This window comes from Corylus avellana, chromosome 2, assembly GCF_965113065.1.
Source record: "Corylus avellana chromosome 2, dhCorAvel1.hap1.2, whole genome shotgun sequence".
Lineage (NCBI taxonomy): Eukaryota > Viridiplantae > Streptophyta > Magnoliopsida > Fagales > Betulaceae > Corylus > Corylus avellana.
In genome coordinates this window covers 12,455,122-12,510,203 of record NC_142491.1, presented here as the reverse complement: position 1 = coordinate 12,510,203, position 55,082 = coordinate 12,455,122, and the positions used below count along the sequence as shown (strand labels likewise).

The window sequence follows — 55,082 nt, the reverse complement described above, 5'->3', positions numbered from 1 at the left end:
GCATCTCAAATGCAAAATAGATTTTTGTTGCATTTGTGAACATACTATTTCTTATTAATATACCGTAGGTAGCGGCACTGGCCACAAATCATCTTATTAATATACTATTTTTTTATACACCTGCTTTTCCCAAAATATTCTCTTATTATTTCTCTTCCACATCTCTCTTTTCCTAAAATTTTTTCCTGTTATTTCTCTTTTCACATATCTTTTTTTCCAAAAGTTGAAAAATATGATCTTTAGAGGAAAAATACAATTCTTATAAAAAAATTAAAAATAAATAAATAATATAGATAAAATAAATAGATAATTTGATGTATAGTGTCTTTCAAAACTCATTAGCTAAATTAGATAAAGTTGATTTTGTTTATATATATATATATAAACCAATGTGAATGCTCTTATAGGTTGTGCTGACAAAAAAACAAATCTCAAGTCAAACCAATCAAGCCCTAGTTCATCATCTGCTTTATTTATTTGCTTAAGCTTTTGTAACATAGAAGTGCACCTTGTATGACATCATTGACATGCAACACATTCCATATGCCTTCAGAGATGTCCATCTCCCTGGCAGTGCCTAAATGTCCTCCTCCTATTCAACTTCTCTAAAAATCAACCTTTTGATTTGTAGGACTCACATGGGTGAAGGTGTAAATTCTACAAATTCAGCAGTTCTCATACATCTTAGGAAAAGGTTCCAGTCATCTGGCCATTAACTTCTTGACCTTCCCGTACTGGTAAAGCTGCATCTGCTGTAACTGGTCTGTCTCAAATTTGTGGCCATAGAATGCTTTGGTTATAAATATCTATGCAGCAAACAGGTTTACAGATTGTCAAAACTCAAAACGAAGATTAAGATCAAGCTTTGGCCTAATTAGGAACTAGGGACACAGGTAATACAATGAACATTTCACCAGCATCACCATCAATAACAATCAAGAATTCATTCATTGATAAAGATGCTTATTTTCCTTGATTTTTTTATACATCATCATTCTGAAAAATGGAGTAACGAAAAAAATCAAAACCTTGTAACAGTTGTGTTTTCTTGTCCAGAAAACCTCAGTACAATTGTCTTAAACCTCATAACATTAGAAACCTGAAAATTGTGCAAAAAACTCATTGCTTATGTGCCTCAGCAATTTGGTTATCTATGGGAAAGTTGGGTTCAAAAATACCGCAAGCAAGACGGTAGAATGGAGGGGAACTCCATGAAGAAAATTACACGCTAATGTGAAAAATTCTGACTAAATTTTGAATTACATCCTCCACCATGGTTGATCTCAGGGTATCCCAGTAGTTAATTGGGGGCTTTTCTTATGTTATTACAGAAGAAGTCTTCGGATGTCACTAAAGTTTGAATGCAAAGCTGAGAGGAATGCACCTGCAGGATAAAGTAGTGTTAACCTCATAAGCAAGTACACATATAATATGAATAGGGATGGAACTATGTTATCATGACCCTCCAGGCAGCCTTTTGACTACTTATATAGCAAATAACTTGAATGGGCGATGAACAAGACAATAGAAGACTAGAAATTTAAACAAGAAAGAAATAAATCAGAACCCTCTATATTAGTTCTGCATTTGTCTACCAACAACAATTAGAAAGTAGAGCATATTTCAAGTCTAAGCTTCACTCGTGGCCAATCACAGTAAGGAATTTAGATACTCTATGCAATAAGCCTCCCCAATTTGTCATTAACCAACGGCGTCATGATACATTCAAGGATGAACATGGCGGGCAACTTGGCAGCCAACTCTCTGCTAAGGCCCCAGCTCATGATTGCTCAAAATTAATATGACTACAAACCAGAAGCCTTGAGAAGAAACTGAAATAGTTACTATTGTCCACTGTGCAAAACAGTGTTTGAAAGATTAATCATTTATGAGGCAGCATCCTAGACCAGAAGAGATGTTGATTGGTCTTGAACACCATATGGAGTATGAATTCATATCAAACTTTGATGAAAAGTAGAGATTGTACCTCCAACTTTGCCATCAAAAACACGGTGATCAGCGGATAATGTTAAGTTCATTTTTGTGACAACTGCAGGCCTCTCGACTCCTGGGTGAAAAATGAGCCACGTCATCTAATCTGGTATTAGAAGCATAAAATAAAAGGTACAAAAAGCTACAAATATTTTACCATCACTTCCAATTACTGGTTCAACAACTTTGTTGCCTCTACCAACAGCAAGGATACCAGCCTGAAGGAAATGAACAAATTTATATAAGAGAATAACAACTTGCAACATCAACTAAATGTAGAGCACTACAGTGTCAATCTGCTATCCTTATTTAAAGCCATTTTCTATTATCTGAAAATGAAAAGAGAAGATGATGGAAAAAAATAGATTTAGCAGTGTAAATTCCCGTCAATAATCTTCATTTACACAGGCTGCATTCAGAAAATGGAAAAGAGTTATTTGCCACGTATTCAAAATGAAATTTCTGAGCCGAAAGCATCCCAAAATTATGTGCTCTTAAATATTTGAATTCCTGACACCAGGACTTCCTTTACCAACAAATAAAATTGAGCCACTCATTTTTCGAAAATGAAAAGAATGCTATCAATTTTAACACATCAAATAATTTTACAAAGGATCTCTGTATTCTAGAGCTAACACCATCACCAGTAAAGTTATTGAACAAACAAAAAAATAAGTAAACTTAAATAAACTTAGAGAGAGAGAGAGAGAGAGAGAGAGAGAGCCTGAGGGGGGTTTATTATTGCACAAAAATTGTCCACCGGAAACATTCCCAAGTTCGAAATGCTGCATAAAGATTCAGAAGGAAAGTTTAAAATGAATTCTTCTAACAAAATGAATATGTAATTAGCTTACTAGTGTAATAAAAACAATTAAAATATAAAATTTGTGCAGTAGGTTATAGTTACCTAAAAGTTCCTCCTTGGAATTCATTTGGCAAAAGCTTGCCTGCTCTTGCCTTCTCAGCTAATTCCTTCACCTGAAGCTCAAATATCAGCAGAGAAATTGACAATGATCCACATTAAAATTGAATTGATGATTAACAAGAATAGGAAGTGGTAGATATTTTTTTATATATATATAATTAAGTGGGTTTACGAGAATACTTAATTTTTTACGCCAAAATCCATGTTTGAGTAACTACCATTTTTTTCTGTAGATTCCATACCAATTTAATTTTATTAGATATCACAGCAATCAAAAGGACATAATTAATTGATGCACGTTTCTGAAGTGTAGCCACACTCAAGCAGATGATTCTTTCCTTTGGGGAAAAGAGAACAAACAAAAAATAAAATACAGGCTCAAATCTAATAAGGAACCCAAAATGAAGTCATCAAACCAAAACCGCGAATTACTAGTAGAGTACCTCCAAGGATATTGACGATATTGTCTTCTGATCTGCATTCCTCACTATTGGAGTCATTAATCCCTGAAGCAATATAATATGATGAGGCACTGTTAAATTTTGTTTTTTTGATAAATCTGTTTAAAATTTTCTAAACCAAAAATATCAGTCTCATACCTTCTCCGTCGCCACTGCAATTGAAATGTCAACAGAATTGCACAGTACAATTTCTCCTTTCTCAACATTCCAGTAAGCTACCATGTACCGAGAGAGAAAAATTTCATTATCAGAATAGTATAGACTAAATTTCTGTTTTATAGTATTCAACCAAAACAAAAAGGAGATAAAACATGCAACATGTTTGTATGTATGCAAACAGACAACTCAACCAGCACTAAAAAGAAATGAACTCCCAAATATGAATAAAAATATAGCAATTAAATTTTGGGTTAAATGCCATTTTTGGTCCTTGGGTTTTAACGACTTTATTTTTTCTCACCTAGGTTTCATTTTGCATATAGGTTGGTACTTCTTTTATAGGTAAATACGGAGATAGTACCTCCGTCAATCTTCCATCCATCATAAAACTAACGAAATTCTACATCAAACCAATAAAAACTTGCCATGTGTCATATGCCTCAATAAAAAATTTAAAAAACTTTTAAAATGAAGAAAAAATAGAAAATAATTATTAAAAAAAAAAAGAAAAAGGAAATGAAGATGGGTGTCTGGAGCCACCTTTTTGTGCCAATAAGGGTGGCCAGCCACCCCCATTTTGGACAATGGGGGGCCACCCCCAAGCCAAAAGGGAGTGGTCGAGCCACCCCCAAGGCCTTGGGGAGGTTTCGGCCACCTCTTTTTACTATTTGAGGGTGGCTGGCCAGCCCCATTGGCACAAAAAGGTGGCTCAAGCCACCCCTCTTCATTCCAATTTTTTTTTTAAAAAAAAAAAATTATTTTCTATTTTTCTTCATTTTATTAATTTAAAAAAAAAAAAACTTAAAAAATTGAAAAAAAACAAATTGTTGAGGGATATGACAGGTGGCAGGTTTTGATTGGTTTGGGTTTTTATTGGTTTGACATTGAATTCCATTAGTTTCAAGAACAAAAGATTGACAGAACTACCATCTCCGCATTTACCCATAAAAGAGGTACCAACTATAATACAAAATGAAACCAAGGTGGGAAAAAATAAAGTCGTTAAAACCTAGGGACCAAAAAGGCATTTAACCCTACAATTTTTCCATAAAGTCATCAATCTGACAGATAATAATACACAGGAAACATCAGTAAACAGATAAGGGTACTGAATTTCAATGTGGAACTTTTTTTAGGGAAATTTAGAATACATCTACAATACAATTTCCCAAAAGGGGGCATGTTGCTGCTAATACAAGCAAGTAGTGGAAATGAACGTCCATAGTAATCAATAGACTAATGACAAGCTCAAGGTTGCTGGAATGATAAAAAAGACAGAAGTGGCAAACTCCTTGAAAATGACAATCAGGAAACAAGCACATCAAGAGTAAGAACTTTTACATTCAGATGTAACTAAAAAGTAATATTTCCTTTGTTATTCAGGACATCCACTATTGACCATCCAATCAAAACAGTTCACATGTAACTAAAGGTAAAATTTCCGTTGTTCAATGACTACTGTTCAGATCAAGCTGGCATAGCCTATCCAAATAAAGTATTCCATTTTTTTTCCATTAAAAGTTACTGACAAAAAATAAAGCAATGAAAGCTGGAAATTCATGACATATTAGACCATTTCAAGCCTATGATTTTTTTTTTTTTTTGATAAGTAAACAGCACACAAATGTTTGTCATTTGATTTTTAACAAGTATATGAATTTATTTGGCCGTTCACTCAGTGGTTGCTGCCTCACAGGGATCAACCAACCCAAGCAATAGTTGGAAGTAGAAAACTATGCAAGCAAAGAACAAAAATTAACAAGTACTAGTAGTGAAAAAATATGGGATTTTTCACAACCTTTTTGGTGAAGGATAATCCAGAAAATATGTCTATGCGGGTTTGGGAGCACAGCATGTTTCCCAAAAAGACTCTCACATCAAACCTTTCGTAGATGCTTCATTTTACTTCTATTTAAAATAAGTACAAGTTGATTTTCAGGATTGACTCTACTACCCACAACAATAAACTTCTGCCAGTGGCCACCAATTATACGTGTATTGAGTAGTTTACTTAAACCATATCATAAGTCATATGTCTTTACCATTGGCTTCCGGTACATTTCTCAACGCAACCGCTACAGCTTTGATGACAATGTCATTCACTGAAACTTTAACATCATGCTGCTCTGTAATTGAGGAAGTAAAATGAAAGATCTGCCAGAGTATATATATGCCCAAGAAACTGAAGTAACAGATTGAAGTTTATATTCCATACCTTTGAGTTCCTTCCTAAGAGAAAGAAGAGGATCCAGTACAACATCTAATAAACATCATAAATATTTTAGATATAGGTAAATTTACATTAACAACCATAGATTTTTCAACTTAACAAATACAGAGTAGACCACAGAGAATCCAAACCTGCTGATAAATATAAATGTGGTGTATTTTGTTTTGATTCTATCAACCTTTTAGCTATGACCTGCAAAGCAAAACAATCATGATCTTTCAGCACCACACACTATCAACTGCAAGTTAAGAACCCAACAAAAACAAAAAAGAAATAGGTTCCAAAAATAGCGTCTAAATGTCAGAGGTTGCAAAGCTCAAATGTATTGCTATCATTAGCCCGCTATTTAGACTAAAATTTAATTTAAATGTGAAGTCTAAAGCAATGCCTCAGACTAGTTGCATTAAGTATTTGACTGTAGTACGTCAGCATTATTCGCTTGGTTCACAATTGGGAAGTGGATATCTTGGCCTCCTTCTATTCCCTATTATACTCTTAACAGTGGGAGAAGAGGAGGGGAGGACAAGCTTTGGTGGATCCCGTCTCGCATAGGGATTTTTTATGTCAGGTCTTTTTATAAGATCCTAGCACACAATGGCAATTCTTCTTTCCCTTGGAAAAGTATTTGGCGGACTAAGGCCCCCTTGAAAGTTGCTTTATTTGCTTGGTCGGCGGCCTTAGGGAAGATCCTTACTCTGGACAACCTCAGGAAAAGACATCTCAATGTGGTCAATAGGTGCTATTTGTGTAAACTAAACAGGGAATCCATTGATCATCTCCTCCTCCATTGTGAGGTTGCTAGCGCCTTATGGAATGCCATCTTCGGTCGTTTTGGGCTTTCCTGAGTTATGCCTAATAGTGTTGCGGATTTGATGACCTGTTGGTGGTCAGGGGGTAACTCTCAGAGCGCTACTGTTTGGAAAATGGTGCCTCTTTGTCTTATGTGGAGCCTCTGGAGGGAAAGAAATGATAGGAACCTCAATAATCAAGAGAGGACCTTAGAGGAGTTCAAGTCCTTTTTCTTCTTCTTTTTTCCCTATTTTCCTGGACAGCTGCTTGTTTAGCTCCCTTAGTAATTAGTTATTCTGATTTTCTTGTTCTCTTTTCTCTTTTGTCTTAGGCATTCTCTTGTATACTTCATATGTACTAGTATTGCACCCCTCTGCGCTTTTTATTATATACTTCATTACTTCTAAAAAAAAAAAAGTATTTGACTGTAGTACTAAGCTTCTTCCTGTATTGCTGACACAAATATGTAACCAGAACCAATACATGGCATGATCAACATATGTAATGACAACCTAAGGTTCATTCTAACAATATTATAACATCCTATTATGCAGAAAAAGGAGGAACCATAACAATAAACAATATGCTATTCTTGTGATTTACCCAAAATGTGCATGCATGTGTTTGTGTTTCATATTACAGTTTATACATTACTTCTCCTTGTTTATCATATCTCAGTTGATACAACCAATATCAAGTTCCACTAGACCGGCAGATCAGTTTGATACTTAGAGCACTTCAAGTGCTGGTCCTCCTTGAGAGATTTGTATACAGTTCTTATCTTTAGCATTTTTGCATGAAGTGATTGTTCTCAAGAATTGGACCCACACACTTCTACTTAACAGACTGACTTCTACTATTGCACAAAATAATAGCCCTCCGTGATACTTAATAAACATAAAATTACTACCTTTTTTATTTTATGAATATGCTAAACAAAAGCAAGTTTTTTTTTAAATAAAAAAATTACATACCAAGACTTTATTAAACGAAAGTCAAAAAGGGTGTAGCACAAGTGAATGGAAAGTACACGAGGTATGCAAAACTCCAGTTTGTAATTTTTCGCAGAAAATATTAGTTTTCATGTGACAAAGCAGTAGAGTTTTTAATTCTTCCTCCTAAGACTTGGATTAGACTTCTTTCTTCAGGGGTTGTACTACTTTGGTACAAATTCCCTCATCTACATAAAATGGTTCATGTCAAGACAAGTCAATGAAATCCATCCCACCTACGAAGAATCATTGATAGAATCCTCTTTCTTTATATATTTTCAATCTAAGACAAGATCATAGGATTGATTGTAGGAGACAAGCTTTTTGTCATTTCCTTGACTGTGATTCTCTTAGGCTTCTCCCCTTGACCTTGGGGTGTGTCAGGTTGAACCAGATTATTCCTGCAGCTGGAGCAGTCAACAATCTTCTCTAGACCATCTTATCCATCTTATTCACACCATGTCATTCATAAGTTGCCACCTCTGACTTCTCATGACATCAATTTTGGTCTTTGTCCCTTTCTCACCATCCTAATTTACATCATAGTCATGTATATTTTTGAACGTCCAGTAGTCTTGGCACTACAAATTTTATTTTAATTTGACAAATAACCATCAGCTACACGAAAACATTGTTAAACCATCAGATATATTGGGCATCAGTAACGAGCCTCAAATGCAGTATTGTAGTCTCTTTTAACTTTTATCTTCCAAGATCCACATGACACACAGAAAAATCCACTATAAACAGAAATAACAGTGCTCAAATCTAATTACCATTAATGTACCTTGCGAATTTGACTATTGGGAAGATCTTCGAAAGAATCTGACTGCTTCAAGTGAGATCTAGTATCTGGTGAAACTGTGGCAGAAGCTTTTAGCGTGGTTTGAGGTGATGTAGGTGCCTTCTCTTTAGATGAAGAGACTTTAGAAGATCCTTTTCCTGCCTTAATTGCAGATAAAACATCCCCCTTCAGCAGCGTACCATGAGAACCCGATGCTTTTAATGTTGATGAATCCAATCCATATTCTGTAATTAGCAACTTTGCAGATGGACTGATCCTTGCAATACTTGTTTTTTGAGCTTTTGCTTCATTTCCATCGTCATTGTGTGTTGCTATTTCCTCTTTGATTCCCAAACCACTGATAGCACTATTTTTTACCGTTTCAATATCAGCTGGATCCTCAACCTTGCAAAAAACAGGCAAAGTGTTTTCATAGTGTGTAAGTGGCTAGAATTCTAATAAATAGTTCAAGGAATAAAATTTCCACAAACAGTGCTGGAAGAAACCATAACCACTAATCAATCTAATAAGCATTTAATAGCAGCTTGTACATTAATTTTCTTTTTTTAAGGCAACAAGATAAATTAAAACTTATATTACAACAATCTCAGCCTTACAGGTACAGACTGCAACAATTTGCACCCTTACAGGTGCCTTACTGCCAGCTATAATATCATTACCTGCAAGTTGCTAAGGTGAACAGAAAGTTATACAACTGTACAAGCATCATCACACTTACTGTTACTGCAATAGGTTGTCCCACAGCTATGTCCTTTGAACCTTCAGGTGCTACTATTTTAGCCAAGTACCTACAGCCAACATTCCACTTAAAAATGTAAAGAAATCTATAATGAGCTTCAATAATAACAATTCAGGAACTTTCTCATCAACAAGAAGAAAGATCGTAAGAAAACTGGCACTACCATTAGAGCTAAATGTTGTAAATTCACGGCTGAAGCCATGATTATATACATTTCAACTTGATTAAAGTCACTATAATGGACACATAGAATCTGTGTTTAACAAATCTGTGTTTAACAACATCGTCAATGTCCCCCTCAAATTGATTAGACATGCAAAGAAGTAATAAATGTTGATGACCTAGACTACAAGTAAATAAATACCATGTTAAGACACGAGCTATGTCACTTTCATATTTAGTATTAGCCAAAGTGCACCTCTACAACTATAAACCTAGCATAAGGAAAGAATATTACCCCTCTTCAAGACTTTCAAATTCAAGGGTGGCTTTGTCTGTCTCTATCTCACATATTACGTCACCCACTTCTATCTGTCAGTTAGTAAATAATCAAGGGGTATGTTTAATGCAATTATTCTTTATCCACCAAATTAGAAGTAAGAAGTAGTTACACTAACATATTTAAAACCTTATATCAAACAACTGACCTTGTCTCCTTCTTTCTTTCGCCACTTTGCAATGTTTCCTTGATTCTGTGCATACATATAAAAGCAACATTAAGCATCTATCAGAGTTAGAAAACTTAGCATAATAATCTGAGCAGAAAAAGATATACAATCCTCCTTACCATAGTTGGGGATAATGCAGGCATATCAAGAACAGCATGAGGAGGAAGCTCAGATGTCTTCATCGAATTTTTCTCTAGCACATTGTCCATAGTTGTTGATTTTTCCTCTCTGACCTCAGATCCGTCTCCCACAGTAGCAGGGACATTTTTGATATCATCTGGATCCTCAACCTGGTAAACCCACAAAAGTAAGGTTTTACAACAATTTAAGTATCTGAATGGTTAATACTGAAACAAAAACTATTGGAAAGACATTGAAAAATCAGCGTCACATATTAAAAATTGAGGTCAAGACCATAAAAAAAGTAAAAAAATAAAAAGTTTCTAGAAGATATCTGATTAAAAACAGATTAAAAGATATCAGATACTGTAAAAGCATAATACTTAAACAATCTTTAGCTTTAGCACATAATTTAATAAAATACGTTCTAATTGTAGCCTAAAACTAAAATAAGAAAGGAGGGGGAGGGACAAATTAATTTTGACCTAATAGAATTCTCAAATAATTATAAATTCCCCAAAATGTTTTTCAACATCTTTTATGTATATATATGTATAAGTACATGCTTTACAATATCTTTACAAAATGAAATATTTCCCCTACAATGAAATCAACAGTAGATAGCTTTCCATGAAAACAAAAGGAAATCGTTGATAAAGGATTATCACAGGTTACCATTATTGTTAATAAAACTTGATTACTACTTATCAAAAACAGGTTACCGTTATTGCAATAGGTTGTCCAACAGGTACATCCTTTGAGCCTTCAGGTACCAAAATCTTAGCCAGAAACCTGCAGAATGTAACCCATACAAGAAACAAGGCATAAAGCATTTTAGGATGGATCAGATTTTCCTATCTTTAAGTAGTTATAATCAACATTTTATATGTATATATATATATATATATATATATAGAGAGAGAGAGAGAGAGAGAGAGAGAGAAAAGGGATATGAAAGAAAGTGTTTGCAAAATAAACAGGGAAGGGAAAGATGACTATTCAAGAAAGTAAATATTCTTCTTGTCAATGCCAAATGAAACATCTGATGTGAAGACTGGTACTAAACAATGTCTTTCTCCATGACTGGTGTGCATCACACAATTACGTATCGTATATTAATCAATACAGATAATAAACATTACCCCTCTTCAAGGCTTTCAAACTCAAGAGTAGCTTTGTCAGTCTCAATTTCACATAGTACATCGCCCACCTCTATCTGTTAGATTAAATCAACAGTCAGGAAGACACAAATTCACTAATGAAATAACAAATTGATCCCCACTACATCAAGAGGAAGGATTTATTTTTCAACAATTATCTTTAAGAACATCATGCTGAACATAACTTAGGTTTAAACTCTCAGAATTATATGAAACTTTTGGTATAACTTACCTTATCTCCTTCTTTCTTCCTCCATTTCGCAATATTACCTTGATTCTGCATGAAAGAATGACAATTAGGATCACAAAACTTCTTGAAAGGAAAAAAGAAAAACACAGTTTAAGTGTGGATAACATTTAAATCAATTCCATCTCGCATATTTTTGTATGTCTTACCATTGTAGGAGACAGAGCTGGCATCTGGAGTGTTGTATGTGGTGGATCTGCACTAACAGTCCACTTGATGATAAAAGTCATAATTAATGATAAAACACACGATTAAGTATGCACAGTAGATGTATTCATTTTATCAAATAAAAACTAATCCAGTATATGTCAGTACCACAAATCTCTTCAACACAATCTAAACAACTAAGAACAAGATTCCATTTAATGAAGGAAAGGAACATATTTTACCTACAAATTAGCCATAAGGTGATACTCAAAGTTGCACCAACTGTTTGTAAATCCTATGAGTCTCGAGAAATGACATAAAATAGAACAAACAGTATTAAGGAGCTAATTTGGCTTTTATGCGAAGAGAATTGTCATGAAAGATTATTATACTAGGAAATTGACAGAAAGGTTTAACGAGAAGGAAAGGGCACTTAGTTTGGTCCTCATTGACTTATACCAGGATATTATGTAGCCCTAAAGAGGAATATGCCGAGGTTCAATTATGAAGGTTATTTTTTTTTTTTACTTTTGAATGGACCTCAAGTGAGCTCAATCGGTTGGGGACTACACTTTATGAAGAAGGGTTTACTAGTTCAAATCTACCATTCCCCCTCTCTTTGGGTTCAATTACTTACCAAAAAAAATAAATAAATAAGTAATAAAACAGTATCAGTCAAACACATTGAGGACATACAAATAAATGGAAGAACAAGAGGCAAATTTCTTATCAGAATAGGTCTGTCATCAACAAATGGCACTAAGACCATATTGTCTTTTACATTATGGATGAACTCACTAGACATAAAAAAGAAGTTTCTTCTGAAACTTGACACACCAAGAGAGTAAGGTTGATTCTAAGCAAAAGCTGCAGAGAGATACTTAAGAATTTAAACGGTTTAGGTTATGCTGGACCAAGACAACCAATAATATTAAAATATTGCTAAGGTTAGGAGTAAATGTGAGGAAGGATTAGGAAAATTGATGGCTAAAGCTATACCCAGAAAATACCATAGTTTTATCTTAAATTGATAATCTAAAAGGAAGGCAGACGGAAGAGATTGCCACTTAATTAGAGTTTCATTAATGAAATGTAGAAGTGAATTTGGATTGCTGCAAGTTTTTTGCTGTCTCCAACTTCTCCAGGTAATGACAAATTCTTTTTATTTTTATTTTTATAAGTCAATGGAATTCATGAAAAAGGGCAAAGTCCCAACCCAAGTATACATAAAGTATACAAGAGAAATTCTTTAAGAAACTGCAGAACTTATTATATGCTTTATGGTTCAAATATTAAGCTATAAGAACAACACCATGTTCAAAAAAGAGTGTAGCTTAAATGAGAATGTTATGATGTATGAATTGCAATACAAGAACTGATAAAAAAAAATAATAATAAAAATAAAAAAAAAATAAAAAATAAAAAAGAGATTAAAAAAATAAATAAATAAATGTGATTCTAAGTAGAGGTAGCACCAACCGAGTAGAGAATGTGAGAAAATTGTATAGGGTAGTTTTGCCTAATATATAGATATATAGATAAGGACCCATGCATCTAAACTAAAGGTTAGAACTGGGAAAAAGTATAGGTTATAGTTCTTGATAAGAAAGGTAGAAAATGACTCAGGCATCTGATCCCAAGAAGTTGGGAATGAGTCCATACAAAATGACTTCAACTAGTGATACACATTCCCAGTTCAAGTATTCTAAGATTAGAGTAGGAATTTTCAAATGGACAACAAGATTTTGCCCTTGAGTTATGGATCCATAACACCTGTTTGTAGGCCCCGAACATTAGGTTAAAGGCATTGGCAATCATGCACTAATTCATTTGCTCAAAAGTTGGTCTAAGTTATTACATTTGCATGGGAGTTGCATAAAATGAGGTAGTCAGCTACCTAAATAGTTCCATAATTAAGATAATATTGCTGGTATGGAAAGGTGATGAAAAAAATTATATCAAATTTAAAGTGTGGCTTGAAGCTAATCACTTCATGTTTGACACTGACCAACTTATCATCCCAAAGCCTATAAAAACATTTGGAGTAGATTAATTAGTTAGGGCTAAGCCAAGCCCAGCACGAATTAAGAAGGCATAGACCTGCAGCTTTGGATTGTATTTAAGATTGCCCAAAGCTTGACAATAATTCTGAAAGTTTATTTACTTCCTTGCTATCTTAAACAAGACACTGGCTTTTTGCTAAAATCTAATTTCACCAACAACTGTAAAAAATAAAAAGTATAAAATCATGACAATGAAGAAACACAAGCAAGCCCCTTTAATCCACAATTTTATGAATCCTAGAATTACAGAAAGATAAGCAGAAGGTTGTAACTAAATGGAGGAGACGTATACCAGCAGAAGAGAAGTACTTGATACCACCAACCCGCAGCTGAAAATTTTGTAACAGTATCAGAAAACACCCCTCGCCATGAAAAGCTATTTACTAATACATTTCAAACACTAACCTTTAACTTCAAAGAATTATCATGAACAGCCGTGAGCATAAATAAACGTGCAGGCCTGAAATATATCACTGTCAGTGAATAAGAAAAAAAAAAAAAAAAAAAAAAAAGAGAAGAAAAAAAAAAAAAAAAGTAGATAACAAAAGAAAGAAATAGCTAGGACTGAAAGCTTTGTTGGCCTGAGAAGACAAACCCAAAATAGACATTGATTTAAATTGGGTTTTGCACACAACATTCTTGTGGTTCTAGGCTGAATGGCTTCAATATTATGTATGCATACATATTATGATAAACAAAAAATTTATTTAGGGTCAAAATATTAACAGGACCTTGTTTACACAACAAGTGACGAGCTCAAACTAAAACTGGAAAGTAAGAGCTGGTTCAACTTCATGCAAGTGAGGTCACATGCATAAACAGATACATACAGAAATATATAATGAATAAGAAATTACTGGGAATTACAAATTTAAAATAACAATTTTTATATTGCAATTTCCCACCTTGAGCTGTAATAGGAAATGTGGTAAGGATTAGGACAAGTTTATGGTCAGTATTACTGCCGTCTTTAGGTTTGCACTAAATTATCTGTATGCTTGAATCAAACTGGTCTTGAGTTGATGATCCCTAACTTCCCTTAGTTTCAACTATGGATGTAACTAACTTTTTATGTCAATATGCCCAACCCAAAGCATATGTCCCCTTTTGAGTAATAAAGACAAGATGGCCAATAAATTCGAGGAAGTTCAAGATCAAAGGGACCTCTAGTCCTCAAATTAATCAGCATGTGCTTCATGATAGTTACTATTCACAAGACATAAGTTGTTTCATGAATCTGTATATATTAATCATAAAACCATGTGAAGCAATCGTATCTGAATTTGCAAGCCGATAATAAATAGAAAGGTGATGAATGCAAACCTTAATACAGATCCATGACCACCCACAAGAGAATTTCGCATACAGGGAGGGCTGTACGATCAGGAGAAAAACAGCATATATAAGCTTAGTTTTGCAGCTCTAGACACCAGAACATATTCCAAGAGAGAGAGGGAGAGAGATAGAGAGAGAGAGAGAGCAATATGCATTGAGAACAACATTGTATCCAATATCTAGAAAATATGAGTTATATATCAGAGTTAGACCAGAAATGATTACTTAAATTGTGAGAGCAACATGTAGGCCTAAAGGAAACCCGATTGCCATTAGACATTTAGATCTTACTTTCATATGTATGTATGTGCATGCAGGCCTCTCCACATGCACACACATATCAAAAAGAATATGATTGTTATGAAATGAATATCATCTTAAAGTGAAACAGAAAGACTATACTAATCTGATTCAGACATTTGGAAACATTAATTTTTAGTTTTTAATCATATGATGACCACCAAGCAGGAGGAAGGAAATTTAGTGAATTACATACATGTACAATATAAACATGCGCAGAAAAATTTAACACAGGCTGTAAGAAGCTCAAGATAAAAGACCAAATAAATCTGCATACTTGGAACCCTACATATTCTACTCCATTTATTGTTCAGTCTTATGTTTATAATTGTTATCACTAGTAAGCGGCTGGTTCAGTTTGATTTAGTTCTTTTAAATTTTGGAATCAGAATCTTTGTGATTTCAAAGTTCCAGGACATGGTTGTAGTAAGAGCCCATGGATTCTATCCTGGTCTTCCTATGTTATTGGATCTTTATATTTGGTTTTTAGTAATTCCAGGATAGGTTCTATTAGTCAAAGTCTTTAAATTTGAAAACCGTTGCAAAACTAGCAGCCTATATATATTGATGTGCTGCTTTCAATTCAATAATAAACATGTTTGCAGAAATTTTGAAGCTTTATTTGAGAATTTTGTAATGGAATTCCAATCCCAGGTTTTAATGCCTACAATTCTTTGTCCTCTTTTTCTTCCACTACTGCAACCAATTCCACCCACAACAAAAATTATCCATTAAAACAGAGCTGGTACAGTTCTCATGTGATACTTTTTTGGGTCTCCTCAGTGGCTTACTGCCCCAAAATAGCCTCCAAGGAATGTAGTTTTTCATATGTTATTATCTCAATTCCAAACCATACCCTTTTCTCTTAACCATTGAAACATCCGTTTTAGCTGCTTCCATGAAAAATGAACCTTTTAATTTAACCCATCTTCCACTCTTAAAAACTTGAAAACACTCTCTTTTACTGAGATTTAGCACAACTAATGATTTATAGGCAGCTTTATTCGATTGACCAGCAGATCCTAGTTCTGTTGGGTGTTGAGAAATCTGGTCTATCTCAATACTTGCTAATTAATCAGTCACAGCATCTCTTTCAAGTCTACAACTGTCCCATTTGCGACAGAAAAACTCTTAGATAGAAATCAACCAATAAATAGCATACTAGGAGATATCAACCAAGTATGTTCTAGAAGAAAATGAGTGAGTTTGAAATTGTGTCGTCCTGATAACAAATCTCTGATATACCAGGATGTAAAGCTTCAAAAGAGCTCTCATGATGTGCTTCTGAGCTATGTACAGGAAGGCATTCTCTAACTAACACGGTAGTAGTTAGATAGTGCACATAAGTCTGGTGTAGTGCACTCGTTAAGTAGTTCTTCTTTTATCATAGTGTAAGTCCATTTTCAATACCTTCTCCCATGGATATAGTTATAAGCCCACCGCACCATTTCTGTTCTTTTCCTCTTCTTTATATGCCTATATCTACCGCTACTAATTCTAGGGTCACACTTTGACACAGAAGCCTCGTACACAGTTTAGTGATTCATAATATAGATTGTGTTTTCTCATGTCCTTCATCGAGTCAGAGCACAACTGGAACTAAGACAAGACAATTGAAGTAACCAGACTACATAAAAAGTCTTTAAGTAATATCATATGTCAGTGGAACACCATTTGGTCCCTCTTCAACTTTCTTTTCTGCCAATACTTGCTCTCTTTAAGTTTAAGTCGATGAAAATCTAGTTTCAGGACTAAAAACTGTGAAATCAACGAACCCCCATTATTCTTCACTAGAATTTGCACCTAACATCTCATATAATCAGCCAAATAGAGCCACCAAGAACAAATTCTGACGCATACCCACCAACCTCCAACATCCCAACTCTCACAATCCCCACCACCTCACAACCAATTCACTCAATTGCAAAGTCGTCAACTATATTTCACAAATCTAAACAATAAAAAAATGAAAAATAAAAAATAACATAACATGTTAATTATGAGAGAACAATAGAGAGAGTACCTTGAAAGAGATCTAGAAGAGGAGTTCGAGACAAGACGGGCTTTCAGGAGGAGAGACGGAGCGCGAGAGATCTCTCTCACCGGATGCCGAAGCCGTGAAAGCGCCATTTCCGATTACTCCTCTTCTTCTTCTTCTTTTCTTCACAGAGATAACCAAATACAAAAAAAAAAAAAAAAAAAAAAAAAAATAGCTCTTTGATCAAACAACATAATTCAATATAAACATAACATAAATTTGCGTTGATAGATTGATTATTAATCAATTACCGTAAATGGGTTTTCCAATACGTTCTTGGTGATCAAAGAATTATCGTTTTCTGTTCGTGAAGCAGGTCGCCAATGGCGAGCTCGTACGAGTTTGCGACTGCGGAACGGTCCCAGCTCTCGCTCCGACTAGTCTGCGGCTATTTATATTTATAATTTCAGCAATTAATTAATTAAAAGACAAATAGTAGCCCTTCCATAGGTTCTATATGGGCGTCTGGTGGGTTTCCTCCTCCTCCTGATTCATGCCCACCTAACCACCCTTGTTCATGGCCTATTGTTGGAAAAAAAAATTTCTACAAAACCCAATTTAATATTTTCTTTTTCAATTCATATCTTTTAAATTAGGTTGAAATTTTTTATTTTATTTTAATTTATTAAACTAACACATAATTAAAATGTATGTGATTTTTTTCACATAAATTTTAAAAAACAAATATAAAAATCACATGCTCTATTCAAAATGGATGTAAAAATTTAAAATATGTCATAAATACTTAAGGAAAATTCTGTCCATCAAAGAAAATTCTTTTGAAGAAAAATACTTTTTTTGTCTTTTGTAATGAATCTTTAGTTATAGTGCAACAAAAAGGGGGGAAAGGTATTACATTGTTATTCTACTAGTCAAAGTCTTAGAACACCACTCATGTTCACAACTGAGGTTTGTTTGAGTTGTGATTTAAAAATTGTGATTTTGAAATGTGTAATTTATAAAAAAAAAAAAAAAAAAAATACAGATGAGCGTTTCGTAAAATCACAATTTAACCTTCAAAATCGCTGTTTAGCCTTCAAAATTGTGCGTTTAACCAAAAAAAAAACGCAATTCCAAACGATCTATTTTTTGTGATTTAGTTTAAAATCACATTTTATGTATATGAAATCATAATACCAAGCATACCCTAGTCCAAACAATAATGTGTAAATAACAAAATTGAAATACTTTATCGTTTGTATAAATTTAGAGTAAAATTATTGGAACTAGGGATGAACAAGCCAATTAGATCTCATAAAATAAAATTTCATGCAATAATGCATTTTTTTTAATATTTAGTTGTTTGATGGGCTAAGCATGAGAAATGGAAACAGAAAAACGGCCTGATTTTTTGTGGGCTTAATCACAGGGCTAAAAGTGTCACTCATCATATTCAAAATTTGGGTTGTTGATAGCTTTTAGCAGAACCATGAAGCTTTTTTTGAGTTTGAAAACCCATTGCAGCCCATAATATTCATAGTAGGAGTGGGTACTTAGATCATCGAACTCCATTTTCGTGGCCTTTACACCAGTCAGGATGTGTTTACAAGCTTTTATTAGGCTGAAATACCTATATATTAACATCTAACTGTTTAACCACTTTTAAAGAGGTTAGAAAAAATGGGTAAGAGGTTAGAAAAAATGGGTAATTGCCAAGGGCGATGAAACGACATTATTTTTGTGTTTAAATATATAAAAAAATGTATTAAACTCTAGAAACGAAGTCGTTTTGATTTTTTTATTTTTTTTTCTTCTATTTTTTCTTTTTAAAAAGCGATTAGCGGTTAACGGTTTTAGTAATAGCCGCATTTCACCTCCTAGGCATTTAGTTTGTGTGCGTTGTACGAGTAATGTTAGAAAGAGAAGTCTTTTTTTATGTCTTTTAAAATAAGTAATAGATCAAAATTTAATATTGATTATTTCAAATTTAATGGTAATTTTAAAAGCCACATTAACTTTATGAAGATTCTAGTAGCCTTCTTCTAATATTACTCGTGTTGTATTGCCCAAGATATGGCCAACATGGACATCCAAACATTCTTACAACAAACAATTGGTTTTTCGGTGGAATAAAACCTCATATTGAAAGGAAACCTGACATTCTTTTAGATCTTGAAAATTATCTATGATTAAATTTATAATAATTTTCGCAACAATTGCTCTTTGGATCTTTTTTCGCATCACAAATACAAGCTTGCATATGTTGCTCTCACTATCGCCTTAATTGAACCGTCTGTATACCAATTAACATGGCAAATGGCAATGATCCAAAATTCACACGTACTCATGTAGAAATTTGAGACATGCATGTATGTGTTACTATGAATTGCATGCGAGCATGGATGAAAAGTTGTCTTCTACTAAGTGTCTATTTGGGATTGCGATTTCGTAAAAATAATTTGCGTTTTAAAAAAATATTGCAAAACGTAAGGCGTTTGGCATTACTATTTAAAAGACACTTAATTTAAAATAGGAAAAAATCTGCGATTTCTATAAGCAGGCTAAGGGTGCTTATTTAAAAAAGCACGAATATAAACCAAAATCACGATTTCACATAACAAAAAAAAAAAAAAAAACTTTTTAACATGTTTTACTAAACGCTTTTTCAATTTTAAAAAGTAGCGATTTCAAAAACACAATTTTTAAAATTGCACTTATTGAAACCGCAATCCCCAAATGGAACATTATGGTATATGAATTTTGTACGTTATGCCTAACATATTTACACATTAGTCCCCAAAATATAAATTTCGTCTGTTTTTTTCTTTTCCCTTCTTTCTTCTACATTATGAACATGTGTATATGGTCAGTGACGGAGCTGGGGTGGTCAGTATGGGCCATGCCCCCCACCAACACAGGGAAAAAAAAAATTATTAGGTAAATTTCTTTTTTGGCCTATTGACCTCTAAAATTTTTAACCCTTAACCCATACTCATACCAAACTTTACCTCCATCCCTTCCTATGGCCGTGGTGTAATGTGAGACTCTTAATTATAAGTGGGGACACGCTTAGTTGTGGTCAAGCATTCCAATATCTATTATTTTTCCCTCCAAATTGCTATTTTAATAGTTTCTTTTTTCTTTTTCTTTTTTACTGCCGTTTTAAGAAATATGTATTTTCTTGTTTTAGCAATGATTTTATTCTCGATCGAATTTCACCAGATTTTGGGCATAACCTTTATTTCATTATGCAGCTTGATTTTGTGTAATAATTAGACTTTTACCGTTTTAATTTGGCAAAAATCAGTTTGTTGCTTCAGCTATATAAGCCCTTGTGGGCTTAACTTTTGACTTCGAGTTATAATCATATTTCAATATTTTTAGAGTTATTTCTGTTTTCTTTAAGGCAATTAGAATTTTCTCTTCTGCACTCAATATTTTTCTCTCTTCACGGGGGACAGAGCTAGAAATTATTATGGGCATGGGTCCAAGGCCAAAAAATTTTGCAGCTACAAGCCAGTACCTTATAATTTATTTATTTTTTTTTTTTTCTACCTTAAAAATTTTTTTGTTCTTAGGAATTGAGGGGGCATGGCCTAAACCAAACCCCCGCTCCCCTTCTCTTTAATTATCTTTGATCTTCAATTGCTACGCGTTGTCATAACAATCTTAATACTACTGCTCCGCATCAACTTGTCTCTCTAAAAAATAGAGAGAAGCTAGTTAAAGTATGAGTAGCTGGCTAGTTTCTTAAGGGCTTGTTTGGAAAGACAATTCTTTCAAATTCTTCTCAACTTTTTCCTCTTTTTTAGTTGATTTGATATTACTAGCACTCAACTCAACTTAAAAATTTTCAACTTTATTCAAAATTTTATGTTCTTCAAACAATTCAAACATAATCTCAACTATTTTTTTTCCTCGGTATTCATAATTTTGAATTCAGTTTGATAGAATAAAAAAAATCGCAAACCCAAACGGCAGTAATTAGTGGGGTATCTTTCCTCTCCCATCTTAACTTGAAAAGCATGAGAAAAGTCCAAGGACACTAGAGCACGACTTGATCAACGAGAAAAGTAAAGCAAAAACCAAAAGATATACGAAAATAATTAAATTCTCATAAAGAGCACAACTGCACAAGTCTGCCCCATCCAACGGGTTATATGCTCATTTGCCAGGTAACTTCCCTTAGCCCCCTATATATATACACAGGCCACAAAATACACATTATAATCACACACAACACAAGCTATCTCTTCTGCAGAAATTTTTGCTCTAACATTTTCCCTGCAATGGCCCCAAAAACTTTGCCACTTCTGCAAGCAATCTTTTTGCTTCTTCTTTTAGTGCTATCATGCCCCCATGCAACCGGGCAGAGGGTCAACATGTTCAACTTCATCCAATGTTCAGAGGGTCAAGATGTTAGGGAGCTCAAATTCAAGGAATTTCGATGCACAGATCATTCGGGAGTCATTGACAGCAAAAGCACCAACAAGAGTGATGAGTTTGACAACCTCTTAGACTCCTGGGAATCCAATTGTTATCTAAAAGTCACCAGAATATTGGGGTCCCTACTCATCATTTTGAATCTGCTATGAATATCTATGGATATAATGCTGTGTTTGAGCAGCTTTTGTTAGTACAACTGCATGCGTTATTCTTTGCTAGGTTTTGTGTTACAAGATATATGTAAAATTGGAGATGAGGATGGTGGCATTTCAGGAGTCAATTATAGGCTTATTGAGAAGTACTACATAACAGAACTGCCTTTTTCAGAGTATTTTATATTATTTTTGTATGAAATTCTTCCTTATTTATATTAGCTTTACTTCAATCGGCATCATCGTAATACTTTAATATATACAACATGTCCCATTCATCATATATTATTCGATCTACACATGATAAAATGCAACCCACTTACTAGGAATCAAGAAATTTATTTTTCACGAATTTTTACTTTTTCTCCAAAGTTACACTTTCTGCATTATATATATATATATATAACGAGTACGTTGTTGCATGCCCAAGACACACATGAGCCATGCATGAACAAAGATCAATGGCATCATGCAATTAGAATGTGAGATATATATGTAGTGATCTTTGATGAGCAATCATAAGAAATGATGCACATGCAGCACAATGAGATGGAATAATAAATTAGTATGGTCAAGTAATTAATATATATAAGCTGATTAAACAAAGCAACCAATAAACATGCAATAATAAGAAAACCGATATTCTAATAATTCATGATAAATAGTTGCTGGGCTTTTGCCAAGGAAAGTCTAGTCTTTTCACATTTCAATCAGCCGAGACTGCATGAACAAAGTAGTGTTGAATTGTTACAATGAATAATATTTAGTTATTGGTTAATCACTATCATGTATTTCTTTTTCTTTTCTTTTCTTTTTTCTGACCTTTTATAATAATCTATTTCCGTCTCCTAATTAATCTATGTCAGAATCTGATAGTTTACTAGGCTTGGGTTTGAGTAAAATAATTCTCCATTTTGGGTGGAAAAAAAAAATACAAAGCTCCGCAGAGAGCAGGAAAATACCACATATTACTAAATACTTTCTCTGATTCCTTTATTTATAACCAAATGGTCTTTAAATAGACTATAATTGAATAACACCTTGAATGATAAGATTTAATTTTAATATTCAAATAAACTCTAATCTTAATTTTTAAATAACCAAATCTTAACGAGTTCATTTCAACTTAACTATTAAATCTATCTCACCCTAATCTTATACTTATCAGAATCACGATTTTATTTTCAATATTGTAGGACCCATTATTGTCTGTAAAATTAAAAAAAATATATATATAACAAAACATCAAAGCTAATTTTTCCACTAAAATAGTCGTTGCCGAAGACTTTGTGAACATAATTGTATACCTTAATTTCTTTGTACTTGTAGTCAAATGGTTGAATTTAAAAAAAATAAATAAATAATAATAATAATAATTTAGCTTTGTCTGGGTCAAAGCTGACGTAAGCTTTTCGACAGACCTGAGCTCTAGCGTGTTCATAGTACAGCTCATATTAACATATACAAAATATAAAAAGAGAAAAAGGAGTTTGGGGACTTCAATATGAAAATACAATAATAAAAAAATATATATTATCATATCGTAATTCATTTATGACAACTATGATAATGATGATAAATGGTAGCTTAATCCACAAGAGATCACGCTTCATGAAGTAGAGATTACTAATTTAAATTATTTTCTGCACTTAAGCCAAATTTGAAAAGTAAAAACAAAATCAAGATTCATCTACGGCTATGTGTGTTTATTTGGCTTTGTATTTCATTGAAGTTGCACAAATTGAAATATGTTCAATTTTATTTGCAGGTTCAGTTTTATTTTATTATTATTTGTTTTAATATAGTTGTATTTTTTTGTTTAATTTAAATTATATAGCTAGCACTTCCGAGTAAAATTATAGATCATATGTTTAGGCATGATATAGGTTAGAAATCCAAAGAGATCAATGTGTCGGGAGAGTAATGCTAAAAGTTTATTTTGTGTCTCTTTAAGAATAATTGACTTTTAAAATCACCATTAGACTTATTATTGATCACTATTAAATTTTAATAAAATGACGATTTTAAAAGTGACATCATTCTTGAAGAAACACAAAAGATACTTCTATAATTATTAGGGAGTATAAGAAAAAATGAAAATAAGAATTCATAAATCTTTGATGCTAAGTGTGGTACGGTAATTTAGGATTGTGAATATTTTAGGAGTAATGATATTATTGATATATACCACATTCTTATTGATGTGGCAGTCTAAACTAATTTTTAAATTTTTTATTTTTAAGAATAATTAATTCAATGGTTGGTTAAGACAGTTACATCAGTATTGTAGGATAGTTATGAAATAGAAATATGATTTCTAATGTTAGAAAACCCATTTTAAATGATGATGATTCTAATGCAGAATATTTAGTGTGAAACAGTTTAAAGAGTCCCTCAAGGTTGCCTCAACTGGTAGAGTATGCTCTCCATATTGTTGGCCGAAGTGAATGACCTAGCGTTTGGGTTAGGAATAACTCAAAGTCTCAAAGCATAATGTAATCACGTGCTTAGCCTATGCCTATAGAGTTTGTCTTCATTATCCGGTAAAAAAAAGAAAAAAAGAAAAAAAGAGAGAGAACATTCTAGATAATGAAAGGAAATGTTCTTGGCTATGAATTGATTAAACGATTTTGGTAGTTAAGTTTTATATGCTATTGAGGCACCAATATTTGGTATTTAAGCTGAAGAAATTCGTGAACCTAACTCATTTTATAAAACTGGTTCGATAAGAGAGGGTTGTCTATTTCTTATAAATATGCCAAAGATCTTGTTCACAGGACAAGTGAAACTATTTCTCAACACTTTCTCTCACATGCAAGCCGATATTTTTCTTAGTCCTTGTCACGGGGTAAGTAATGCGGGCCCCCATTCGTCATGTGGTAGACTCTAATACCATGAAGAAATTCGTGCGCCTAACTCATAAAACCGATTCGATAAAAGAGAATTGCCAATTCCTTATAAACATGCCTAAGATCTTGTTCACAGACAATGTTAGAATATTTCTCAACATAAGCTAATATTCTTTTAATAAAATAATAATAATAAAAAAAAAAACTAATGATTCTCTTTTCTGAATTTTGGTTATGAACTATATGTGCTTTTTGCCATTTTGACTTTAAAACTATAGTTTTTTTAAAAAAATTAAAAATTAAAAATTCAGTTTTTAATTTGATAGATTTAAAACTTGAGTTTAGGCCCATTATAAATTCGAGATATTTACCATCATTTTCATCCAAAATAATAGTGAAAATACAATTATGACCTTTTAAAAATAAAAAATAAAAATTATCAGAGAGGTCTCTGTCAGATTAAAAACTGGGTCTTAAAGTCAATGGTGAAAAACCTGATTTTCCAGAAGTTCCTCAATCATCACCCTGCCTTGTATATGTAAATCTGAAACAGCGCTAATTTTGGGGTCAGTAGTAGGTAAAGTCCTCTAACATGTCAAATTGACGATCATGACCAAGTCAAATTAACACTATTAAAGAAGCAGAGAAAATAATTCCAAATAACAGAACATGGGTTAGGCAATTTACCTGGACTTTTAGGCGAGTGCTGATTTCTGCTCCTACGAAATTCCCATTATATTATAGCCTTCGTTCTAAGTAAGGATATTCATTATCCTCTTGAGAAGTGGGCTAAGATGTGAATCTAAATATGTATTAGAAAAAGATGCGCAGCATAGCAGGATGAATAGGAGTGACAATTTAGCTTGCTGGGTTCGAATAGTTAAATATGAGTATAAAATGTCAATTATAATCAAATCCATTTAATTAAATAGATCAAATCTTTTAACCTTAACCTACTAATTTCGTGTAAGATTTGTGCAAAATTTGAAAACTATATCAAAAATTGGCAGCCCTAGGTCATACTAGCCAAGAGATGAAGTGAAACAATGCACCTAACAATTTAAAACCAGGGAAGAAAAAGAAGCTTCAAGTTTTACAAGACTTATCATCAAAACGATCACATCATTCACCAGGAAATAAAACACAATTAAGCAATATCAATGGTTCTAACCAATGCTTAATGCCTTAAATACAAATAAAATCTGATCAAGTTCACTTGTAATTAAAGAAAGCTATAAAGCCAAAACAAAACCCAAGACAGAACATTTCACTAGTCTAAGGTGGCTGCTCAGCGCTTTCCACCACCACCTCCCAATTTAGGGCCCTTTGGCGCAGCACCCTTGGGCAGGTTTCCCTTGCTCTGACTCTTCTGAGTCTTGGACACTGTTTCTGCCTTCTTCGCCTTCTTCTCATCCTTAGTTTTTTTTATACGCTCCTTAATTTCACTGCAGAAATATGCAGATCTTCAGAAGGCAATCATATAAAATAAGGAATTTAATCACCCAGCAGGTGGATTAATAACTTGGGTGCATGCTTCGGTATCAGCTAATCTAAACAAGAACCCTTCAATCTGCTTTCTGAAAATCTTTTACAATCATAGCAATCTAATGCTATTCACATGTCACCCTTGGGAAAACCTTTCAAACTCCGTTTTTCACTTTTCTCTCACAAAATTTCAAAACTTCTTTAACCTTTATATCAAATCAAGCAATTCCAATGCTTGGAACACCAAAAGCTTTTAAAGTCTTATTATACCTCAACACAAGGGTATTAATAAATAATACGTAAGAAAATTAAGTCCTAACTGCAAAAATGTATGCCAAGAGACGATATATATACTCTTTACATAGGGAAATAAAAAATATATATATACATAGGTTATAAATTAAGCAAAATTGTTTCTTTTTCATTACAACCATTTCAATGTCAGAAAAACAAAAAAACATTATTTTGTAATAAACAATCATGACATTGAAAAATTTCTAGCAAAGCAACATACCATATATAGTTCAATATTATTAACTTCAAAAATAACATTGTTATGGCAATAATTATTTTGGTATCTTGTGATGTTTGTCCTTTTTTTGATGTAGAAGAATGGGATTCAATTCTAATGCATATAAATCTATGAGATTCATGTTAATCATGGCCCTCCCATACACAATTTTCTGGCTCCGCCCCTGGGAGACAGATGATGGGTCTTTTCTTTTTTATACTTACACGAGATCTTATTATCTTTTCCACCTCCTAATTGAAGGAGGGGTAGTTTAATGGAAGGAAAGGAAGCATACCGGAGAGCAGCTTCCCGTGCTGCATCTCGTACTTCTGGTTTTTCAGCTCTCTTTTTCTGGATAATTTCCAAGGTAGCTCCAACTATGGACCTAGAGTATGGCTTCTTGGTGGCACGACGCCTCTTCTTCACAGTCTCGGCCGCTATGTCCTGTGAGTCATGTGAGAATAAGAATATAAATAATCATAAGGATGAATTTTTTCATCACATAACAGAAGGATATTCCACCTTTTTATGTTGCTTTCTGTACATAGCTGTCCAGGTAAGCTTTGAAGGCTTCAAGCGGTTGTGGAAGTACCTCTTGCATTTTGAGTTGGCAAACAGGAAAACCTGAAATAACCAAACAACGAGATACACATCAATCTCAGTGCACAAAGAGGAAAAGAACCAAAAAAAAAGGGAAATTGAATGCAGAATACTGAAGCTTGCAATGGTTGTTTAAATAAAAAATCAACCTGAGAATCTGATCTGATAAATCTGATACCCCTACCAGGGTATATCTTGGCACCGCTGAAGCGGCAGAGTTCAGTCCTGAAATATCAGCATTAAGTACTGAGCATATACATTGAAATTCTTGTAAAATTGAGCTGAAACCATACAAAAAGGCATGAATGAATCATACGACATGTTGGACAAAAAGGGATAACGTATGCTTATTGTGGTTACCATTAAACCATAATCCAGGCTTTGACTCCATGTCTTAACATTAATTAAACATTTCTCATAATCAATAGAGCAAAGCTTGATGTAATGATTTCTATCATTTCACAGCAACGTTCACATTTCCTCTTTTTTTTTTTTTTTTTCTTTTTTTTTTTTTCATATGTGTACATAACCTTCACAACTCTATCATACTGTTCCTTTAGCCACTGCCCTCTACCTTATGGCATGCCAGGATTCAAGAAATCACTATATGCAATGAATAACATAGAAAAATAATAGATGAAAAAAAATTGCCAAAATAATCATAATATTGACATTCCCATAAGTTTCCAAAAGTTTCAGTTAACTATTAAACTCTCTTATCTTTTTATGTTAACAATTCAACTTTTATATTTTGACTGCAAGAAAGTACTGCATCCTAAGAAGAGCAAGATGAGACCTGAGTCAGAAATGTGTTCTCATTCAAGACTTATTCGGTCTTCTTTGCTGAAAATTTAATACTTAAAGCATACGGTAAACAAAAAAATGGAAATACATGTGAAGCATCCATATGCTTTGTAAGGAAACAAAAATTTTAGGCTGCATTATTTTTCTTTCTGGAAATAAACAATATTCAAATGGCAAAAACATAAATCATATCAGCCTTATTTTGCTGAATAATCTCAGTTATCAAGATACAAATAGTGAAATAACTCTCAAAATTCCCCCCCATCAACCAAATAAATCATCAAGGAAAAAAGGGCTATATAATTTTTTTTTTTTAATTACTCGAGATATCATTAAAAATGTAAGGCACTCCCATGTATACAAGAAGGATACAAGAGAAGCCGCCTAACTAGTAGGGGCAAAAGCGCTATATAATATAGAAACTGAATCATGAATTCCAAGAACTCCGCATGACTAGTTACGATATGCAGGCAAAATGTATCCTGTAGCCAAACCCAATTACTTGAATTCTTTTTAAAATGAGCTAATCAAGAAATCTGTCATTTGAAATTTCAAATGAAAGCTACCTCCAAACCATATCCACAATTAACTATTCAAGAATTTATAGAATAAAAGACCAACTCTGAACTAGTATGTCAAGGCCATATGCAGATGAAGCTCTGGAATCCAAACACCCACATAACTTATTCAACTATGCTTCTTTTGTTCTTCATTCATTTCTAGCCCTTAGCACATCCATCTAATACCAACCTGCATCATCCCACCAGCCCTCTAGGTAATATTCTTCTACAAAATGATCCCACAGAATGAAACCCTCTCTAGGAAATGAAAACAATTTTTCAATATCGGATACCAAACTCTTGTTTACCCAAAGACACCCCCCACTCCCCTGCCAAAATCTCTCAAGTTGACTTCAAAAAGAGAGAACACGACAATCAAAAAAAAAAATGATAACTTTTCATCAGGGGAGCATCATTTGCACTCTACCTGTAAGCCCCAAGCACACAAAGGTGATCTAAATTACACACTATCAGGAGTATGGAGCAAAAAGCTACGAGTGAATGGTGCAAGCAATAAATCCATGAAAAAGAATGCCGCCTCTTCTCTTCATTTGATTAGCAATAAGAAGCCACCAACCATATCCCTATGATAGTCTAGTCAATATCTCTTAACACGCCATAAAAAGGTTCACAAGGCTAACACATTTAAATCTTTAATTCCATAGCACAATCCACCATTCAGACTATTCATAAATTTCCACTCTGCCCTGCATGAAAAACCAAGCTCCTCAAGCTCGAGATGAGACCTTAGTAAAAGGCTAAGGTCCAAGTCAACCCATTTCTGGATGTCCAACCCAATCTCAACAAACCTAGCACTAAACTCAGCTCAGCTCATTGACAATACATTAACCTCAAAGCTACAAAACTAATTAAACATAAAATTAAATGTTTACGACTTTAATCCAAAACCAGAAAACCCCATTTCAAGAACAGATCCATTACAGAAAAATAAGTCAATAATTTGTATTATTCAAAACAACACGGCTTGGGTGTAGACAAGTTTTGTAATAACCCATCAAAATCTCAAGCTATAAATATAATCCAATCCTATGCTATCTCGATCTAACTATTGAAACACAGTGTAAACCAATCATAACAAATAAGTATTAGCTAATACATAAATTATAAATACGCATCCAAAATAGAGAGCAAATCCTAAATAATAAGAACGTGACCCTCCATTTGCTTACCGAGAAAATACGAGACAAGAAAAGAAACAGAAACGTTGAGTCCGAAACATACCACTACATTACCCACTTGCGCGATGTTTTCATTTTCTCGGGAAAAAGGAAAAAAAGACAAAGAAAACAAACAAACGAGACAAATCGTACTCAAACAAAGAATTTTTTCCCAATTTTTCTTGTACTTTTCTATTTTTGTTCACACTTTCTAGGCAAGCAAACAGAGTAGGATAAGAAAACCGAAAGAAACGGGACCATACTTGAGAACCATGGCTGTTGCTCTGTTGCTCTGCTGCTCAACGCTTTACTCTTCGCAGAAACCCTACACAGAAAATTGAAACCCTAAAATCTAAATAGGGTTGAGGTGAAAATGGTTGGCTGAAATTGCAAACGAGTGGCCCTTGAAAGAGTGGCTAAGGCCCAACTGAATACTAGCAATTGGGCCTAGAGATACTTATGAGTCTTCATTTGTGAAGGCCCCAATCTTGGGGATCCAAAGTGAGTTTTTTCTCTGTTTGTTTTTTTTTTTGGATAAATTATTCTGTTCAATTTAAATTTGAGTAATTAACCCTAAACTATTTGACCAATTAGGATATCTCACCCACTGGTAATTTTTTTAAAAAATTTATATTATATTTAAATTTAAATTTTTAAATATTATTTTGTGATTAAAAAAAGAAGGAGAGAGAGTATAGTAAAAAGTGGAGGAACTTTAAGAATAGGGATATATTGCAACTAATCCTATTAATTAGGAGAATAACCATCCAATTTTAATTATAAAATATTGCAACTAATAGATCATATTTTGCACTTGGGAACTATCCAAGCACAAAAATCCATCTATGTAATATGCCGACTTGTCATTCTCAATTAATTTTTAATTTTTTTTTTATATATTTAATAATAACTGATATAAGAGTTTATTGAAACTATCACATCAGCATTATGACATAATTGTGAAATAAAAATATAGTTTCTAGCATTAATCAACCAAAAAATACCAAATGGAATGCCATTCAAGCTCAAAAGATTTCCTAGCAAATCTATTGGTTAGCCAATCTCTCCTATTAAAATTATCAACATTTCAAAAATGTTACTTTGTTGTTTCAAAATGACATAGGTCAACATTATTGGTTCTTCCACTTTTACAAAGAAACGGCTTCAAAAAAAAAAATTATTATTATTTTTTCTTTTTATAGACGATATAAGGGTTACATTAAAAAAAATAAAATAAAATAAAATACAAGGAAAAACCCAAAACAGACCACTATGAGAAGTGTAAAAGAAACTCTCTTGCCTACATTGAGGGAGCTGGGGACCCTTATTAAGATGTGTTTTCATTGAATGAAAATTTTTTTTTTTTTTTTTTTTTTCTGAAGAATGCAGGAAGAAGGGAAGCTACAAACAAGAAGAAAGCAAAAGCTTAAAAAGAAAAAGAAAAAAAAAAAAGGAGAGCTGCAAGGATAAAAGTCATAGGAGTTGTCTCTACAGCCCATATTAATAGCACATTGCAAATTTTTACAATTTATTTTCCGCTTTGACTGTGTTCCCTTGTTGCTCGTGTCTAGCAATTCTTAGAGCACGTTTAGTACGCAGAACGACTATTCAATAACTTACTATTACACCTCAACAACTAAGAAATTACATCATTGTAGAAGTCTCAAGAAGTGTCATGAGGCAATGCCTTGATAAATTGAGCAACCACTTTGGCAGCATTCAGTGCTGCAAGGGATCTAAATATCCCAATTGCATTCTCTCCGGGTTGACCTCCAGCTAAATCTGATAGCCCTCTGATGACTATCACTGGGAAGCCATTTGACAAGCTTGTCTGCAAAAATCACCACTCTTTATTAGCTATTTTCTGTATATAGAATAAGTTCCTCCTACCCATGAGTATATTAAGTGCAAAATGCAAAACCAAATGGAGCTCCCATGTGCAGAACCTTTGTTGCATGATATTGCCATTAATGTTGCAGAATCCCACATTGATTAGATGCAGGCTTTGGTATAATTTTATATATTAATTGGACCTGTTCACCTAATAACTTATATAATTTTCTTTTGTGGTTGGACTCCCCACCTAATAGTTTAAACTTTTGAGTAATGATACAATGCACGCCAGGCAAAAAAAAAAATTATTATTATTATTTTATTATTATTTTATTATTTTAATTTTTTTGAAAAAAAAAAAAAAAAAAAAATTTTGCCTGTTGATGCACCCCAGGCGTGCATTGTATCATACTCCTAAACTTTTATTTTCTAGGTTTGGAAGTCATAATAAACTAGAGTACTACAACTTAGTTGGCATAAATTTAGGTCAATGGATTAGGTGAAATCTTAACTACGTGTGTATAAGTTCCTAGATATGTTCTCTTTGTAAGCCAATTTTCAAATGTGAGTTTTACCCAAAATTTATATCAGAGGGTTGGAGGTGGCACTACTAAGATTGAGATCCATACTAATTAGCTACCCAAATTACTTTGGACATTACTATATACACTAACAGCTCAGTCTCACGTGGGTTCTCTCATAATAACTGTTTAAATTGCTAGCATGGATCTTAATCCAAACTACCATCCCCAAGAATATAAAAATCTGATTCGACCTTGCACGGTTGCACCAATAGTATTTATGATCATTGAATGGTAAGTTGACCCCAAGAAATGAGGAATATGATCCTCTTCATTTCATTTGAAACGGAGAGGATCCTTTTCCAAGAAAGGATGAAAGGTTTCAAAATCTGCCAACCATACACATTAAAGTAAGATTGTTAAATATCCGAGACTAACATGATATAAGATGAACAAAGTTTCTCTCGAAAATGGGTTGAATGAATTTATTTCTTTTAACTCAATCTATTAAACTAATATATGTCCTTAGAACATCTGATTCTCACAATCTCACGTGTATTTTTAAAAATACATATAAAAATACATGTGAGAATCACATGATCTAAGAACTTATAAAGAGCTTGAAGTTGTTAGCTTTTAGAGAGCTCCATTGACTGCAATTACTGCACTGATTAGAATATAGAACACTGATTAGAATATAGAGTGATTAGGAAACTTGCCATTACTACAGCTGAACTCTCCATATCTGCTGATGACACCTGAAAGGTCCGAACCAGAAAATTCCTGTAAGCTGCATTATCCACAAATATGTTGGCTGTTGACCCCCTCAGTCCCACTACTAGCTTTGGCTTTCGTGGGAGGCACAGGCTTGAATTCACACACCCTTCTAGTTCAATCTTCTGAAGTAGTTAAATTGAAGAGTGAAATTAATAAAAAGTGAATATTCTCAATTGGATTTGAAGAAAGAAAAAAAAAATGACAACAAATCAACAATACTAGAAAGTTCCCAATAAATTAGTCATTTCTTAAAGTCTTGCTCATCAACTCTTATGCATATCCACCAAACTTAAAAGAAATTTCTTACGAATTGGATTGTAGGAACTTTTACAATCTACCCTTTAAAAAGTGACATATTACTGCAAATAAAACTCTAAGAAGACAATCTGATTTTGAACGGTTCCTTGTTTTGTAGGCTATATATAATTGTAAGAAATTTGCTAAACATGTCACATGATATTTAATGTGATTTAACTAATCATAAATTTAAGATATTCGGTAATTATTTCAAATAAGGAATATTTGTGAAATCTGTTAAATTATTATTTCAAAAGCTTAAACTTGACCGAAGGAAAAGCGCTAGTCACATCTGTGCTATCACCCCAAAAGTACTAGTCAATTTGGAACTCTCTAGAATTTATTATAAAGCTCAGTTTCACCTAGTAACCAGGCAATATGGGACTTAGCACCCGTGACTATCTTTATAAATCACCCACTCTATGTGGGCTTCTTCTCATCTTCCCAATATGGGACCGAGGTGTTATACTACAAATTGACTAGTCATTTTGGAGTGATATAGTGCACATGTGGCTTAGCGCTTTTCCCTGGGTCATTACATTAACACTCTCTCTCACGTATGGGCTCAAACTCCATTTTAATAGGTGAGGCCCAACATGTGAAATATTTAATTTAAATGAATGGTCATTTGATGGAGTTAGGGTAGGGCTGGCAAAACAGGTAATCGGGTAGACCCGATTAGGACCCGTTAAGACCCGCGACCCAATTACCCGAAACACGAACACGACCCGTTTAGCTAAACGGGTTAGCGGGTCTGACATGATTATAAACATGAAAAATATCCGGATAACCCGACACGACCCGCTTAACCCGTTTAGCATAACCGGGTCATATCGGGTAGACCCGACACGACCCAACCCGACCCGTTAAAATTAAAATTAAAATTTTTTTTTTTAAAAAAAAAAAACTTAATCAAAATTGGAAAAAATAATTTAATAAAGGGATCTCTTAGGCCAAATAACTAGTCAAATTTATCCTAATCATCTAAGAAGAATAAGAATTTTTAAAAGAGAATGTTTTAATATATAGACCCACATAGAAAAAGTAATGGAAAAACAAGGAATAGGCCAGTGAAGTGAAAACTGTGAAGTTGTGAAGTGAAGAGTGAAATGAAGCCGTGAGTGAGTCAGTAAGTGTTAGGGTTAACTTAGTTAGAATTTAGACATAGGTTTTTTTATAAAAAAAATAAAAAATAAAAAAAAAAATAATAATAATAATAATAATAATAATAATAAAAAATAATAATAAAAATTAAATGGGTCTGGCGGGTCACCCGAGACCCGCCAGATCCGATTGACCCGCTAGACCCGCCAGACCCGGTTGACCCGACTGACCCGCCAGACACGAATTTAATCGTGTCTTAATCGGATAGACCCGATTAAGACCCGAACCCGATAAGCCCAAACCCAATACATGTTAACTTCATGTCGTGTTCGTGTCGGGTTCGCGGGTCGTGTCAAAATTGCCAGCCCTAAGTTAGGGTTCGAAATCAAGACCTTTGACTCTGATACCAAATTAAACTACCATTTATCCCCAAGCTCAAGCTGACATCAGAATTGATTTCTATTCTAATTTCTTATTCCTTGATAGGTGGAATAAACAAGGTAGAGTTTTAATTGAGAGTTTTGACCTATCTATAAGTAAAGAGAATGTGTATTAATCCATCAATATGGGCTCAAAAGGCATAATTAGGCATAGGTTGTAAGATACTTCTCTTCTAAATTTATTTTAGGCTTATGTTGTTAGGGTTCTTTGATTCGCTTGAACAAATATGGCGGTAGGTAATTCTGAATCATTTCTGCTGCGTATTCTACCATAATATTTGTTTTGTATGCTAACAATAGTACCCAACGAAAACCATTGCGCTAACAAACAAACAACGGACGAGGAAGAAGAAGAAGAAGTTAAGTCCTACCTTCAAGTTGTGAGCAAGATGCAGCCAATGCTGACTAATTTGTGCCCAAACCAGTGGCCGAGCTGCATTGGGCTTCCCCAACTCGGTGAAGAATTCCTCTTTTCTATATCCAATACGCCCCAACAAATTACTTCCATTACCTTTCGGTACATTGTAGCTTGCCACATCCAAGTGAGCAACATAATTAGGGTCCAATTTTCCCTTGGGGTTCTGTCAACAAAAAAGATTTAGGATCCGTTTCGGGGATTTAAAAATAATAATTTTAAAACGTAATTTTAAAAATTGCAGTTTAACTTTTGGCAAATTCGCATTTTAATATGTAAAATTGTATATTTTTATAAACGCATCGCTTGGTTGCGATTTAAAAACACATTTTTTTTTACGTTTTGAAAAATATATATATTTTTTTATGATTTAGTTTAAAACTGCACTTTTAGTCTGCAAAATTGTAGTGCCAAACATACACGTACATGAGCTGCATTTACTCTGAAAACCAAATCTAAAACATGTGAAAGAGAGACTAAAGCTATGGAGTGAATTCAGGCATATACCTGCCACCCCCAAATACCGGTGTGAGCAATTTGTTTGGGAATGGAAACATCTCCAATGGACAAAGAATCATTTAAATTCCCAGCAATGCCAAAATGGACAATTCCTTTTATGTCAAATAGATCCAGCATCTGTTGAGTTGCTACAGCTGCGTTCACCTGATTGAGCCAAACACCACATTGAATTAGGTTGTGGTTGAGACTTTTCTTTCAGTACTAAAGCTTCCCCTTAACCCTAATACAATGTTTCATACCACATGGCATTATTAAGTGGCTCTGATACTATTAGTAACCACACAGGAAAACAGCCAACCATATTTGTGTTATCTCCAAAAAATGATTAGTCAATTTGAAATTTCCTTAAAGTATCTTTGAAATTGTGTTAAGCAGTTTTAAAAAATGCTTTTAGTACATAAAAAGACATGCAAAGCAAGAATAGGTCTGTTTGGTATAAACTTAAAAAACACTTTCGACCTTTTTGCTCTAAAAGAGTCTAAAATTATGTTTTAGGGAAGCTTGAAAGATGAGATTTTTTCTAAAAAGCTCTTTCAAGTTTGTTTTTTTTTTTTTTAGGCAAAAGCTCTATTTCAAAAAACAATCTCAAACAAGTTCTTAGTAAGCAAGCAATGTACTTAGTACTCATGAATATATTTATAAACCACTCATTTTACATGAATTACTCATCTTCTTGAACCAGGGCCCTACATACTACAAGGTGAAAATTACGGCATATAGAGATCTCTATATGCCATAATTTTCACCTTATAGTACTCTAGAGAATTTGTTTACTGTGAAATTGAAAAATCAAGGTAAACTAGTTGTGCTGGCCATTCATGCCATTTGAACACCTTGCAGAATCTATGACAAACAGACAAAGAAATGAAAAAAAGCTGATATTTGGTGCATCAGCCATGCATCAACAGAAAGTGAAAAGGTTTATATTTACCATTCCAACTCCACATCTCACATAGATAACTTTCTTCTCATGGATCTTCCCCACCAGAAATCGTCTGCCTGCAATTCCAAGTGGTCTTTTCAACCAAATAATTTATCTGCATTTACCACAAATTCATCAAACATAGATGCAGAAAACCCCCAACCTGACAAATCCACAGTCCTTTGAGGCTTGAAAATCCCAGTAGCAAAAAAAGCATTCTCTTCAGGTGGATACACTGTAACCAGACCAAGATAAGGCCCTTTGTGGTTTATTTCTTTGATCACATTCAAAGATTTTCGTCTTTTTAATGGAAAAGAAAATGCAGGAACAACAAGCAAGAGAACTAAAACCAGCAAAACCAAGCATTTTCTTACTAGTTTTGCAGTCATGGCTATAGGATATGCTAAAAGAGACTGCTTATCTTTTAGTAAACTGTTGGTTGTGAGTTATGACTTGCTTTTCACAAGTCTGTAAGACCCAAAAAAATAATTAAGTTTATTATTAATAACCTCGTAGTAATCTGAATTAATTAATGAGATAAATTGCACATGGGATGATTTATAATAATGATAATATTTGTGTGATAATAATATGATAACAATGTCATTTAATGATGATATATTCGTGTAATGTAGTTTTAAGTGATAAAGAGATTAACTAATAATAATGTTAGTGTGACAATTGATTAATAAATAAAATAGCTTAATTATAAGTAGTAGATAAAATAAATAAAAGTAGTGTGGGGAATAAAAGAGAACAATAAAGATAGAATCAATATATAGTAGGGTAATCTTGCAATGTTAAAAAGATGGTGCTTTAAAATAAAAAGAAGATCTAACTAATGCCACATGTCAAGCTACCATTGGCTATGTGAGATATCTCTTATCACCTTATCACATTTATTTCTCCCTTCTCTCATCTCACGCACATCTCTCATTTCTCCTCCTTCCTTTCTTGAGTCCTACTATGCGGCTGCCTCTAGCGTAGGACATATATTAAAAAATAATAATTATTAAAAAATTGTATTTTTTTTTTATTTGGTTAGTTAAATTTTTATAAATTAATATTTAATTTTTAATGCCTCAAAACTTGTTTTTGGATTTAAAACTAAAATCTAGGGGTAGAAGGTTAACCCTTTAAAAATTTGTATGATCTAAAAGGGATTCGATCATCCTAAATTTGATGCTAATGCCTCAAATTTGGTGTTAATACCTAAAATTTAATGCTAATATTTTAAATTTGGATTTTTCTTTAATATCTCTCTTCTGTAATTTTTTTAAAAAAAATGGCCACATCAAATTTGGTGGACGCTGGGATGACCCCGGCTGCCGAAAATCTCAACTCTCCTTTCTTTCATCTTCTCTCTTCCTTGTCTACACCCACACACGCACATATGGCCGAGAAAGAGAGAGAATGAGACCAAAAGAGAGAGAGAGAGAGAGAGAGAGAGAGAGCGAACATATATTTTTTTGCTAAAATTGCATGAGACTTTCTTAAAAAGATAGTATTAAAAATCAACATTATTTAATTCATAGCATTAAACCATTAAAAATCAATATTAATAATATGCTATCTCCATATCTTCTCCAACCTTACATTTTTGAAAGTCTCATAGTTCACGATGGAAAAAGAAAAACTAATAAATGATCGGAAGATGGAAAGTCTCATTTGAAAATTCTCATTTCTTTTTTCAATTTCATCATTTTCCAAGTACTCATGGTTCAAGTTCTTAAAATCATTCCATAAATGTTCAATGATTAATAAATTATAATTGCCAAAAACTCACTCAGCCACTTGCATTAATTTTTTTATTTGAATATTGAATGAATTATTGGATTTTAATAATGGGGAGTATAACTAATTATTCACATAGTATAAACGTTAGATCAACATCCACTTGTTGGCCACCTCTGCTTTAAATAACCATGAGCTCCTTCTTATAGATTTGGTCCAGCGTTTCTCGAGGCCAAAAAATGCGCCTTTCCTTTTTTATCTCGGCCGTTGGATGATTTCTTGAAAAAATCAGAGCCGTTCGTGAAGATAAATGGGATACAGCTGTAATGTACAAATTGCTTCGAAAATAATATGGTGCTCTAAATAATCATGGCTCACTTTTATTAGCTATGATCGAACGATCTTTATTGAATAACGCAATTGGTGATAATAATAAACGTTTAGGATCATATGTTGCACCGATTTAAGATATATATGGCCATACTGGATAATAATTTCGAGAGAAGAAATATGAGAAACTTGGAATTGAAACGGAAGTCGCCAAGGATTTTCAAGTTTTCGTTGACAACAACCGTCAAGAAATAAGCTTTCAAAGAGTCTTTTGAAAAGCTTCTTTCAATAAGCTTCAAGGGTTTTTCCATCTTCTTGAACCGTGTATCAGTGATGTTTCTCATATTTTATTTTCTTTGCCTGTTTCTCACATTTTGTGGGGAATGGAGATCATCGTCCGGCCTTCGCTAGCAATTTTTAATCTCCTTCAACAATTTTCTCAAATTTTTTCTAGATTTTTTTTATTTTTTTTTACACACTTTCTTCCATTATTTTCTCTTGTATCGTCAAGCCTTCTCTTTGGTTTTCTTTGTTGTTTGTTGGGGGTAATACCTTACCTCGAACTTGAGCTGAGTCGAGCCACTCAAGTCTTTGGCTCGGCTCGAAATTGTCTTGCAGCGATCTCGAACTCGATCCCGAGCGACTATACCTTCCCAACGAGCCGAGTTCAAGCAAGGGTTTCCCAACTCGGCTCAAGCTCGAGACCGGCTCGGTTATATGCCCTCTAAACTGTTGGACGGATAGGATGCTTCTTAAGTAGATCTAGTATCTACCATATTGAGATTAAATAATTAAGATTTAAGATTGAGATCTTTAAATAATTGACGATTGAGATCTACGAGATAATTATTTAATCTAGGATCTACCATATTGACATTAAATAATTAAGATTTAAGATTGAGATCTTTAATTTCGAAATTTGAAATTATCTGATCTGTTTTAAGAGATAATTGATTAATCTCCGTATATTTACTTATCTGATTTTTGAAATTTGAATATATTATTTTCTTTTTTCCTCTGATTGGAATAGAAAATCTGAGGTATTTTTTGGTTTTAACTTCGTCAATGTGGAGAAAAATTTGTTGTAACCTATTGCATACCAATTATGGTGGGGGCAAATATTTTCTAAAGGAAGTGACTTTGTAACACATCTTAAGAGTATTTTCGTTTTCTATATTTTCTCCAATTTGTATAACACGGCGTGTCTAACTTCTTTATGATGGCTTTAATCTCACGAGCCCCTAAAAGGATAGGCAAGCTGGTTTGATTTGGAAAAGAAAATGCATACCATTTTTTGCCTTCTTATCACATGTCATTATTTCTCTTCGTAGAGCTTCAGTTGAAACAACATCCAGCAAGTCATCAGCATCATACATGGCAGCTTGTTTGTCCTCCGCATCAAGAAGCACATCTTTGATTATTGAAACGGTAACGATGGAAGAAAGTTATAATTATAAAAATATTTATCCATATAACATAATCACTTGATCATTAAATCAAATTTTTTTAAAAAAATAATTAAATTATAATTTGAGTATTAATATATTATCACTATAATTTATATGATTATATCATATAATCACTTGATCATTAAATCACAATTTTTTTAAAAAAATAATTCAATCACAATTTGAGTATTAATATATTATAACTATAATTTATATGATTATATCATATGATCAATTGATCATTAAATCATTTGATTATATAATAACAAATTATACATATATAATCACATGATCAATTGATCATTAAATCATTTGATTATATAATAACAAATTATACATATATAATATGACATAACTCATTAGTATACCAATTCATACTAATACAACAATTAAGTATCTAGAAACTTATTTTCAATGTATGTTATAAACTTATAAGTCTATATAAGTCTACATATGCATATGAATAATATAAATGTATAATATCAATACTTAATCATATGATTCAATGACAATTCAAATACTTTATTCAAGACTTCAAGTGAATCATATTATTAATGTACAATGATGATGTGATTCGTATAATATCAAATTAAGTAATTGACATTGGATTAAACAATGTGTTACTTATAAACACAATGTGTTACCTATAATATGTTACTTATAATAACAAATTATACATATATAATATGGCATAACTCATTAGTATACCAATTCATACTAATACAACAATTAAATATCTAGAGACGTATTTCCAATGTATGTTATAAACTTATAAGTCTATATATGTTATAAGTCTATATAAGTCTACATATGCATATGAATAATATAAATATATAATATCAATACTTAACCATATGATTCAATGACAATTCAAATACTTTATTCAAAACTTCAAGTTAATCATATTATTAATGTACAATGATGATGTGATTCGTATAATATTAAATTAAGTAATTGACATTAGATTAAATAATGTGTTACTTATAAACACAATGTGTTACTTATAATATGTTATCATATTATAATTTGTTACTTATAATAACAAATTATAAGTATATAATATGACATAACTCATTAGTACACCAATTCATACTAATACAACAATTAAGTATTTAGAGACTTATTTCCAATGTATGTTATCACTACAAAAAAAAAAATGGCATTTTCTGGCGTGGCTACAGCACATGTTTTGTTGCCACGTCAAAAAATTTCTGACGTGTGAATAGTGGCACGTCAGAATTTTCTGACGTGTCTGTTCTAACACGTCAGAAAATTCTGACGTGTTAAAAATGGGAATGTCTGAAAAATTTTACAGATTTTAACAATTAAAAAATTATATATTTTCTGACGTGCTACACTGCCACGTCAGAATTTTTCTAACGTAGGCACTGCCACATCAGAATTCTTTGACGTGGTGCACTGCCACGTCAGAAAAATTCTGACGTGGTAGGCCACCACGTCAGAACACTATATATATATATATATATATATATATATATATATATATATATATCAGATAATTATATATCAGATATTTTTTTTTTTTGCAGAGTAGTTTTCTGACGTGCCAGGTGTCGCACGTCAGAAATTCCTGACGTGCGACACATGGCACTTCAGAAATCCCCTCGATACCCGATATTAACATATCATAAAAAAATGGGTGGGATTTTAAAATTTTTTCCTCTTCTTTTTCCCTTCAACTTTTTCACTCTTCTTATTCTTTCCCTCTTCATTTATTTTCCCCACACTCTCTCTCCTCTGTCAATCTCCCTTCTCTGCACACTGCACCGCAGCTCCCTCTAGATCTAGAGAGAAAAAATGAAAGCAGCAAATCGAAGAAGAAGAAAAAGAAAAAGAAAAGGAGAAGAGAAGAAGAAAAAGAAAAGGAGAAGGAGAAGAGTAGCTAACCGGAGAAGAAGAAGAAGAGAAGATTTTTGGGTTTTTGAAGATTTGTTGGGTTTGACATTTGGGTTTTTAATTTTTTTAAAGATTTTTTTGGTTTGGGTTTGGGTTTGGGTTTTTGAAAATGGAGATAAAAAAGAAGAGAGAGAGAGTGAGAAAATGGAGAAAAGGGAGATCTCCCTTTTCTCTAGAGCTGGCCGGAGATAGAAAAGAAGAGAGAGAAAGAGAAAATTGAGAAAAGAAGAGAGGTGCAGAGAAATTCCTAAAATCAAAAACCCAAATGGTGCAGAGAGGAGATTTTTGATTTTCGTTTCTCTGCACCAAGATTTTCGTTTCTCTACACCACGAGTGGTGCAGAGAAATTCCTAAAAAAAAAATAATTTAATTGAAAATTAATTTAAATTAAAAAAAATTTTAATTGAAAAAAAAAATCCATAAATTTTTTTAAAAAATTCCACATTTTTTGACGCGGCAGAATCCTCACGTCAGAAATTTCTAACATGGGAGTTCTGCCACGTCAAAAAATTTTCTGACGTGGTAAAGATACCATACCACGTCAGAAAATTTTCTGACATGGCAGAACTGCCAGAACACTCACGTCAAAAATTTCTGACGTGGAGACATTTACCACGTCAGAAAATTATTTTGACGTGTGCTACAGTAGAACGTCAGAAAATTCTGACATTCTACCCACTAACACGCCAAGAAAAAATTTTTCCTGACACCTATGCTTCTGATAGTCAACACGCGTTAGAAACGACACGTCAGAAAAATTTTCTGACACGTCGGACACCATAAAACATCAGAAATTTCCAATAAAAAAAAAATCTTTTTTTTGTAATGTATAAACTTATAAATCTATATATGTTATAAGTCTATATAAGTCTACATATGCATATGAATAATATAAATGTATAATATAAATATTTAATCATATGATTCAATGACAATTCAAATACTTTATTCAAAACTTCAAGTGAATTATATTATTAATGTACAATGATGATGTGATTCGTATAATATTAAATTAAGTAATTGATTTTGGATTAAACAATGTATTACTTATAAACACAATGTGTTACTTATAATATGTTATCATATTATAATTTGTTACTTATAATAACAAATTATACATATATAATATGACATAACTCAATACAAAAAAAAAAAAAAAAAAAAAACAGAGGGTAAAAAAAAAGCCCAAAAAGGCCCAAAAAGCCCAATTTTGAAAAAGCGGTTAGCGGGTTATCTATTTCACTAACCGCTAACTGGCGGTTAACCGCTAACCGCTAACCACCTAGCAGTTAGCGGTTGCGGTTAGTAAAATCTACTAACCGCTAAAGCGGTTACGGTTAGCGGTTATTGCCAATAACCGTTAACCGTAACCGCCTTGACGCCCCTAGACAGAAGGAAGAAATGTTGTGATGCCATATGTTAGAGCAAATTTCTGCCTAACTGTTTCGGCATGGCGTGAGCAATTTGAAAAACAAAACTCATTGAGAAATCTCATAAGATACACTGTATAAGGGCTTATTTATCGGCTTGGAGTTGAAGTAGACTTGGACTATATCTTCTTATTGGAGTTGGATTATATCTTCTTATTGGAATTTGATTGAGATTCCTGGAGCTTGGTTAGAATTGGGCTTCTATTCCCATGAAGACTTGGAATAGAACTCCTTTATTTCAATAGAATTCCAATTAAAATATATCTTCTATTAATTAACTAAATAGCATTTTACTTATTTAATTAATGTCTTCATCAACCTATCCTTGGCCAACTTGGGACCCATATTTATTAGCTTATAAGTGAATTTATTCCCAATACCGTATTACCCAAAAACATATAGGCCACATTCAATGAACTAAAGGAATCGTTGAAATGACAACCCACCGTACCCCACCCTACTAACTCTTCATACGACAGCTACTCACCCTGAAGCCATGAGTACAGTGAGAGCCAGCTGTCCACGAGATTTTTTTTTTTTTTTTTTCAAAAAATAAATTAAAAAAAAAAAAAAGTAAGAAACAACAAATTACAAGCTAAGGGCTGGCCAACCCAAACAAAAAGTTTCTAAACCACCAAAACAGGACAAATAAACAGAAAATAAAAGAGGTAACGTATTAAATGAATGACGCGGGTCTATGTTTTCTTGGTGCAAGGACCAAGAAAATTAGCCGCCAATGAAGACGGTAAGACTTGGTGTGTCAGAAATGGTATAACCAAATGATCAAAGGAGAAAAACAGAACTAAAAAGGTTCCATAATCCTCCCCAAACCACAAAGATCATATAATTACAAAAGGTGGAAGGAACTCTTAAAAACACAGAAAATAACAACATAAAAGCAAAATACAAAACCCAGAACAAACTAGACAGTAGCATCGAACAACGGAGGAGCACCGGAGGCTGAGGCAGAGGTGGATGAGGTGGAGCACTGGAGAGGACGGCGCGTGGACTGCACGCGCTTGTGAGTGAGATCTACTCGCAGGCGCGTGTTTCGCATGTTTCGGCGCATGGACGTCATATGGGGGCGGTTCTGGCGGTAGACAGAAGTGGCGACACCCAGGAACAAGGTGGAGGGGCGCGCGTATGGCGGTGGCTTCCCGAAATGCATAGATCTGATTTTGAAGAAATCAAATCTAAAAATTTCAAGAAGGGAGCAAAGGGAGTAGATTCGTGGCTGTGAGCCATTGTTGATGCCGGAGAATGGTGGATTTACAGTGGAGGATTGGCCGATGTATTTATTGAAAAAAGAAAATATGACAAAGACGTAAGATAGGGCCTCCAAAGAGGAGGATAGGGTCTTCGAAGAGAGGGGTTTGGCCTCAAAGGAGGCAGGAAAGGTAGAGAGATGGAGAGGGAGAATGCGGGAGGGTGAGGAGGAGGAAGGAGCCGAGACTCCCTCCTCCCATGGCAGCCGTTGAGGAAGGACTATGGGTTTTTGAGGAGAGAGAACAGAGAGAATGAGTTTTTCACGAACCGTCCACAAGATGTTTTATATGGCGTCAAAGGAAAGAAACAAGGGTATAGCAGTAAAAAGGGTTGCATTTAATGTACCACAGAACAGAGAGAACGAGTTTTTCACAACCTGTCCACAAGATGTTTTATATGGCGTCAAAGGAAAGAAACAAGGGTATGGCAGTAAAAAGGGTTGCATTTAACATACCACAGCGGGTTGAATTCAAAAGAAACAACAGCCCATATTCATACTATCTTAAACCCCATTCATGATTCGTGTATTCGTGACCCATGTCTTGGCTCGACATCAAACCTTATCAACATTAAAGTGAAGCATTCTAAAGGGTAGCTCAATCGACTGTGATCTACGCTTCATGAAGCAAAAGTCACTAGTTCAAATCTTCCTCCCCATTCCCTTACGTAAACATGTCACCAAAAAATTAAAAAGGCGACGCACTTTTTTATATACAAGGACATAATATGATGAAGCGCAGTACTCAATAGCCATCGCTGGGCACCTTTTTATTATTATTATTATTATTATTTTTTAATTTTTTAATGAAAAACATTGATGAAGCCCCACCCACGAGATTCCTTGAAAAAAAGTGTTTAGAACGAATAGTAAATTATGTCCCATTATACTATAAAATTTGGCGTGTTTCCTGAATTAGAACAGAATGTGCAAGAGGCTTTTATATATGTGAGGCACTTTTTATATATGTCTCAAACAGGGCATTTTGCGAAGGCACCTGCACTTACAGAAACACAATGCAAAAAGCATGCAATTGAAAAATGAGAATTACATATCAGAACTTAAACAACAGAGAATATCTGGTTATAGTATGAAAATTGCACTACCCATGGCATTTCCTTTGGATAAGCTGTAAGCTGTTACATGTTTTCCCAGCAATGGAGTATTACATATCAGAACTGAACAAGAAAGATCAATCTATCAAAGTCTCAAGAAACTGATTAAAGGTCAGGCCAAGAACTCTTTCTACTTTCAACTTGGGCAGGGCCAATTCCCTAACATGCTGCCAATTTATGAAAGCCTGAGCTGGTCTATTCACCACTTCAAGCAAACCACATGCATATGAAATGCTAAGAAACCCAATGGAAAAGTCCCAAAATTGCTGTCATACAGTAATGATTCCGCAAAAGAATATTTCATTTAACGTATTTGTCCTTTTTCTTACAGTGAACAAGAGATGAACCCAACCCCCCTCGGAAGAACCGAATGTGCAACTCGAATCTCTTCATTGAATAAATAATTCTCGGGGGCGTCAAATGCTCGAGAATCACCATGTTGCTCTACAGAATCATAACATCCAAAGATGTATTGTAAATACCACAAACATATCTTACCGGTTTTGAAGTCCTTCAATAGCCTTTTTCCACTGCCATGCTTTTTGTTTAGCATCGTCAAACGACATCACCTTTTTTGGCTGAACATTACATAAGTTTGAATCAGAAAAGAGTAAAAAAAAAAAATGCAACAGAGGGAGTAAAACCTTTTTACATTTTTTTTAATTCAAATTTTGCTGCAACAACCAATCATAGCAATGATTTCTCTTGCTAAGATAAATTACTAGAACTAACTAAAGGCTAGTGGTATCATAAGAAATATTTGAGAAGACTATGGACAACGCCCGCTCTGATTGGCTACTGCTAAGATTAACTTTTTGCTTTTAATTTCAGGGCAGAATTGGGTTTTTTAGAACATGGAGTAGAGAGAGCGTACTGTGACAATCTTGAAATGTGAAGGACTTGTGACTTGGACGCTGAGGTCATTAGGATTGTCTGACCAAATTATGTTTCCCTTTACAATCAGTTTTGAAGGGTCCACATAGATCAATTTGGGCTTGTTGGTGAGGATAAGCTGCACCTTCTTGCTACTTAATTTCTGTAATTTCTTCACCATTGAGATCATAAGAACAGATTCCCCAGGATCCAGGAACTGTTGCCTGTTAACATGGTCAGCATACAAATTAGATATGCCTGCCACAAGTGACCCAGCGGCATTGCATACAAATACTAAAAAAAAAAACTGATGCGGGTGGCCAAGCTAAAAACTACAAATGCTACGTATTTAAAACTGTCTCAATTTCAGAAAGTATGACAGAGAAGAGAGGAAAATGATAGAAATCCTTCCCCCACACACTTCTAAAGAATCCGAAACATCGACCAAGAACAATTCTTCCAGCCCAATTTATAGAGAAATTAACCAATATCCTTCCCAAGAGGAAGATTCTAAAGGTGCATTAGTTGGATAGCTCCAACCAAGACCTTTCTTTCAGTACAGCAAAAATGTTCCATGTAATTAGGAAGATATTAAAGAAGTATTTGTCTGGTAGTTTCAACCAAGACCTTCCTTTCAGTGTAGAAAATGTACTATAGAACTTCTCCCGAGCATGTTTACTGACTGAGCTCAACAATCTAAACGCTAACTTTAGAGGCACGAAGTTTAAAACCCAAGTCTCTCATAGAGTTTCAAGCGAAACTTCCTTATACTTCCCTTCCAGAAAAACTTGGAAATTATTAGAAAACCAAGAAATTGAAAAATTCATCTGCAAAGTGCATAAATACAAGGCACCCTTCACAAAAACCAATTCTGAACGGAATGTATGTTGTACTTAATATCAGGTCCAACCACCATCTTGGGCATATAAACCTTTGAGGCTCCTTCCAAGCAACAAGCACAACATAACAATTACAACTTCTTAAGGGTTTCAAACTCACAACAGATAGAATTGAACATCAGAGAATCACAGGTTTTCTGTAACAGTAAAACATGGGTTGATGCTACACCCAAAGCAAAAGGCATTGAGACTATACCATTTCGAATCAAACGAGTCAATTGAAGCAAGCCTAGTTATATGGCCAGACCCTTCAGATGATGATGCAGCAGCAGAACTCCCATCAGGTTGTCTTGCTGAACCATCCCCAATGTGTGAAAGGTTCCATGATGAATTGTGAACATCATCACCCTCGCTTGATGGAACCTTAAAATTATAAGAAAAATATTAAAATTAAGTAAACAACAAAACTTTCTAAAAATCATTCGACCAAAGATAGGCAGAGATGCTAGGGAAGTGAGGTTTCTTTGTAAATTGCATTTTTCACACACAACGGAAGCCATACCCCTGGTTCCAGAGCAAGTTTTGGAGGGGTTTGCCCTCTTAAATTCTTCCAGTCAACTCCCCTGAAAAAGGGGTGGATCTTGAGTACCGCATAACCATCAGGTCCAGCACCTGGTCTTCTGCTGGGATCTAAATCCTGCATCATGGTTGTAGCTGTTTTAGGGCAATTATACACTTCATGAAGCAGTATCAAACAAAACATTGTACAACATATAATTGATATCACATAAGAAAAAAGAAACCATCCTATTCTCAAACATAGATCTGTTGTCAGAATATGCATCTGTTGTTGTTGTTACCACATTAAGGATAATTAATTAAAAAAGACTTGAAAGTTTTTTTTTATATAAATAAAGATCTATTCTCCTCATAAAAGCAATTGGACACTATCAGTTATGTTGATTCTGTTGTTATTTGGTCTTCCTGGATCACTAATAGCATAAGGATGAAATTCAGTCAGTAAAACGTATCACCATGCATAGGGAAGGACCTTCCACTTTCCAGGAAAAACAAAATGGCAGATAAGTGGTATCGTTCTCTACAGTTCTCATTAAAGATCAATATGGCCTCTACTTGTCCGGCCTCTTTTTTTATCCTGGCAGAATATCTTTCTACTTAAAACACATATATGAGGGAACATTGCAACTAATCATATAGTTTAGGGTGTTAACTATTCAAATTTAAAATTTATGATGGACATCACAAACGACCCTATGCTTTGGGTGAAAAAGTGCAATTTACGCAAAGAAAAATTATGTTGCAAGGCATATTTGCTGCATTCTTAAACACATTAAGAAAAAATAGCAAATGAAAAGAGTATATGTAGTCTACGGCTGCATGTTCTCTATGCAGTCAATTTCAAAAGGCAAAAATGTGTTATCTTGTACAGCGTAACTTTTGGTGATGCAAGAAAATGCAGTAGCTCAGAAACACAACAAGAGATGAAAGTGAACAATTTGAACAGCTGGGAATGGACCACGTCATTTATTTGAAGTAATATACAAATCTATCTTTGAAGTAATATTTTAGTGATATTTTAAATTTCCTTGATGGCTTTGTGTTTCAAGTGCTCTACCAAAGCTAATTAGGAGTTTCGAGAAGCATATTCAATGGATCTATTGCTATTTAGTATTCGTCTTAGCGTAGGCATTTTCTTACTTTTCTACTATTATTCTTAGAAGTACATTAGGGTCTCCTCAATCATGAATCGTGTGCTTTCTATATTTTTCATTTTGGCCCACATGCTCTATAGGTTATTTTCCCCAATTTCACTAGTAATTGTATATTTGAGTTTTGCCAATCACAGTTGATTGTTTTATTTTCTTTGAAAAATGGAGTCATGGTGAATTCAGGGCTTCCCGTGATTAAATTATCACTTAGTTTTCTTTTTCCCTGCCATGATATTTTGTTTTCCTAAATTGCTTTGTGTAATATGGCAAGCTGAGAAATGTACAAGAAGGACCTGCGGAGATTTATTGTCCAGAAGAAAAAGGTTAAGGTTCCAAAGAGGGATGCCAACTAACAAAGTAAGAAAGAGGTATGCCACATCAATCACAAACTCAATTTAGATAATTGTTTTTGTGGTTGTGTTTTTTATGTTTAGGATTCGACGATTTTCAATTGTTGAGGTTTTCAGACAGGTTTACTTGAAAATAGTTCCAAAGTTGCTCCAATAAGTTACTATAAAACTCATGTTTTATACTTCACACAAATCAGAGATGGTAAACCAGATCTATTACAGAAACAAATGGCTACCTATGATAAGCTCACTGCTAAAGTATCATTTTACTCCTATGATGGAAGAACTTCAATACTGTGCAATATCATAGTCATAGTGATACAAGTACGTGCCTATTTAGATGCATCAATATCCTATCGTTTACGATCTTCTTTTTCTTTTCTTTTTTTTTTTTTTTTTGATAAGTCTAGGGGACAATCAAATGTAACCATTTTTCCCCACTACAGAGAAAATCTAAAGCAAAATGAAGAATACTATGCAAATAATTTATCATAGTCTAATATTATAGAAATGTAGATTGAAAAATGTTGATTATGAAGTAAACTACTTTTGTTATTTTGTCTAAATTAAAATCTAAAAAAAAAAAAAAAAAAAACTTTTGAAAACAACCCTTTGCATTGCACAGGTTACAAGCTAGTGTCAATGATGGCAGAAAGCTTGGTTTCTCTTCCCTGGAACAGAACAGATAAACCATATGCCTTCAAACCTGTGCCAACTAATAGCTGAAAACCTATCATAATAACATGGTCTAAGCCAAATTTGTGCTTTTACCTCGTCAATGTTTGTAATCAATTTTTTTTGACAAATAGCAAAGGAAAAAAGGTTCCAGAGGTAAGAGGAAAAAACAATATTTAAGAGAACCATATAAGGTGAAATGCACTCCATCATTAGCGAACACTCGAACTAACCACAACGAGGGTTGTAGCTTACCAATAACCGGTCAATGAGATCTCTTGACTCCTCCGAAAAATAGTCCGGAAATCTAATATCTCTGGCTATAATTCTTTGGAAAATGAGCCACTCACTTGCATCTTTGAAAGGAGAGGTCCCTGAAAGCATTTGGTACAAGGTGCAGCCAAGTGCCCAGAGGTCATTTCTGTTTTGATATGTTCAGAAAAGGTAAAAGGAAGTTAACCTACGTACGCAGTACAGAATTAACCAAAAAAAAAACAAATGAACAAGGTGAAGTATGAGAACCAGGTATTGCTGCAGAACAAATAAATAAATAAGCAGAAACACTGAGCTTCAGTATTTAGTATTAATTGCAATAATCATTCAGTCTAACATAAATCCTGGCTTAATTGAAAAAGAGTCGCTCACCCAAATGTTGCAGGAGAAGAATTGAGAACTTCTGGAGGAACATATGCAGCTGTCCCCACAAACGTACAAGCCTTATCATCTGGACAAGCCATCAACTGAAATTTTTTAATATATCTCTCAAAAGTACAATTAAACAGATTGCACATGACAAGATTTTATTTAACCTGATGTAGCGTTAGGAAGGACTGTAATTTGGCTATCCTGCATAGGCTTTACACTCCCAAAATCGGCAATTTTAATATGTCCTTCTGCAGTAAGCAGCAAGTTCTCGGGCTGCCATTTGAGAAACTTTTAGAATAATTCATCTACCAATGAAATAGTGCAAGAGTGCTAGGAAAATACCTTAATATCACGATGTATCAAGCCCAGACTATGTATGTATTCAAGTGCATCCACAACTTCTGCTGCATAGAAGCGAGCTTCACCCTCTGACAAACGACCTTTCTGCAGGTGCAAAGTAACTGATAGTGGATTCTGTACAATGACAAGCTAAAAGGAAACACTACATGCTAGAAACGTAATAACAGGTTGGAATTCATCATATTTTGATGAAATTAAATAATCGGAAATAAAGGTTTAGGCTTCACTGGGTTATGCCTAGTAGATTGCTGGACTTGATGTTCTCTTACAGAGGCAAGTTTGAAGATAGTAGTAGGATAGTGTGGAAAGCAGCTTGGCAGCTTAAGATTGGCTTTATGAGGACTTTATTTTATTGGATGTGTATCATCACTTCTACTCAAAATTCTCTTATTTTTAAATTTCATTGACAGTTCGTATTATGGAATATAACCAGTCTTGCTCACTCATACTCCCCCCCGCCCCATTTTTCTGGTCACTCTCCGCCCATGTACTAAAGCAGCACCTTTTAGAAAGCATTTTAGTCTTTTTCAGAAAAAAATGCAAATATCCCAAAAAATTTCTGAAAGTGGTTTTCAGCAGTCAAAGCTAGATATTAAACAGAAAATCACATCCTCTTTTAGTATGAGACACATAAAAAGAGAAACACCTAGCATCATCCAACATTAAAACAATATAGGAAACATTACAAGTAATTTAGGAAATAGATACAATTTCACCATATTTATTGATTACTGATCAAGTACCAAAGATCACCTGATAAAATATCACTATCTACTTCATGAAAAAGTGGCCACATGATTTTTCTTTGAACAAATCAGATATATTTCTGCAATGGATGTATGCCATTATGTTTCTTATAAACTTACCCTGGTTATTTGATCAAAAAGCTCTCCACCTTCACAGGATTCAAGTGCCATGTCTTCACGATATAGTAAAACAAACCATTATCAAATGATAATCCGAATAAGGCAAAACACAAAAAACATAACAAATAACAAAGAGCACATAAAGAACACCAGTACAAAAGAAGTGGAAGCCAAAGCAAGTACGAAAGACATCAAAAGCTATGAACAAATTACACTAAGAATACCTACACAGTGAAAAAGTATCTTGAAATGTAAAAAATAGCCGCACTATGCCAGGATGATCCAATTGATCAAGCACAATGCGTTCCAACTTCACATAAGCCGTTTTATTTTCTTTGGTGATGAACTTTTTGTCCATGATCTTCAATGCATACACAATTCCTGTGTCCTTCTTCTTGGCTCTAACAACCTGTTAGTATCATTCGTATGATGTTCAGAGACAATCAATAACTACACATAGTAAAACTGACAAGAAGAGGCACCTCTGAGCCCCACGTGTATAAGGGTCACCAATAGTTCAAACAAGAGAGAGAGAGAGAGAGAGGCTAAAGAATAGACAGATAACCATAAGATAAGTAGTGTTTTCTTGCATCTACAATAATGCGTATAACATTGGCTTTAAAATTCGGGTAAAAATCGGCATGCCAAACAAACAAAAACCAAAACAGTTTGAGCAAACGTATCCAGCCTTGAAAATAACAAGCATCCTCATAAAAAAGCACCCAACAGAGAACTTCAGGTAAAATGGATAGTCGATCCATACTGTCAACCAACTGAAAATCACCATGATATGTCACATAAAACACTACAATGGTACACGTTGATTAGCAAGATACGAGGAAAGTTGCATAAGAAAATAATTTGACGTAGGCTTCACAATGCTCTTAGACATAGTGACACAGTCACTGTTCATCATAATAACAGTTTGCTTTTTTTTCTAATCCTTTATTTATTTATTTATTTTTCTTGGTTTAGGCTTAAACTTTTAAAAGTAAAGGTAAGAAACTCCACCAATTCCAGCAGGCCATGTTGTCCCAAGAATCCACAAATGAACTCAATTCATTAAAAAATTCTCTTCTCTTTTTTTCGGGGGGAAGAGGGGGTAGAAACGATCACACAAATTTTGAATATTTTTTCTTATATATATATATTTCTGTTATTTTGGACCAGAGGAGACGAAATACCATCATGCTATAAATCTTAACCAATTTAAAGCTCAACAGAAATTTTTAAGGAAAAAAAAAAAAAAAAAGAAGACCATTGGTTAGATTCCTCAGCAACCAATGAAAGAGGCATTGAAATGAAATTCGGTGTTCCATCACATCCCCATTTCAGAACCCAATTTATCAAACCATATTCCTTGAAGATCAACAAACTCCCCCATTGAGCCAGCCCCACCTGGGTTTCTATAATTCAGAATAATGCATATTTAAGATATCAATCTAAACCGCTATAAAAATGCCAATAAAACCCCAAATGATTTTACTGCACAATACCCACTGATCATCATTAGAGAATTACTGCCCATAAATAAATAAACCAAAACAGACGAATCATGAGTTTTTATCATATAAAAAAAGGACAGAAAAAAACTAATATTAATGTATCATTCATTGACAACATTAGATGCTCAATACCACCAAACCGTCAAAACCCAACAATCTACAACAAAAACATAACAAACTGACACAACCCAGATAGCGAAAAAGACAAAGAACAAAATCTAACCATAAAAACCACCATAATTTGGAAAATGAGAATAGAGGAAAAAAAAATATGTAAACCTTGGAATAGGAACCGACGCCATAGATCTTGCCCAATTCAAAATCCTGAACAGTGAAATTCTCCTGGGGTGCCCTAAAAGCAAAACTCTTGGATCTCTGCACGCTCCGACCATTGGAAGAACTCCCCTGAATTTTCAACTTGGAATCAAAATCCTTCTCCATTGCCAACATCTCTCTCTCTCTCTCTGTGTCTTCAGAATTGTCTACATATTCTCTCTCTAAACCCACATTCTCTCTCTCTATTTAGAACCAAAAAAACAATTGGGAGCAGAGCTGAGACCAATGGAACACAGAGAGACTCTCTCTTTGATATTATTCTCTGAAAAAGAAAAAAGAAAAGGTGGGTTTCCCTTATTGGGGTTATATATATGTATATATGTATATGGGTATGTGTGTGTCTTGCTGAAGATGATCAGCTTTTGGCAAATTAGCTTTTGCTTTGGATGTCAATTTTCAGAACCCTAGAAAGTATAATGGATGATGGAGGAGGGGAGAGAGAGAGAGAGTGTGTGTGTGTTTGTGTGGATTGGTATTATTTTTGATGGAGGAGAGGAAGGTATGGGGATTGAAGAGAAGAGAGTGGCACATGGGACTGAATGATTCTCTACACCTATAAAAGAGAGGAATGAAGGTTGGGGTGATGCTGATATGCTCATTGCTCCATATGATTGGGAGCCATGTCATGGGAAAATAAAAAATTGCATGTATAATTGTATATATTTGGAAGATACTTTTAGTGAATAAAATTCTTGGCCAATTGGCAATTATTATCAAGAGTGATTTTATAAAAGTAAATGGTGGTTGTAATTATCTATATACTTCCAATTCTTTTACGTCTTGTTAATACGTGTTAACATATTATTAGATTTTCACATTAACCACTAAAAAAAATAAGAAAATTACAATTTATTGTGTAATTTGCAATGTCTTTCCAAATCTTTTTATTTGATTAATGTATCCTACTCATGTACCTTTGGGGTTGCATTTCCCATTTCATCCTCAAAATGACAAAAATATTTTGGATGAAAAAAAGACAATAAAATTTAGAAAAAAAAAATTATAAAAACAAAAAATCAAAATAGACTAAAGTGATGCCTTTTTTGTTTCTCTTTTTTTTTTTTTTTTTTTTTGCAGGATATTTTTGTTATTTAAGGTAAGAGAAAATGAACATTGCAACTTCAACGATAGATTAGTATGAT

At 33.8% G+C, this 55,082-nt stretch overlaps 4 protein-coding genes across 6 annotated transcripts; all 4 read right to left on the bottom strand.

Annotated features, from left to right (window-relative positions):
* Positions 1–927: 927 nt before the first annotated feature.
* On the bottom strand, positions 928–17,632 carry LTA3 (Dihydrolipoamide acetyltransferase, long form protein). 3 transcript variants are annotated; one of them, XM_059590849.2, is made up of 24 exons: positions 17,422–17,632; positions 17,156–17,293; positions 14,821–14,871; positions 13,903–13,957; positions 13,790–13,826; positions 11,437–11,483; positions 11,273–11,317; positions 11,023–11,096; positions 10,603–10,672; positions 9,880–10,050; positions 9,740–9,784; positions 9,550–9,623; positions 9,072–9,141; positions 8,336–8,737; positions 5,899–5,959; positions 5,753–5,797; positions 5,580–5,663; positions 3,517–3,593; positions 3,361–3,423; positions 2,900–2,970; positions 2,717–2,777; positions 2,150–2,210; positions 1,988–2,068; positions 928–1,384 (listed from the first exon to the last, which is right to left on the bottom strand). In XM_059590849.2, exons 2-24 carry the CDS (start codon positions 17,260–17,262, stop codon positions 1,326–1,328), a joined length of 1,911 nt encoding a protein of 636 aa, XP_059446832.2. In that variant the 5' UTR covers positions 17,263–17,293; positions 17,422–17,632; the 3' UTR covers positions 928–1,325. The 3 variants fall into 3 exon arrangements, with proteins under 3 accessions (XP_059446832.2, XP_059446835.2, XP_059446849.2); XM_059590852.2 differs by having other exon boundaries at positions 17,156–17,288; XM_059590866.2 differs by lacking the exons at positions 14,821–14,871; positions 17,156–17,293; positions 17,422–17,632 and having other exon boundaries at positions 11,437–11,499.
* A 7,999-nt stretch (positions 17,633–25,631) lies between these two features.
* On the bottom strand, positions 25,632–30,067 carry LOC132167620 (large ribosomal subunit protein eL24). Its single transcript, XM_059578627.1, has 5 exons — positions 29,959–30,067; positions 27,303–27,378; positions 27,076–27,177; positions 26,849–26,997; positions 25,632–26,002 (listed from the first exon to the last, which is right to left on the bottom strand). The coding sequence occupies exons 1-5, from the start codon at positions 29,967–29,969 to the stop codon at positions 25,846–25,848; spliced, it is 495 nt and encodes a 164-aa protein (XP_059434610.1). The 5' UTR covers positions 29,970–30,067; the 3' UTR covers positions 25,632–25,845.
* A 1,132-nt stretch (positions 30,068–31,199) lies between these two features.
* On the bottom strand, positions 31,200–36,912 carry LOC132167095 (bark storage protein A-like). The gene is made up of 6 exons (XM_059577990.2): positions 36,687–36,912; positions 36,533–36,600; positions 35,590–35,745; positions 35,039–35,248; positions 32,769–32,948; positions 31,200–31,526 (listed from the first exon to the last, which is right to left on the bottom strand). Exons 1-6 carry the CDS (start codon positions 36,910–36,912, stop codon positions 31,359–31,361), a joined length of 1,008 nt encoding a protein of 335 aa, XP_059433973.2. The 3' UTR covers positions 31,200–31,358.
* An 8,791-nt stretch (positions 36,913–45,703) lies between these two features.
* PDK1 (3'-phosphoinositide-dependent protein kinase 1) lies at positions 45,704–54,512 on the bottom strand. Its single transcript, XM_059575088.2, has 11 exons — positions 53,884–54,512; positions 52,328–52,508; positions 52,100–52,152; positions 51,216–51,317; positions 51,038–51,146; positions 50,874–50,952; positions 50,484–50,649; positions 48,036–48,170; positions 47,730–47,896; positions 46,636–46,858; positions 45,704–46,339 (listed from the first exon to the last, which is right to left on the bottom strand). The coding sequence occupies exons 1-11, from the start codon at positions 54,052–54,054 to the stop codon at positions 46,256–46,258; spliced, it is 1,470 nt and encodes a 489-aa protein (XP_059431071.1). The 5' UTR covers positions 54,055–54,512; the 3' UTR covers positions 45,704–46,255.
* Between the last annotated feature and the right edge of the window lie 570 nt (positions 54,513–55,082).

Excerpts from the sequence above, each read along its gene's own strand:
- LTA3 (XM_059590849.2), bottom strand. The coding sequence starts at position 17,262 with ATGGCGCTTTCACGGCTTCGGCATCCGGTGAGAGAGATCTCTCGCGCT. Across the intron at positions 11,484-13,789 it reads CAAGTACTTCTCTTCTGCTG|ATCCACCACATACAACACTC; the intron begins GTATACGTCTCC and ends CTGTTAGTGCAG. Across the intron at positions 3,594-5,579 it reads AAATGTACCGGAAGCCAATG|CTTACTGGAATGTTGAGAAA; the intron begins GTAAAGACATAT and ends GGTACATGGTAG.
- LOC132167620 (XM_059578627.1), bottom strand. Across the intron at positions 27,178-27,302 it reads TTATCAGATCAGATTCTCAG|GTTTTCCTGTTTGCCAACTC; the intron begins GTTGATTTTTTA and ends TGGTTATTTCAG. Across the intron at positions 26,003-26,848 it reads GCACGGGAAGCTGCTCTCCG|TGAAATTAAGGAGCGTATAA; the intron begins GTATGCTTCCTT and ends ATATTTCTGCAG.
- LOC132167095 (XM_059577990.2), bottom strand. The coding sequence starts at position 36,912 with ATGACTGCAAAACTAGTAAGAAAATGCTTGGTTTTGCTGGTTTTAGTT. Across the intron at positions 35,249-35,589 it reads CCGGTATTTGGGGGTGGCAG|AACCCCAAGGGAAAATTGGA; the intron begins GTATATGCCTGA and ends TTTTGTTGACAG. Across the intron at positions 31,527-32,768 it reads AGAGTTCAGCTGTAGTAATG|ACAAGCTTGTCAAATGGCTT; the intron begins GCAAGTTTCCTA and ends TGATTTTTGCAG.
- PDK1 (XM_059575088.2), bottom strand. The coding sequence starts at position 54,054 with ATGTTGGCAATGGAGAAGGATTTTGATTCCAAGTTGAAAATTCAGGGG. Across the intron at positions 52,153-52,327 it reads TCAAGATACTTTTTCACTGT|ACATGGCACTTGAATCCTGT; the intron begins GTAGGTATTCTT and ends TATATCGTGAAG. Across the intron at positions 46,340-46,635 it reads CACATTTCAAGATTGTCACA|CCAAAAAAGGTGATGTCGTT; the intron begins GTACGCTCTCTC and ends TGTAATGTTCAG.